Source organism: Triticum urartu, chromosome 2 (assembly GCF_003073215.2).
Source record: "Triticum urartu cultivar G1812 chromosome 2, Tu2.1, whole genome shotgun sequence".
Taxonomy (NCBI): Eukaryota; Viridiplantae; Streptophyta; class Magnoliopsida; order Poales; family Poaceae; genus Triticum; species Triticum urartu.
The window spans coordinates 693,062,522-693,134,610 of NC_053023.1; the positions used below are offsets into that span (position 1 = coordinate 693,062,522).

At 46.2% G+C, this 72,089-nt stretch overlaps 2 protein-coding genes across 2 annotated transcripts; one reads left to right on the forward strand and one right to left on the reverse strand.

The window, feature by feature from the left end:
• Positions 1-47,087: 47,087 nt before the first annotated feature.
• On the reverse strand, positions 47,088-51,293 carry LOC125539798 (26S proteasome regulatory subunit 6B homolog). The gene is made up of 6 exons (XM_048703317.1): positions 50,731-51,293; positions 49,573-49,803; positions 48,883-49,041; positions 48,426-48,578; positions 47,839-47,922; positions 47,088-47,539 (listed from the first exon to the last, which is right to left on the reverse strand). The coding sequence occupies exons 1-6, from the start codon at positions 51,223-51,225 to the stop codon at positions 47,405-47,407; spliced, it is 1,257 nt and encodes a 418-aa protein (XP_048559274.1). The 5' UTR covers positions 51,226-51,293; the 3' UTR covers positions 47,088-47,404.
• Positions 51,294-69,059: 17,766 nt separating this feature from the next.
• LOC125534166 (E3 ubiquitin-protein ligase ATL6-like) lies at positions 69,060-69,986 on the forward strand. The gene has a single exon (XM_048697449.1). The coding sequence runs from the start codon at positions 69,267-69,269 to the stop codon at positions 69,795-69,797; it is 531 nt and encodes a 176-aa protein (XP_048553406.1). The 5' UTR covers positions 69,060-69,266; the 3' UTR covers positions 69,798-69,986.
• Positions 69,987-72,089: the final 2,103 nt, after the last annotated feature.

A 72,089-nucleotide genomic window follows, 5' to 3' on the forward strand; every position in this document is an offset into this window, starting at 1 on the left:
TCCTACGGTATCCGGGAGTTACACGATCTCATGGTCTAAGGAAAAGATACTTGACATTGGAAAAACTCTAGCAAACGAACTATACGATCTTGTAGCTATGTTTAGGATTGGGTCTTGTCCATCACATCATTCTCCTAATGATGTGATCTCGTTCATCAATGACATCCAATGTCCATAGTCAGGAAACCATGACTATCTGTTGATCAACGAGCTAGTCAACTAGAGGCTTACTAGGGACATGTTGGTGTCTATTATTCACACATGTATTACGATTTCCGGATAACACAATTATAGCATGAATAAAAGACAATTATCATGAACAAGGAAATATAATAATAATGCTTTTATTATTGCCTCTAGGGCATATTTCCAACAGTCTCCCACTTGCACTAGAGTCAATAATCTAGTTACATTGTGATGAATCGAACACCCATGGAATTCTGGTGTTGATCATGTTTTGCCCTAGGGAGAGGTTTAGTCAACGGATCTGCTATATTCAGGTCCGTATGTACTTTACAAATCTCTATGTCTCCATCTTGAACATTTTCACGAATGGAGTTGAAGCGACGCTTGATGTGCCTTGTCTTCTTGTGAAACCCGGGCTCCTTAGCAAGAGCAATAGCTCCAATGTTGTCACAGAAGAGCTTGATTGGCCCCCCCGACGCATTGGGTATGACTCCCTAGGTCGGTTGATTGAACTCCTTCACCCAAATTGCTTCATGCTGCTGCCTCCGAGGCTGCCACTGTACTCCGCTTCACATGTAGATCCCGCCGACGCTCTTGCTTGGAACTGCACCCAAGCTTACTGCCCCACCATTTCAAATATACACGTATCCGGTTTGTGACTTAGAGTCATCCAGATCTGTGTCGAAGCTAGCGTCGACGTAACCCTTTACGACGAGCTCTTCGTCACCTCCATAAACGAGAAACATTTCCTTAGTCCTTTTCAGGTACTTCAGGATATTCTTGACCGCTGTCCAGTGTTCCTTGCCGGGATTACTTTGGTACCTTCCTACCAAACTTACGGCAAGGTTTACATCAGGTCTGGTACACAGCATGGCATACATAATAGAACCTATGGCTGAGGCATAGGGGATGACACTCATCTCTTCTATATCTTCTGCCGTGGTCGGACATTGAGCTGAGCTCAATTTCACACCTTGTAACACAGGCAAGAACCCCTTCTTAGACTGATCCATATTGAACTTCTTCAATATCTTATCAAGGTATGTGCTTTGTGAAAGACCTATGAGGCGTCTTGATCTATCTCTATAGATCTTGATGCCTAATATATAAGCAGCTTCTCCAAGGTCCTTCATTGAAAAACTCTTATTCAAGTAGGCCTTAATGCTGTCCAAGAGTTCTATATCATTTCCCATCAAAAGTATGTCATCTACATATAATATGAGAAATGCTACAGAGCTCCCACTCACTTTCTTGTAAACGCAGGCTTCTCCATAAGTCTGGATAAACCCAAACGCTTTGATCATCTCATCAAAGTGAATGTTCCAACTCCGAGATGCTTGCACCAGCCCATAAATCGAGCGTTGGAGCTTGCACACCTTGTCAGCATTCTTAGGATCGACAAAACCTTCGGCTGCATCATATACCAATTTTCCTTAAGGAAACCATTAAGGAATGCCGTTGTGACGTCCATTTGCCATAATCTCAATAATCATAATGCGGCAATGCTAACATGATTCGGAACGGACTTTAGCTTCGCTAACGGTGAGAAAGTTCTCATCGTAGTTCAACCCCTTTGAACTTGTCGATAAACCCTTAGCGACAGCCGAGCTTTATAAGGGTCACATACCATCCGCGTCTGTCTTCTTCTAAAGATCCATTTATTTTCTAAGCTCGCCGCTCAACGGGCAAGTCAGTCAAAGTCCATAACTTCGTTTTCATACATGGATCCTATCTCGGATTTCATGGCTTCTAGCCATTTGTCGGAATCCGGGCCCGCCATCGCTTCTTCATAGTTCGAAGGTTCACCGTTGTCTAACAACATGATTTCCAAGACAGGGTTGCCGTACCACTCTGGTGCGGAACGTGTCCTTGTGGACCTTCGAATTTCAGTAGGAGCTTGATCAGAAGTATCTTGATCATCATCATTAACTTCCTCTCTAGTCGGTGCAGGCACCTCAGGAACATTTTCTTGAGTTGCGCCATTTTCCGGTTCAAGAGGTAATACTTCATCAAGTTCTACTTTCCTCCCACTTACTTCTTTCGAGAGAAACTCTTTCTCTAGAAAGGATCCATTCTTGGCAACAAAGATCTTGCCTTCGGATCTGAGGTAGAAGGTATACCCAATAGTTTCTTTAGGGTATCCTATGAAGACGCATTTTTCCGACTTGGGTTCGAGCTTTTCAGGTTGAAGTTTCTTGACATAAGCATCGCATCCCCAAACTTTTAGAAACGACAGCTTAGGTTTCTTCCCAAACCATAATTCATACGGTGTCGTCTCAACGGATTTCGACGTCATACGGTGTCGTCTCAACAGATTTTGACGGATCCCTATTTAAAGTGAATGCGGCAGTCTCTAAAGTATAGCCCCAAAAAGATAGCGGTAAATCGGTAAGAGACATCATAGATCGCACCATATCTAATAGAGTGCAATTACGCATTACGCTGAGGTGTTCCAGGCGGCATGAGTTGTGAAACTATTCCACATTTTCTTAAGTGTGTGCCAAATTCGTGACTCAAGTATTCTCCTCCACGATCTGATCGCAGGAACTTGATTTTCCTGTCACGTTGATTCTCAACCTCACTCTGAAATTCCTTGAACCTTTCAAAGGTCTCAGACTTGTGTTTCATTAAAGTAGACATACCCATATCTACTCAAGTCATCAGTGAGGGTGAGAACATAACGATAGCCACCGCGAGCCTCAACACTCATTGGACCGCACACATCAGTATGTATGATTTCCAATAAGTTGGTTGCTCGCTCCATTGTTCCTGAGAACTGGAGTCTTGGTCATTTTACCCATGAGGCATGGTCGCACGTGGCAAATGATTCGTAATCAAGAGACTCTAAAAGTTCCATTCAGCTGGAGCTTCTTCATGCGTTTGACACCTATGTTGACCAAGGCGGCAGTGCCACAAGTATGTGGGACTATCATTATCAACCTTACATCTTTTGGTTACTCACACTATGGAATATGTGTAGCATTACGCTCGAGATTCATTAAGAATAAACCATTCACCATCGGAAGCATGACCATAAACATATCTTCTCATATAATAGAACAACCATTATTCTCGGATTTAAATAGGCCATCTCGAATTAAACGAGATCCTGATACAATGTTTCATGCTCAAAGCTGGCACTAATAACAATTATTGAGGTTTTAAAACTAATTCGTTAGGTAAATGTAGAGGTAGCATGCCGACGGCGATCACAATCGACCTTTGGAACATTCCGACGCGCATCGTCACCTCGTCTTTCGCCAGTCTCCGCTTATTCTGCCGCTCCTGCTTTGAGTTACAAATGTGAGCAACCGCACCGGTATCAAATACCCAGGAGCTACTATGAGTACTTGTAAGGTACACATCAATTACATGTATATCACATGTACCTTTCGTGATGCCGGCCTTCTTTTCCGCTAAGAATTTGGGGCAGTTCCGCTTCCAGTGACCACTTCCCTTGCAATAAAAGCACTCAGTCTTGGGCTTGGGTCCATTCTTTGGCTTCTTCCTGGCAGCTAGCTTACCGGGCACGGCAACTCCCTTGCCGTCCTTCTTGAAGTTCTTCTTACCCTTGCCTTTCTTGAACTTAGTGGTTTTATTCACCATCAACACTTGATGGTCCTTTTTGACTTCTACCTCTGCTGATTTCAGCATTGAATATACCTCAGGAATGGTCTTTTCCATCCCCTGCATATTGAAGTTCATCACAAAGCTCTTGTAGCTCGGTGGAAGCGACTGAAGGTTCTGTCAATGACCGCGTCATCCGGGAGATTAACCCAGCTGAGTCAAGCGGTTATGTAACCCAGACATAGTGAGGTATGTGTGCTCACTGACAGAACTGTTTTCCTCCATCTTACAGCTGAAGAACTTGTCGGAGACTTCATATCTCTCGGACCAGGCATGAGCTTGGAAAACATTTTCAGTCTCTTCGAACATCTCATATAGCTCCGTGTCTCTCAAAACCCTTTTGGAGCCCCGGCTCTAAGCTGTAAAGCATGCCGCACTGAACGAGGGAGTAATCATCAGTACGTGTCTGCCAAGCGTTCATAACGTCTTGTTCCGCAGGGAGAACGGGTGCATCACCTAGTGGTGCTTCTAGGACCTAATCTTTCTTTGCAGCTATGAGGATGATCCTCAGGTTCCGGACCCAGTCCGTATAGTTGCTGCCATCGTCTTTCAGCTTGGTTTTCTCTAGGAACGCGTTGAAGTTGAGGACAACGTTAGCCATTTGATCTACCATACATGTTGTAAAGATTTTATACTAAGTTCAGGATAATTAAGTTCATCTAAATCAAATTATTCAATGAACTCCCACTCAGATAGACATCCCTCCAGTCATCTAAGTATAACATGATCCGAGTTAACTAGGCCGTGTCCGATCATCACGTGAGACGGACTAATCAACGTCGGTGAACATCTTCATGTTGATCGTATCTTCTATACGACTCATGCTCGACCTTTCGGTCTTCTGTGTTCCGAGGCCATGTCTGTACATGCTAGGCTCGTCAAGTCAACCTAAGTGTTTGCATGTGTAAATCTGTCTTACACCCGTTGTATGTGAACGTTGGAATCTATCACACCCGATCATCACGTGGTGCTTCGAAACAACAAACTGTCGCAACGGTGCACAGTTAGGGGGAACACTTTCTTGAAATTATTATGAGGGATCATCTTATTTACTACCGTCGTTCTAAGTAAACAAGATGCAAAAACATGATAAACATCACATGCAATCAAATAATAATAGTGACATGATATGGCCAATATCACATAGCTCCTTTGATCTCCATCTTGGGGCTCCATGATCATCTTGCACCGGCATGACACCATGATCTCCATCATCATGGATCTCCATTCATCGTGTCTCCATGAAGTTGCTCCGCCAACTATTACTTCTACTACTAAGCTACGCGTTTTTAGCAATAAAGTAAAAGTAATTTACATGGTGTTTCTTCAATGACACGACAGGTCATACAAAAAATAAAGGACAACTCCTATGGCTCCTGCCGGTTGTCATACTCATCGACATGCAAGTCGTGATTCCTATTACAATAGCATGAACATCTCATACATCACATATATATCATTCATCATTCATCACAACTTTGGCCATATCATATCACAAAGCACTTGCTGCAAAAACAAGTTAGACGTCCTCTAATCGTTGTTGCATGTTTTACGTGGCTGAAGTAGTGTTCTGGCAAGAACGTTTTCTTACCTAAGTGAAAGCCACAACGTGATTTGTCAACTTCTATTTAGCCTTCATAAGGACCCTTTTCATCGAATCCGCTCCAACTAAAGTGGGAGAGACAGACACCCGCCAGCCACCTTATGCAACTTGTGCATGTTAGTCGGTGGAACCGGTCTCACGTAAGCGTACGTGTAAGGTTGGTCCGGGCCACTTCATCCCACAATACCGTTGAAGCAAGATAAGACTAGTAGCGGCAAGAAAGTTGACAACATCAACGCCCACAACAAATTGTGTTCTACTCGTGCAAGAGAACTATGCATAAACCTGGCTCTGATACCACTGTTGGTGAACGTTGCAGAAAACAAATATTTTCCTACGGTTTCACCAAGATCCATCTAGGAGTTCATCTAGCAACGAGTGATCGGATTGCATCTACATACCTTTGTAGATCACGCGCGGGAGCGTTCAAAGAACGGGGATGAGGAAGGCGTACTCGACGTGATCCAAATCACCGGAGATCCTAGCGCCGAACGGACAGCACCTCCGCGTTCAACACACGTACGGTCAGCGTAACGTCTCCTTCTTCTTGATCCAGCAAGGGGGAAGGAGAGGTTGAGGAAGATGGCTCCAGCAGCAGCACGACGGCGTGGTGGTGGTGGAGCTGCAGTACTCCGGCAGGGCTTCGCCAAGCACTATGGAGGAGGAGGATGTGTTGGAGAGGGAGAGGGAGGCACCAAAGGCAGGGTTGAGAGGCCCTCCTTTCTCCACTATATATAGGGAGTCCAAGGGGGGGGCGCCGGCCCTAGGAGATCCAATCTCCTAGGGGGGTGCGGCCAAGGGAGGAATCCCTCCCCCCCAAGGCACCTAGGGGGTGCCTTCCCCCTTTGGGACTCTTCCCTTCTTGAACCCTAGGCGCATGGGCCTCTTGGGGCTGGTGCCCTTGGCCCATATAGGCCAAGGCGCACCCCCTACAGCCCATGTGGCCCCCCGGGGCAGGTGGCCCCACCCGGTGGACCCCCGGGACCCTTCCGGTGGTCCCGGTACAATACCGGTGACCCCGAAACTTGTCCCGATGGCCGAAATAGCACTTCCTATATATAATTCTTTACCTCCGGACCATTCCGAACTCCTCGTGACGTCCGGGATCTCATCCGGGACTCCGAACAACATTCGGGTTACTGCATATACATATCCTACAACCCTAGCGTCACCGAACCTTAAGTGTGTAGACCCTACGGGTTCGGGAGACATGTAGACATGACCGAGACGACTCTCCGGTCAATAACCAACCACAGGAGCGCAACCCGGCGCACTATCGTCAGCCAGCTGGGCGGTGGGGTCCCGTGCCCGGGGTTGGTGGGTCGCGCAAGCCGTCTCGGCCCCCGGCGCCTGGTGTGCCGAAGCCGCCGCACTGGCGCCGCTCAGGTGATCGGTCCGGCCCGAGGCCGAGGCCGTTCGATGTGTTCCACGCGCTTCGTGTGTGGAGTACTGGGATGTTTGTTTAAGAGCATCTTCAACGGCGGCGTGAAACGACGCGCGAGCGCGGTAAACGCAGCCTTTAACGCGTGCGGGGCGTTTTGCCGCGCTCCAGCGGCGGCGGGAAAACCACGCGCGCGGAAAAAGGCGCTAGCTCGCGCGCATCTTTTGCGCGCCGCTTTCGGTGTGTCTATAAAGTGCGGCGCGCCCCACGTGCCTCTCCACGTCTCCTCTTCTTCTCTTCCTCTCTCTCTCTGCCACGTGCCGCTCCAGCGCCCCGTTACCGACGCGCCTCCGCCGCCCCGTCACCGACGCACCGCCATGCCGCCGCGCCGCTGAGGAGCGTCCGGCTACCGCGGCGTCCGCCTGCGCCCCAACGGCGGCTACTACGCGGAGATACACTCCGGCGATCTCCGACTCGGCCTTGGCACGTACGGGACGGCGCGCGAGGCCGGCCACGCGTACGACGCGGCGGCGTGGCGCCTAGGCCGGCCGCGCGGCCAGATGAACTTTCAGGATGTCTACACACTCCAGCAAGCGCTCGACCGTGCCCCGCCGCCGCGTCTGAACACGGCACAAGACCATGCGGAGCACGCCGAGCGGCAGCGCCGCCTCCTCATCGCCCAGGAGGACGAGCGGGTCATGGCGGAGTGGCGGCGCCGCCACCCGGAGGACGTCGCCTACGAGCAGTCTTACTGGGCAAGGCGTCGTGAGGAGGACACGCGAAGGCGCCGCGAGGCGCGGTTGGACAGGCGTCGGCGCAAGGCGTTGGCGAACGCGCAGTCCGATCTCGTTGAAGCAGGTGGGCAGTCGTTCTTCACACCGAATGATGATCGGTGGTTGGACATCTGGCTGGATATCTCGGACGACACCTCCGAGGAGAATGACGATAGTGATAATAGCGACTTAGATTAGTTTCTTTTATGCAATCTATCTCGTGTTTTATCGTTTGTCGTTTTTAATTATTATGCAATCTATGTTTCCGATGTAAAATACCTTTGTATCGTAAAAATCTATGCAATCTATCTATTTTCCAATAGCCTAGAATGAGCGCGCGCGCTGATGGAGCGGCGCGCGCGTGCTGCATTTTAGCGCGGCTGCTAGAGCGGGCGCAACGCGCCGCGCCAAACCAGCCGATGCGCGCGCGGCATATGTGTTTTTTGCGCGCGGCGCGACCGGCGCCTGTTGGAGATGCTCTAAGAACCACCGCGTTTTACAGCGTCTATATGGTTAGATGTATTTATTAAGTTTATTTTAAACGGGTAAGTTGTGTATAAGATTTGTATTATTTAAGCATAGAGTTACAAAGTTCAATTGAAATACATAGACAAACTGAAATGTCGGATCTTCGGTTGATTTTTATGGAAGTTGGAAACTGAATTTTGCAATTTGTTAACCAAAAAATTGAATCTTATAATTTTGTAATTTGTATTGTTTAAGCATAGAGTTGCAAAGTTCAATTGAATTATGCCCAAGCTCTCAGATTGCGGTGTTGATGACCGCTAGCATTGAGGCGACGGCCGGCAGGGCTGATAGAGATTGCAGGCTCTGAGGCTGCGGCGGCGCCGGCGCCGGCGGGGGCAGCAGTCACCAGCATGAGGAGCGAGGGGAGCTGCTATAGTGAGCGGGAAGCACGCGGTCGGCCGTGCGGTGCTTAAACGGGCTGCAGTCAAGGCAGCTCATTCTTTTTTTTTATTATTGAGGGAGGGGAGAGGGGGGGGGGTCATGAATTGGAAAGAAAGGGTGAGATTGTCGGCTCAAAGGGTGGACTTCTTAGGCCCATTTTGGTTCTACAAAAATATGCGGGTGGCCTACTCGAAAAAAAGTGAAAATTCACTTGCTAAATGACAATCTATACATCATGCAATTCTCTTGCCTAGGCGATTGGGAGAGGGTGATGGAAGAAGGGCCCTATATCTTCCATAGCAATGACAGTTTCATGACCCCTCAAAAAAATTAGGGTTTCATGAAACCCTCATTAGAAATTTGCATTCAAATCCATGATTTGATCGACAGTATGTGTCGTTGCTAAAATCTCTGTGAGGGAAGGTTGGTGAGTTTGTGCAAGCTGATCCTAAGTCGTGTGATTTTAGAGGATTTTTTTCTGAGTCCAAATTAAGATCAATGCCAACAACCCTTTCAAGGACGTGGTCTTGCTCATTTTTAATGAGAGTTGCCTCTCCTATAGGAAAATGGGGTAGAAGGAAAATATGAAGAATGAAAAGCTATTTTTCGAAGAAGTAAAGAAGATGTGGATGGGGTAGAATGCCTTTGAAGAGACTAGAAGATGTAGTAATCACTTTTCCTTGAGTTTTGCTTTGGTATGCCCCCCCTCCCTCCCTAAAAGGTTGCACGGATCTTAAAGTTACTTATAAAGAGTATTCTCGTACATTCACGATCAACTAATTCTAACCTTTTTGAGGGGTTCTCAGTGCATTAAACAAGAGATCAGAATAAGCTAATATTTTTTATTGAAGGGATAACTTCTAATCTACACATTTAATCTGCATCTAAATATGTAAATTTTTCTTGAGGGGTGTATCGAAGAAAAAGTATTTCCTTAAAATAAACTACAATGGTTAATTGATAATTCTAAACGCATGAACCTTTATCTTTACCGGGTTTTACGGGGATCCCCTTCTAACTAACCTCACTCCCCTCTGAGTTTCAGCTGGAATGGGCCCCTCCCTGCCCCTATGGTCAATCATAAACATCCATGTTGGCTTTTTTTAGTTGACATCCATGTTGGCTAGTCCGTTGAACCTGTAAAAAAATCCTCCATTGCTCTAGCATTACTCGTAGTTAACCGCTACTCCGGGACGCGGTACCTCTCTAGTTTCACTAGAAAATAGAGGATGGACTAGAGACGCAGTACTTCGCTAGTTTTTCAACCAATTTTTTAAAAAAATTATAATATTTCCACCATAATCACGGTGAAGGTCACCGAACATGAATCTTTGGTCTATGGCTGTATATAAATCCTATATGAAAAAAAATAGTAATTCAATAGAAAGTCAAAAAATTCTGAAAATACTTTTTGAAATAAACTTGACCTTCCATTGTACTTGTAAAAAAATCCACAAAAAGTGAAACCCCCGTTGACTTCTTTTCAAAAAACAAATTTTCTGCCAAAATAGTGTGAATGGTGACCTATAATAGCAAATAATTTTTGTCTTTTTGCCCTAAAGTCAACGCTGATTTTTTATTCATAAAAATTTATATACTAGTGCAAAATAAAGTCAAGTTTATTCTTAAAAACTTCTAAATTTTGTCTTTTTATTAATTCATTTTAAAAAATCTCATATCAGGTGTGTATACACCCAGGATCCAAAGGATATCTCCCATAGGTCCCGAGTTCAAATGTTCCTGATGAACAGTAAAATCGGGAAAAAAGAAAAAAAAAAGCATATCCGGCGTTTCAATCGTGTGCAATACTAAAATGACTGGTGGTTCTCAAAAAAAATACTAAAATGACTGGTGGGGTCAGTCAACAGTAAGGAAAGGGAAACGTTTGCGCGCAGTGCGCCGACGGAATGCTCGGGCCGGTCACTTCGCCACGCTGGCGCTAGCCATCAGGAAGCCAACACGTGTATTCTTTATCCTCTTCCCAACGCTGCATCTACTCCTTCTTCCCCGCGACTGTCCAGGCAACGAACTCTATGGATCCAGGCGGGCCTGCAGCTCCTGCCTCCGATGCTGTTCGTGCGCCCCAAGGGGCTGTTGGAAATATGAGCAATTTACCAAATGATTTTATTAACAGAAATACTAGATAAAGGAAGACTAATATAGTAGAGATAGAACAAGTCATGCGTTCGGAAAAAGAGAAGGTAAAGAGCATCTGCATATATGAACTTGAACTAAACACATATAGAACAGACACTAGATGAAGTCGCATATATGAAGTAGAACCTAACGCATGTAGGACGGAAAGTAGAGCAAAGAACTGTGTCATGACATCTAACAGAAAGAGCAAGAACACGTACGGGACAGCAGCAGTGGAAGTGTTGGACTTGGGGTAGGTGTCCTCACCTGCCATGTCATCGAGGAGATTGTGGACGTCAGGGAAGAAGTCGTCGTCGGGGAAGTAGTCGTCGGCGACCGGATCGTCCGTGATGAAGCAACCAGTAGTCGCGCTGAGCGCTCCCCAAAAACCTTATCACCCTTCTCCCGTACAGGACTCAAAAGGTGCGGTTCCGGAGGCCTACTGTCCCGACCTGCGGTGCACGCCGCAAGCCGGGATGGGGAAGATCGTAGCAGCAGCGCAGTGCTCAGGAACTTGTGATGAGAGGAGGAAGAGGTTCTGGTGCGTCTCTCTGGGAGGAGCGACCTCCCTTTTATAGGCGCAAGAGAAGGAGGCGAGAGGCTGCCGCCGGGAGCTGAAGGGAACGTGGGAGATGAAACGAACAGACAACAGCCGAAGGGTGCAGCGTTCGTATTCAATATCCACTACAGTAAAAACTTTCTAGCTCCCGAGTGACCTTTCGTATACCCGTAGCGCGTGGCAAAAATTTAGACATTGGCTCATTCCCGCAACCCGCGGCGCGTCATGACGAGGCGTGGCGTGGCGAGGCGGGCGGAGGAGGAGGAGCGCGCGTGGATATCTCTCTTGTTCTCATGCTCGTACAAGTGGGGAAAGAACCTCCGTTATAAGGAGGTCCAACTCCCACTAAACTAGCAATGTGGGACTAAACTTTAGTAGTATCCCTTGCCTTGCACAAATGGGCTAAGTGTGCCTCTAGGATTTATTAGGAATTTCTGAAATAGTTATTGGGCTGCCCAAAATAGACTAAATTCCAGCAATCCCCCACCAGATCCCAGAGGCACACAGAAATTTGCCTTTGGTTCCAAAACATTGTTTTATATACCGGTACTGCAGTGGAGACTGTTAAGTTGAACTTCCACCTAGAACTCTATGCTACACTAGTAAGCAACTTGAACAGTGGACTGGGTCTTGAACTGCAAGTTTTCTGCGAATCTAGCTTCACATAAAGCCTTGACCGATACGTGGCTACCGTGGGTCTTCCCCGCATGTGGAGCTTATGCATCATACTCCGTGACCTTTCATGAGTTTACTAGAGAGAACCCTACTCTCATAGATTGCGATGTTTGACAATCAGACTCATATATTGTTGGGGAACATTGCAGAAAACAAAAATTTCCCTACGGTTTCACCAAGATCCATCTAGGAGTTATCTAGCAACGAGTGATTGGATTGCATCTACATACCTTTGTAGATCACGCGCGGAAGCGTTCAAAGAACGGGGATGAGGAAGGCGTACTCGACGTGATCCAAATCACCGGAGATCCAAGCGCCGAACGGACGGCACCTCCGCGTTCAACACACGTACGGTCAGCGTAATGTCTCCTTCTTCTTGATCCAGCAAGGGGAAGGAGAGGTTGAGGAAGATGGCTCTAGCAACAGCACGACGGCATGGTGTTGTGGAGCTGCAGTTACTCCGGCAGGGCTTTCGCCAAGCACTATGGAGGAGAGGATGTGTTTGAGAGGGAGAGGGAGGCACCAAAGATGTGTTATGAGAGGCCCTCCTTCCTCACTATATATAGGGAGTCCAAGGGGGGGGGCGCGCGGCCTAGGAGATCCAATCTCCTAGGGGGGTGCGGCCAAGGGAGGAATCCCTCCTCCCCCAAGGCACTAGGAGGTGCCTTCCCCTTTGGGACTCTTCCCTTCTTGAACCCTAGGCGCATGGGCCTCTTGGGGCTGGTGCCCTTGGCCATATAGGCCAAGGCGCACCCCCTACAGCCCATGTGGCCCCCCGGGGCAGGTGGCCCCACCCGGTGGACCCCCGGGACCCTTCCGGTGGTCCCGGTACAATACCGGTGACCCCGAAACTTGTCCCGATGGCCGAAATAGCACTTCCTATATATAATTCTTTACCTCCGGACCATTCCGGAACTCCTCGTGATGTCTGGGATCTCATCCGGGACTCCGAACAACATTCGGGTTACTGCATATACATATCCCTACAACCCTAGCGTCACCGAACCTTAAGTGTGTAGACCCTACGGGTTCGGGAGACATGTAGACATGACCGAGACGACTCTCCGGTTAATAACCAATAGCGGGATCTGGATACCCATGTTGGCTCCCACATGCTCCTCGATGATCTCATCGGATGAACCACGATGTCGAGGATTCAAGCAACCCCGTATACAATTCCCTTTGTCAATCGGTATGTTACTTGCCCGAGATACGATCGTCGGTATCCCAATACCTCGTTCAATCTCGTTACCGGCAAGTCACTTTACTCGTACCGTAATGCATTATCTCGTGACCAGACACTTGGTCACTTTGAGCTCATTATGATGATGCATTACCGAGTGGGCCCAGTGATACCTCTCCGTCATACGGAGTGACAAATCCCAGTCTTGATCCATGTCAACCCAACAGACACTTTCGGAGATACCCGTAGTATACCTTTATAGTCACCCAGTTACGTTGTGACGTTTGTACACCCAAAGCACTCCTACGGTATCCGGGAGTTACACGATCTCATGGTCTAAGGAAAAGATACTTGACATTGGAAAACTCTAGCAAACGAACTATACGATCTTATGCTATGTTTAGGATTGGGTCTTGTCCATCACATCATTCTCCTAATGATGTGATCCCGTTATCAATGACATCCAATGTCCATAGTCAGGAAACCATGACTATCTGTTGATCAACGAGCTAGTCAACTAGAGGCTTACTAGGGACATGTTGGTGTCTATTATTCACACATGTATTACGATTTCCGGATAACACAATTATAGCATGAATAAAAGACAATTATCATGAACAAGGAAATATAATAGCAATGCTTTTATTATTGCCTCTAGGGCATATTTCCAACAGTCTCCCACTTGCACTAGAGTCAATAATCTATTTACATTGTGATGAATCGAACACCCATGGAATTCTGGTGTTGATCATGTTTTGCTCTAGGGAGAGGTTTAGTCAATGGATCTGCTACATTCAGGTCCGTATGTACTTTACAAATATCTATGTCTCCATCTTGAACATTTTCACGAATGGAGTTGAAGCGACGCTTGATGTGCCTTGTCTTCTTGTGAAACCTGGGCTCCTTGGCAAGAGCAATAGCTCCAGTGTTGTCACAGAAGAGCTTGATCGGCCCCGACGCATTGGGTATGACTCCTAGGTCGGTGATGAACTCCTTCACCCAAATTGCTTCATGCGCTGCCTCCGAGGCTGCCATGTACTCCGCTTCACATGTAGATCCCGCCACGACGCTCTGCTTGCAACTGCACCAGCTTACTGCCCCACCATTCAAAATATACACGTATCCGGTTTGTGACTTGGAGTCATCCAGATCTGTGTCAAAGCTAGCGTCGACGTAACCTTTTACGACGAGCTCTTCGTCACCTCCATAAACGAGAAACATTTCCTTAGTCCTTTTCAGGTACTTCAGGATATTCTTGACCGCTGTCCAGTGTTCCTTGCCGGGATTACTTTGGTACCTTCCTACCAAACTTACGGCAAGGTTTACATCAGGTCTGGTACACAGCATGGCATACATAATAGAACCTATGGCTGAGGCATAGGGGATGACACTCATCTCTTCTATATCTTCTGTCGTGGTCGGACATTGAGCTGAGCTCAATTTCACACCTTGTAACACAGGCAAGAACCCCTTCTTAGACTGATCCATATTGAACTTCTTCAATATCTTATCAAGGTATGTGCTTTGTGAAAGACCTATGAGGCGTTCTGATCTATCTCTATAGATCTGATGCCTAATATATAAGCAGCTTCTCCAAGGTCCTTCATTGAAAAACTCTTATTCAAGTAGGCTTAATGCTGTCCAAGAGTTCTATATCATTTCCCATCAAAAGTATGTCATCCACATATAATATGAGAAATGCTACAGAGCTCCCACTCACTTTCTTGTAAACACAGGCTTCTCCATAAGTCTGCATAAACCCAAACGCTTTGATCATCTCATCAAAGCGAATGTTCCAACTCCGAGATGCTTGCACCAGCCCATAAATCGAGCGTTGGAGCTTGCACACCTTGTCAATTCTTAGGATCGACAAAACCTTCCGGCTGCATCATATACAATTCTTCCTTAAGGAAACCATTAAGGAATGCCGTCTTGACGTCCATTTGCCATATCTCATAATCGTAGAATGCGGCAATTGCTAACATGATTCGGACGGACTTTAGCTTCGCTACCGGTGAGAAAGTCTCATCGTAGTCAACCCCTTGAACTTGTCGATAACCCTTAGCGACAAGCCGAGCTTTATAGATGGTCACATTACCATCCGCGTCTGTCTTCTTCTTAAAGATCCATTTATTTTCTATGGCTCGCCGCTCAACGGGCAAGTCAGTCAAAGTCCATACTTCGTTTTCATACATGGATCCTATCTCGGATTTCATGGCTTCTAGCCATTTGTCGGAATCCGGGCCCGCCATCGCTTCTTCATAGTTCGAAGGTTCACCATTGTCTAACAACATGATTTCCAAGACAGGGTTGCCGTACCACTCTGGTGCGGAACGTGTCCTTGTGGACCTACGAATTTCAGTAGGAGCTTGATCAGAAGTATCTTGATCATCATCATTAACTTCCTCTCTAGTCGGTGCAGGCACCTCAGGAACATTTTCTTGAGTTGCGCCATTTTCCGGTTCAAGAGGTAATACTTCATCAAGTTCTACTTTCCTCCCACTTACTTCTTTCGAGAGAAACTCTTTCTCTAGAAAGGATCCATTCTTGGCAAAAAGATCTTGCCTTCGGATCTGAGGTAGAAGGTATACCCAATAGTTTCTTTAGGGTATCCTATGAAGACGCATTTTTCCGACTTGGGTTCGAGCTTTTCAGGTTGAAGTTTCTTGACATAAGCATCGCATCCCCAAACTTTTAGAAATGACAGCTTAGGTTTCTTCCCAAACCATAATTCATACGGTGTCGTCTCAACGGATTTCGACGGAGCCCTATTTAAAGTGAATGCGGCAGTCTCTAAAGCATAGCCCCAAAAAGATAGCGGTAAATCGGTAAGAGACATCATAGATCGCACCATATCCAATAGAGTGCGATTACGACGTTCGGACATACCATTACGCTGAGGTGTTCCAGGCGGCGTGAGTTGTGAAACTATTCCACATTTTCTTAAGTGTGTGCCAAACTCGTGACTCAAGTATTCTCCTCCACGATCTGATCGCAGGAACTTGATTTTACTATCACGGTGATTCTCAACCTCACTCTGAAATTCCTTGATCTTTTCAAAGGTCTCAGACTTGTGTTTCATTAAATAGATATACCCATATCTACTCAAGTTATCAGTGAGGGTGAGAACATAACGATAGCCACCGCGAGCCTCAACACTCATTGGACCGCACACATCAGTATGTATGATTTCCAATAAGTTGGTTGCTCGCTCCATTGTTCCTGAGAACGGAGTCTTGGTCATTTTACCCATGAGGCATGGTTCGCACGTGTCAAATGATTCGTAATCAAGAGACTCTAAAAGTCCATCAGCATGGAGCTTCTTCATGCGTTTGACACCTATGTGACCAAGGCGGCAGTGCCACAAGTATGTGGGACTATCATTATCAATCTTACATCTCTTGGTACTCACACTATGAATATGTGTAGCATTACGCTCGAGATTCATTAAGAATAAACCATTCACCATCGGAGCATGACCATAAAACATATCTCTCATATAAATAGAACAACCATTATTCTCGGATTTAAATGAGTAGCCATCTCGTATTAAACGAGATCCTGATACAATGTTCATGCTCAAAGCTGGTACTAAATAACAATTATTGAGGTTTAAAACTAATCTCGTAGGTAAATGTAGAGGTAGCGTGCCGACGGCGATCACATCGACCTTGGAACCATTCCCGACGTGCATCGTCACCTCGTCCTTCGCCAGTCTCCGCTTATTCTGCAGCTCCTGCTTTGAGTTACAAATGTGAGCAACTGCACCGGTATCAAATACCCAGGAGCTACTACGAGTACTGGTAAGGTACACATCAATTACATGTATATCACATATACCTTTCGTTTTGCCGGCCTTCTTGTCCGCTAAGTATTTGGGGCAGTTCCGCTTCCAGTGACCACTTTCCTTGCAATAAAAGCACTCAGTCTCGGGCTTGGGTCCATTCTTTGGCTTCTTCCTGGCAGCTTGCTTGCCGGGCGCGGCAACTCCCTTGCCGTCCTTCTTGAAGGCTTTCTTACCCTTGCCCTTCTTGAACTTAGTGGTTTTATTCACCATCAACACTTGATATTCCTTTTTGACTTCTACCTCTGCTGATTTCAGCATTGCAAATACTTCAGGAATGGTCTTTTCCATCCCCTGCATATTGAAGTTCATCACAAAGCTCTTGTAGCTCGGTGGAAGCGACTGGAGGATTCTGTCAATGACCGCGTCATCCGGGAGATTAACTCCCAGCTGATTCAAGCGGTTATGTAACCTAGACATAGTGAGTATGTGCTCACTGACAGAACTGTTTTCCTCCATCTTACAGCTGAAGAACTTGTCAGAGACTTCATATCTCTCGACCCGGGCATGAGCTTGGAAAACCATTTTCAGCTCTTCGAACATCTCATATGCTCCGTGTCTCTCAAAACATTTTTGGAGCCCCGGCTCTAAGCTGTAAAGCATGCCGCACTGAACGAGGGAGTAGTCATCGGTACGTGCCTGCCAAGCGTTCATAACGTCTTGTTCTGCAGGGAGAACAGGTGCGTCACCCAGCGGTGCTTGTAGGACATAATCCTTCTTGGCAGCTATGAGGATGATCCTCAGGTTCCGGACCCAGTCCGTGTAGTTGCTGCCATCGTCTTTCAGCTTGGTTTTCTCTAGGAACGCGTTGAAGTTGAGAAATACGTTGGCCATTTGATCTACAAGACATATTGTAAATATTTTAGACTAAGTTCATGATAATTAAGTTCATCAATTTAATGAACTCCCACTTAGATAGACATCCCTCCTGTAATCTAAGTATAACATGATCCGAGTTAACTAGGCCGTGTCCGATCATCACGTGAGACGGACTAGTCAACATCGGTGAACATCTTCATGTTGATCGTATCTTCTATACGACTCATGCTCGACCTTTCGGTCTTTTGTGTTCCGAGGCCATGTCTGTACATGCTAGGCTCGTCAAGTCAACCTAAGTGTTTGCATGTGTAAATCTGTCTTACACCCGTTGTATGTGAACGTTAGAATCTATCACACCCGATCATCACGTGGTGCTTCGAAACAACGAACTGTCGCAACGGTGCACAGTTAGGGGGAACACTTTCTTGAAATTATTATGAGGGATCATCTTATTTACTACCGTCGTTCTAAGTAAACAAGATGCAAAAACATGATAAACATCACATGCAATCAAATAATAATAGTGACATGATATGGCCAATATCACATAGCTCCTTTGATCTCCATCTTGGGGCTCCATGATCATCTTGTCACCGGCATGACACCATGATCTCCATCATCATGATCTCCATCATCGTGTCTCCATGAAGTTGCTCGCCAACTATTACTTCTACTACTAAGGCTAACGCGTTTAGCAATAAAGTAAAGTAATTTACATGGCGTTTCTCAATGACACACAGGTCATACAAAAAATAAAGACAACTCCTATGGCTCCTGCCGGTTGTCATACTCATCGACATGCAAGTCGTGATTCCTATTACAATAGCATGAAAATCTCATACATCACATATATATCACAACTTTGGCCATATCATATCACAAAGCATTTGCTGCAAAAACAAGTTAGACGTCCTCTAATTGTTGTTGCATGTTTTACGTGGCTGAAGTAGGGTTCTAGCAAGAACGTTTTCTTACCTACGTGAAAGCCACAACGTGATTTGTCAACTTCTATTTACCCTTCCTAAGGACCCTTTTCATCGAATCCGCTCCAACTAAAGTGGGAGAGACAGACACCCGCCAGCCACCTTATGCAACTAGTGCATGTTAGTCGGTGGAACCGGTCTCACCTAAGCGTACGTGTAAGGTTGGTCCGGGCCGCTTCATCCCACAATACCGTTGAAGCAAGATAAGACTAGTAGCGACAAGAAAGTTGACAACATCAACGCCCACAACAAATTGTGTTCTACTCGTGCAAGAGAGCTACGCATAGACCTAGCTCATGATGCCACTGTTGGTGAACGTTGCAGAAAACAAAAATTTTCCTACGGTTTCACCAACATCCATCTAGGAGTTCATCTAGCAACGAGTGATTGGATTGTATCTACATACATTTGTAGATCACGCGCGGAAGCGTTCAAAGAACGGGGATGAGGAAGGCGTACTCGACGTGATCCAAATCACCGAAGATCCTAGCGCCGAACGGACGGCACCTCCGCGTTCAACACACGTACGGTCAGCGTAACGTCTCCTTCTTCTTGATCCAGCAAGGGGGAAGGAGAGGTTGAGGAAGATGGCTCCAGCAGCAGCACGACGGCGTGGTGGTGGTGGAGCTGCAGTACTCCGGCAGGGCTTCGCCAAGCACTATGGAGGAGGAGGATGTGTTGGAGAGGGAGAGGGAGGCACCAAAGATGTGTTATGAGAGGCCCTCCTTCCTCACTATATATAGGGAGTCCAAGGGGGGGGGCCCTAGGAGATCCAATCTCCTAGGGGGGTGCGGCCAAGGGAGGAATCCCTCCTCCCCAAGGCACCTAGGAGGTGCCTTCCCCCTTTGGGACTCTTCCCTTCCTTGAACCCTAGGCGCATGGGCCTCTTGGGGCTGGTTCCCTTGGCCCATATAGGCCAAGGCACACCCCCTACAGCCCATGTGCCCCCCCGGGGCAGGTGGCCCCACCCGGTGGACCCCCGGGACCCTTCCGGTGGTCCCGGTACAATACCGGTGACCCCGAAACTTGTCCCGATGCCCGAAATAGCACTTCCTATATATAACTCTTTACCTCCGGACCATTCCGGAACTCCTCGTGACGTCCGGGATCTCATACGATACTCCGAACAACATTCGGGTTACTGCATATACATATCCCTACAACCCTAGCGTCACCGAACCTTAAGTGTGTAGACCCTACGGGTTCGGGAGACATGTAGACATGACCGAGACGACTCTCCGGTTAATAACCAACAGCAGGATCTGGATACCCATGTTGGCTCCCACATGCTCCTCGATGATCTCATCGGATGAACCACGATGTCGAGGATGCAAGCAACCCCGTATACAATTCCCTTTGTCAATCGGTATGTTACTTGCCCGAGATTCGATCGTCGGTATCCCAATACCTCGTTCAATCTCGTTACCGGCAAGTCACTTTACTCGTACCGTAATGCATGATCCTCGTGACCAGACACTTGGTCACTTTGAGCTCATTATGATGATGCATTACCGAGTGGGCCCAGTGATACCTCTCCGTCATACGGAGTGACAAATCCCAGTCTTGATCCATGTCAACCCAACAGACACTTTCGGAGATACCCGTAGTATACCTTTATAGTCACCCAGTTACGTTGTGACGTTTGTACACCCAAAGCACTCCTACGGTATCCGGGAGTTACACGATCTCATGGTCTAAGGAAAAGATACTTGACATTGGAAAACTCTAGCAAACGAACTATACGATCTTATGCTATGTTTAGGATTGGGTCTTGTCCATCACATCATTCTCCTAATTATGTGATCCCGTTATCAATGACATCCAATGTCCATAGTCAGGAAACCATGACTATCTGTTGATCAATGAGCTAGTCAACTAGAGGCTTACTAGGGACATGTTGGTGTCTATTATTCACACATGTATTACGATTTCCGGATAACACAATTATAGCATGAATAAAAGACAATTATCATGAACAAGGAAATATAATAACAATGCTTTTATTATTGCCTCTAGGGCATATTTCCAACATATAGATGTGTTCTTCAAAAGATGTTCTGCAGGATAACATCTCTGCTTAAATAAGCCATTTAGAACACATTAAGATATACATCAACCTGCCATGCAGTTTAGGAGAGTATTGCATCTTCATGGAGTGGTATTGTGAATAGTAAGGATACTCTCCTCTCAGTTGACCAACAGCTTGTCTTCCACATCTAATTCATGGGATCTCCGATCACAAAGAATAGGTTACCAATGTGAACAACTCATATTGTGGGTCTCATACCCATCTCCCTCGATGCATTATCTATCACATTACGTGATAGACCCTTGGTAAAAGGATCTGTCAGATTTTTAGACGTTTGGATATAATCCAACGCAATAACTCCGGAGTTTTTCATTTTCCTGACAGACTTTAACCTTCTCTGAACGTGTCTTGATGACTTCATGTTATCCTTTGAGCTGCTCACTTTCGTGATCATAGTTTGATTGTCGCAGTTCATGAGGACACCCGGTACAGGTTTCTCAACAACCGGCAAGTCATTCAAGAGCCGGCGAAGCCAATCTGCTTCGACCGTAGCTGTATCTAGTGTTGTGAGTTCTGCTTCCATTGTTGACCTCGTAAAGATGGTCTGCTTGCAAGACTTCCAAGAAACAGCACCACCTCCATGAGTGAATACATAACCGCTCATGGCCTTTATCTCATCAGCATCTGAGATCCAGTTTGAGTCACTATACCCTTCAAGCACCTTTGGGTGCTGGTGTAGTGAATTCCATAATTTGCAGTGCCTTTCAAATAACGCAAAACTCTCTCTAGAGCTTTCCAATGCACATCTCCTGGTTTTGAAACAAACCGACTCAGTTTGCTAACAGCAAAAGAGATGTCAGGTCTTGTAGCACTGGCTAAGTACATAAGCGAGCCAAGAATCTGAGAATACTTCCATTGGTCTCTAGAAATTCTTTGATTCTTTCGAAGTAACACACTCGCATCATATGGTGTTGGAGAGGGCTTGCAGTCACTATAGCCAAAGTGACTCAAGATCTTTTCCACATAGTGAGATTGAAGCAATGTAATCCCACCATCATCGTCTCTCAACAGCTTGATGTTCAGAATGACATCAGCCACTCCTAAATCCTTCATCTCAAAACAATGAGATAGGAAATCCTTGACCTCCTTAATAACATTCAGATTTGTTCCAAAAATCAGTATGTCATCAACATACAAGCACAGGATAACTCCCTCGCCCCCACCATGGCGATAGTACACACATTTGTCAGCTTCGTTCACAACAAAGCCTGCAGCTGTTAAAGTTCTTTCAAACTTCTCATGCCACTGTTTGGGTGCTTGCTTAAGTCCGTACAAAGACTTCAGCAACTTGCACACTTTCCCTTCCTGACCATCTAGTACAAACCCATCTGGTTGTTCCATATAAATTTCCTCATCCAACTCTGATGTAGGGTAGGAACCCTATAGCCCGATCTTTCACGAAAGGAGCGAATCCCGCGATGAACACGAAGAACACGAGGAGGGAAAGGAGGGGAAAATCACGAGGGGAACACAAGAGAACACTCAAACCAACAAGAATGATCACACATGCGCTAGATCCATGAACACAAAGGGAGATACAAGATCCAAAGTCAACAACGGACGATACAAGAGGTAGCCGGTTCTTCTCCGTGAGGAGGTCTTGAATCCACAAGGGGATCTTCCCTTAGAAAGGGGTCTTGAATCCAAAGGTGGATCTTCTCCGAAGAGGGGTCGCGGTCTCTCTCAAGGAGTAGATCTAATATGGATGAGCAATGCTCTATCTCTCAAATGAGCTAAACCAATGCTAACCCTAACTAGGAGGAGGTGGAGGAGTATATATAGTCTAGGCGAATGAAAGGGTAAGTGGCTTCGGCCCAACACACGGGCGGGCGCACAGGCGTCGGACGTCCGACAGGTACCGGATGTCTGGTGGCTCGCGAGGGTCCGGTCGTCCGGTGCATGTCGGACGTCCGGCGTTTTGGCTCTGGACATGTAGTGTCGGACGTCCGGTCGGCGTTGGTCGTCCGGGCGCTGGAGAGTGTCGGACATCTGGTGTCTTCGGTCGTCCGTAGATTCGGCTCGGGTCCTCAGGGGCCGGACGTCCGGGCTGGGCCGGTCGTCCGGTGGCTGTAGCTTCGCGCAGCTTCTTCTCTGGGTCCTTGTACTTGGCGTCCTCGCTAGCTGTTCCGTTGGATGTGGTGGCTTCGTGGCTTTCCTCCAGGTACCTGATCATGCATAGAACACACGTTGGAGGTAGTAGCCATATCTCACATGTAGGAAGTGATGGTTCGGAGAGGAGCGAGTTCACCTTGCGTCCAATGGCGTATATTCGAGGTCTCGTCATATGTCCACTTGGGGTTTGGAGAGTAGTCGGAGTGTACATGGAGATGAACGTGGGATGCTCCGCATCATCTCCCCTCCCTTGGGAAAGATCCGACCTCGGATCGTGATCCTCATCACCATGGAAACGGTTGTCGTAGACGGACTTGTAGTTTGTCGAAGTTGAGGACATGGCGCAATCCAAGTAGTCCAAGGTGTCGCCGGAGTGATAGACATGCAAAAATAGCAAACACAAGCAACACTCGGAAATACAACGGTTAGTGCACACAAAGTGTCCATCATGTAAGAATGAGTCCGTGCGGCAAGATTGGTTGTGACAAAATGCACGAAGCTTATCAAGATGATCTAGAATGAGATGCAAAGCATTCATGGGAGGAAATGTAATCATTGTGCACACAAATGTATTGTGGATGTGATCAATGCAACCACGGTGCAAAATGATGTCATGGTGAGACGGTTTATCAATAGCATGAATATGGTAATGGATGCTCAATGTGATGTGCTCATGCAATTGATGGTAGGCAATAAGATCATGATGTATGAATATGCCATCAAGGTATATCACAACAAATTTGCTAATGAAATGCACAAGCTCATATATCATGGATGACATGGGAATACAAGATGCAACAAGGCAATCATGATGTGAGTCAATCCATCCATAAGATGCAAATTTGTCATGTGTATGATATGTCCATCGAGCATGACATGTGTGAACACAATCAACAAATATTGAGGTGTTGGTATACAAATGCTCGATGTCGTGGCATGAGTGGAGGTTTGAAGGTGCATCCAATAAATCCGAGCGCTCCTCAACTTGAAGGTCCATGGGTTTCATCTCCAATGTCGGTCCTCCATCCAATAGATGTAACATGTAGACAAGAAGAAGGAAACAACAATGAAAGAGTGACCCATCCAATATGCATATGTGAGGATGGCTCAAAGGGAAGGAGTTCACCTTTAGGAGATTCTCGCAAATGTTGGTGTTGCACATCGTGTATGCCTTCACATGACCAAATTGTGTCTTGACGGTATTGCCTTGTGAATCCTTCAACATGAAAGAACTTGACAAACACTCGGAAAAACAAATGAGGTTAGCGGAAAACCTATCATTCATGCGGTAAAATACCCAACAAGTGGATGCATCATGCTCATCATAAGAAAGGACAAGGGAGCATTTCATAGTACGGAGGCATATGATGTGAGAACAACCAAATAGAATAGGCGCAAGCAAGCAAGCATGCATCACAAGATGTATCATGTGAGAGGCATGAACATATACGTCATCAACCCAAGAAAGCAAGTAATAATGGAACATGGGTGATGCGACAAAGCAATCAATCATATGAATCAAGGCAAGCAAGCTAGTAGTGCGAAGATGCAACGTACTAGAAGGAATCATGTTAAGTATGTCATGTGTGCAAATGGTAGTCATGAATAATGCATAAGACACATCACAAGCATGAAGGCAAGATATGAGCAAAATAGCATCAATAGCATGAGGCACATGATAAACATGGCAATAGCAACAAGGATCTCCACCCAGCATGCAAATACACATAGAAGTAGCATAATGGTGAACCATGGGCAGATGCAAGCAAGGGTCACAATTGCATGGCAAAGGCATAGAAGCAAGCATAGCATGCAAAGTGAACACGGTAAAATGAGCAAGAAGCGAGAAGCGGTATATAGCCCATAGCCATGTGAGATCCAAGTGAGAGAGATGCGCGTAGTCCTTGCGCGAAGGGAACGGTGGTAAGGATAGTCCACGGGATCCCAAGTCATCATTGCTCTCAAGAGCTCGTTTCGTCAACTCATGGGATTGAGAAGTTGACGAGTATACGTGAGTACCTACACAAAACAAAGACAAAGAGAAAATTGTGTGTGCGTGGTAGATGTACGCATCATCCATCATGATGCATATGTGCTTGTGTTGGTTAGCACCAAATATCCAATTCTCAAATAAATGAGATGCGCGATATAGAAACATGTCATCCATCATGAGAGGTTTGTTATGATGTATGTCATAATGGAGACTCAAAGGATGTAATGCATCATGAGAAATATCTAGAGCATTGTTATTCATGGAATGCATATGGTGTACACTATCATGGGAATCATGCAAAGTATGAAATGCGGCAAAATCTCCTAATATGTATGAGGAAACTATGGGGGTCTCCTCATGAGCATTAATGGAAACATCACATGGAGAATATTGACAACATCCAAAACAATGCATATTTGGAACCATGTGATCATGGCATGGAATAGTAGATGAATTGTACAAATCATGTAAAGGAAGCATGGCAATATCATCACATGAGAAACAAAAGCCAATGACCATCATCTCGTCATCTATGCCATAAGTGCAAATAGGATTGATTTTAATGGGGCATGCATAGTTACTATGTTGAGATTGAAATGATGCAATATGGGAGATCTCACTCATAGCATATGACAAGTTCAATGGATTTTCAAACATGAAGTGACCAATAGAATTTTCACAAGATATCCTATGAAGCATAGCATCACAACTAGGCAACTCAACATGCTCATCATCATATTCATCATAAATAGGTAAGTCAAGGCATGAAGAAGTCTCACTAGCGTGAAGCATGGTAATAGGTAGGTCAACATCATGGGAGCAATCGATGTCAAGATAGTCCACTAGTGGGACAAGAGAAGTACCATCACCTATGTTACCTTTGGAGCGTCGCTCATGTGTTGTAGGTGAGGTGTTGAAGATCGTCTCGTTGTCATATTCATCTTGATGGAACCATGTGGGGGGTGCATCATCGTCCACCATGGCCATCGTCGTCTCGATTGGAGGTATGGACTTGTCGAGGATAGGCATGTCGTCATGTAGGAGACCTAGCACCAAAGAAGAAAACACACTCGGAGTAGAGGGTAAGTCATTAGAAATCATAATGGCCTCACATGCCGTGTCAACTACCTCACTCACTAAGTGTTGTGGCTCACTCACTCCCTCAAGGATGCTCTCACTCATATGGTTGGTGGAGTCACTCAAATGGCGCTCAACCTCACATAGGATGTGTGGCATGCTCTCATGTGTGGGGCTAGTGGTGGTCACACTCATCCTTTCATAGGAAATGCTCTCAATGTCACATATGGTGGAGTCACTCATATCACTCATGGTGGGATGGCTCTCCTCACATGGGAATTGGGTCATCTCTTTATATGTGGGTGTCGGAGAGATGTTGGTGCAAACGTCTCCATGCTCAACTCCTATCGCCGCCTTGGTTGAAGGGATAGTCCCATGCTCAACCTTCTTGTCACCGTCTTGTTGTTGGAGGCCCATATGATGTGGCACCTCGTAGCTCGTCTCCATGACCGAAGGGAATTTCCCATGCTCGGCCATCTTCCTTGGGGGGCTTCCGAAGATGGAAGTGTCGCCCTCGCTCGTAGGTAGTCGCCTTGGACTTGATGAAATCGATGTAGGCGTACACATGGGAAGTAGGCGAAGATGCCGTACGTCCAAAGGCGAAGATGCCTTGAGAACACTTGGCGAATATGCCGAAGTGGTTGATGTAGCCGTAGCGCCGTCTTTGTGGTGGTCGTCTCGCGGTCTTCTTTTGTGCTCATGAAGCTTCGACTTGGCGTGAGGTAGTGCTTGTTGGGACTTGTGCACTTGCACTTGTGGAGCATCTCCATGATGATGATGTCGTTGTCATGCTTGAGCTCGTAGTAGATGTCGTTCGTCGTCGTCGTGCACATGATGCTTGGAGGTGACTTTCCCTTCATGACGATGTGGATCACGAACGTGATGGTGGTCGCCATGGAGATGTGGACGTGGACGACTTGCGCTTGCATCACTTGGGCGCTCCGAAGACTTGTGGCTTGAATGTCGCCGCCTTGAGGATGACGAAGGGGAAGAAGACTTGAGCAAGGCTCTAATCTCCTCCATCCTTGCATCTTGCTCCTCTTTATGTGCGGAAAGCTTCTTGTCGATGTAGTCCCTTTTCCTTGCTTCGGAGTGACGAATGTCGATGGAGATGTTCTCGATGCGCTCTAGCAATCTTGATTGTGCGCCTTGCATTTGTCGTTGTAGATCGAAGATTGACACTTTGGTGATGTAGTTGTTCACGATGTTGTTGTTGTGGAAGACCGGAGATGAAATGCCTTGCCTATCCATCACAAAATTCGAGCCAATATGAGTGGAGAAAGAGAAGAACGAATACCAAATGTACCTTAACCGAAGTTGAAAGTGGATCAATGGTCACTCCAATGTGGACAAGGAAATAGCACAATTGGTACCAATTCTTGTCAGTTTCTCACACCTACACAAGTAAGGCTTATGGTGGAGCTCGGTGAGGATAGTGGCACAAAAATTTGATGTAAAATGTTAGCAAGAGTCAATAATGTTGAAAGAGATTCACAAATTCGCAAGTGTAACAAGTAGACCAATAGCAATATGTGGCACATAGAAACACACACACGGATAGATAAATGGGGTCGTGCAACCAAGGATGAGCACAAAATGTGGAATCCACGGAAAACGCTCATGTTGCACAACTCAAGAGAGACGCTAGCACGATTGCTCAATAGGCGGATACGACACTTGTGCACAACCTATAAGATGCAAAATGGATAACTTTCTATCCCAAGTATGCTATGTATGTATGGTTCCCGGTGTTTCTCACAAGGTGATCCAAGATGATCTTATATGCAATGTGGTATGATGCTTTGGCACTTGCTTACAAGCTTCTTTGCTCTTTCTCTTTTGCTTAAAAACTTATTCTTTTTTTTATATCCACTTTGCGAAATGCACAAACCAAGATATTAATTGTGTATATGCGGGAACAAACTTGAGGCACATGAGATGATATGATACAAATATGATATGGTATGTATGCAATGTATGGTGTAGATCACTAATGTGCACAAGTAACGTTGTCAGCAATACTCAAATGGCTAGTCTCGATAGGCAAATAACGCAAAATGGGCTAGGGGTTAACAATGCAATTGCAAGGGGAATATACAATGGAGGGATACCACGATACCAAGATGATATGGAGGTTACCGTCCGAGGCGATGATGAGTGGCGGTGATCTTGATGGAGATACCAAGATGATGGAGACTCGTCCCTAAGTAGCCGAAACACCTTAGGAAACGGAAAAACCACAACTCAAAATCTCAAGGACAAAAGTCAAATGGTGGTAGCGGAATGCGGTGGTGTTGCGCTAGGCAATGCGGAAGTGGAGGTTATGGTGGTGGACTATACATGGTGTCGGAGTTGAAAGTACGGTCCCTAAGTAGCCGAAACACCTCAGGAGACACAACTCACAACACAAACAAATTTGGGTTAAGTTGGGGTGGCGGAAATGTATAGTGGTCAAGCCTATGTGGAAGTGGTGGTGGTGGTTGAAGAAGAAGAAACCGTCCCTAAGTAGCCTAGACACCTTAGGAGACTCAAATCACTCCTCAAGCAACCACTAATGCGATGGGGAACAAAATTGGTTAGGTTGCGGAAGTCGGTGGTGGTGTAGCGGATGATGTGGTGGAAGCCCTAGGCAAAGATGCCAAAGTTCACAAAATTTGATGGAGTCAAAAGATGTTGGTGGTATTTTTGTGGTAAGGGGGATATCAAGAGCTTCAAAACGAGCTAAAGAACGTCAAAATCGGAGTTCGGATGAATTAGTTATGGCCGAAACAAAATTTCAGCGAAGTCAGTTTTTACAGGTAGCGGACGTCCGGAAATGGACGGATGTCCGGTCGCCGGACGTTCGGTCGGGTCGGAAATCCGCTAATTTCAGCTCGGGTTAGGGGTTCCGGTCGTCCGGTAAGGTCGTACGTCCGGTGGTTCCTGCGGCTCCGGACGTCCGGTAAGGTGACGGTCGTTCGGTGGTCGGGGTCAACGCGAAATTTCAGATCTGGGACGCGATTTTGGGCGGAAAATGGAGATTTTGGGGTCAAAATTGATGAGATTTCGTGGATGAAAGATGGGGAAACTTGGGGAGATGCTAGATCCACGTGAAACCAAGCAAATCCATGGATCAAAATCAACAAAACATCATCAAACCAACAAATCACAAAAAAAATTGGGGCTATTTTTGGTGGGGATTTTCGAATTTAGGACGAAATCAAGCAAAACGTGGCTCATGATACCAAGATGATGGTATCAAGAGACAACCTGGCTCTGATCCAAGATGATGTAGGGTAGGAACCCTATAGCCCGATCTTTCACGAAAGGAGCGAATACCGTGATGAACACGAAGAACACGAGGAGAGAAACAAGGGGAAAATCACGAGCGGAACACAAGAGAACACTCAAACCAACAACAATAATCACACATGTGCTAGATCCATGAACACAAAGGGAGATACAAGATCCAAAGTCAACAACGGACGATACAAGAGGTAGCCGGTTCTTCTCCGTGAGGAGGTCTTGAATCCACAAGGGTATCTTCCCTTAGAAAGGGGTCTTGAATCCAAAGGTGGATCTTCTCCGAAGAGGGGCCGCGGTCTCTCTCAAGGAGTAGATCCGATATGGATGAGCAATGCTCTATCTCTCAAATGAGCTAAACCAATGCTAACCCTAACTAGGAGGAGGTGGAGGAGTATATATAGTCTAGGCGAATGAAAGGGTAAGTGGCTTCGGCCCAACACACGGGCGGGCGCACAGGCGTCGCACGTCCGACAGGTACTGGACGTCCGGTGGCTCGCGAGGGTCCGGTCGTCCGGTGCATGTCGGACGTCCGGCGTTTTGGCTCTGGACAGGTGGTGTCGGACGTCCGGTCGGCGTCGGTCGTCCGGGCGCTGGAGAGTGTCGGACGTCCGGTGTCTCCGGTCGTCCGTAGATTCGGCTCGGATCCTCAGGGGCCGGACGTCCGGGCTGGGCCGGTCGTCCGGTGGCTGTAGCTTCGCGCAGCTTCTTCTGTGGGTCCTTGTACTTGGCGTCCTCGCTAGCTGTTCCATTGGATGTGGTGGCTTCGTGGCTTTCCTCCAAGTATCTGATCATGCATAGAGCACACGTTGGAGGTAGTAGCCATATCTCACATGTAGAAAGTGATGGTTCGGAGAGGAGCGAGTTCACCTTGTGTCCAATGGCGTATGTTCGAGGTCTCATCATATGTCCACTTGGGGTTTGGAGAGTAGTCGGAGTGTACATGGGGATGAACGTGGGATGCTCCGCATCAAACTCTCCATTTAGGAAAGCAGTCTTAACATCCATTTGATGAACGAGAAGACCATGCGAGGCAGCTAGTGAATGTAGAACTCGAATAGTGGTCAGTCGAGCCATAGGTGAGTAAGTATCAAAGAAGTCTTCACCTTCCTTTTGGGTATAACCTTTAGCCATGAGCCGAGCCTTGTACTTTTCAATAGTACCATCAGGCCTAAGCTTCTTCTTGAATACCCATTTGCATCCTATAGGTTTGCACCCATAAGGACGATCAGTTATCTCCCAGGTTTCATTCGCCAAGATGGAATCCATCTCGCTACGAACCACTTCCTTCCAGTAGTCAGCATCTTCAGATGCATAGGCCTCTGAAATAGAACTGGGAGTGTCATCTATGAGATACACAAGAAAATCATCACCAAAAGACTTTGCAGTCCTCTATCTCTTGCTCCTAGTAGGAACTTCATTGTTCTCCTCCACAGGACTTTCAAAGTGTTCCATCGAAATGGCAGGTTTGGTAATTGTAACTGGTTCCTGATTCGATGAACTAGGCATCTCCTGATTAGATGAGGTAGCCATATCCTTCATGGGAAAGATATCTTCAAAGAAAGTCACATCATTCGACTCCATGATCGTACCGACATGTGTGTCAGGTACCTCAGATTTTACAACCAAGAATCTATAGCCAATGCTATGAAAAGCATATCCCAAGAAAACACAATCCACAGTCTTTGGTCCAAGCTTCCGCTTCTTTGGAATTGGAACATTGACTTTCGCCAAACAACCCCATGTTCGTAGATCAGAGAGTTTTAACCTTTTCTTCTCCCATTCCTCGAATGGAGTTATCTCTTTGTTCTTTGTGGGAACTCGGTTTAGGACATGACATGCACTCAATATCGCCTCCCCCCACCATGCCTAGGAGAGACCCGAAGTGTCTAACATGGCGTTAACCAAATCTGTTAGAGTACGGTTCTTTCTTTCGGCCACCCCATTTGACTAAGGTGAATAGGGAGGCGTCCTCTCATGGATTATACCATATTCCGCACAAATAGCATCAAATTCATTGGAAAAATACTCTCCACCACGGTCGGACCTAAGCCTCTTGATTTTTCGATCAAGTTGGTTTTCCACTTGAGCTTTATAGATCTTGAAAAAGTTCAAAGCCTCATCCTTATATTTCAGAAGATACACACGGGAGTATCTAGTGGAGTCATCAATTAACGTCATGAAATATTTCTTTCCACCTTTTGTCAACACACCATTCATTTCACATAGATCTGAATGTATGAGCTCTAGTGGTGCAAGATTTCTTATTTCCGCAGTCGTGTGAGACTTACGAGGTTGCTTAGCTTCCACACACACTTGACACTTAGATCCCTTGGCGGTGGTGAAACTAGGGATTAAGTTCAACTTCGCTAGTCGCGACATGCAACCAAAGTTAACATGACAAAGACGTGAATGCCACATATTGGATTCACTATTGTTGCAAATATGATTAACAACTTTATTGCAAACGTCTAATAAGGATAAACGAAACAAGCCTCCTGACTCATAGCCTTTACCAACAAAGGTTCCATACTTGGATATTACAAATTTATTCGACTCAAAGACAAGCTCGTAGCCATCTCTACACAGAAGAGATCCGCTAACAAGATTTTTATTGACGGAGGGGACATAATGCACGTTCTTCAGCCGCACGATCTTCCCCGAAGTAAACTTCAGATCGACCGTGCCAACACCACGAACAGAAGCAATTGAACCATTGCCCATCAGCACGGTTGAAGTCCCTGCGGTCTGATAAGACGAAAACATGGAAATACCACCGCATACATGCACATTAGTGTTGGGGAACGTAGTAATTTCAAAAAAATTCCTACGCACACGCAAGATCATGGTGATGCATAGCAACGAGGGGAGAGTGTGATCTATGTACCTTGTAGATCGACAACGGAAGCGTTTGGTTGATGTAGTCGTACGTCTCCACGGCCCGACCGATCAAGCACCGAAACTACGGCACCTCCGAGTTCTAGCACACGTTCAGCTCGATGACGATCCCCGGACTCCGATCCAGCAAAGTGTCGGGGAAGAGTTCCGTCAGCACGACGGCGTGGTGACGATCTTGATGTACTACCGTCGCAGGGCTTCGCCTAAGCACCGCTACAATATTATCGAGGATTATGGTGGAAGGGGGCACCGCACACGGCTAAGAATATGATCACGTGGATCAACTTGTGTGTTTCTGGGGTGCCCCTGCCTCCGTATATAAAGGACTAAAGGGGGGGTGCGGCCGGCCTAGGAGAGGCGCGCCAGGAGAGTCCTACTCCCTCTGGGAGTAGGATTCCCCCCTCCCAATCCTAGTTGGAATAGGATTCACGGAGGGGGGGAAAGAGAGAGGGGGGCCGGCCCCCTCTCCTTGTCCTATTCGGACCAAGGGAGGGGAGGGGCGCGCGGCCCATCTTGGGCTGCCCCTTCTCTTTTCCACTAAGGCCCACTAAGGCCCATATAGCTCCCGGGGGGTTCCGGTAACCTCCCGGTACTCCGGTAAAATCCCGATTTCACCCGGAACACTTCCGATATCCAAACATAGGCTTCCAATATATCAATGTTTATGTCTCGACCATTTTGAGACTCCTCATCATGTCCGTGATCACATCCGAGACTCCGAACAACCTTCGGTACATCAAAAATGCATAAACTCATAATATAACTGTCATCGTAACCTTAAGCGTGCGGACCCTGCGGGTTCGAGAACGATGTAGACATGACCGAGACATGTCTCCAGTCAATAACCAATAGCGGAACCTGGATGCTCATATTGGCTCCTACATATTCTACGAAGATCTTTATCGGTCAGACCGCATAACAACATACATTGTTCCCTTTGTCATCGGTATGTTACTTGCCCGAGATTCGATCGTCGGTATCCTATACCTAGTTCAATCTCGTTACCGGCAAGTCTCTTTACTCGTTCTGTAATACATCATCCCGCAATATTAGTCACAATGCTTGCAAGGCTTATGTGATGTGTATTACCGAGAGGGCCCAGAGATACCTCTCCGACAATCGGAGTGACAAATCCTAATCTCGAAATACGCCAACCCAACATGTACCTTTGGAGACACCTGTAGAGCTCCTTTATAATCACCCAGTTACGTTGTGACGTTTGGTAGCACACAAAGTGTTCCTCTGGCAAACGGGAGTTGCATAATCTCATAGTCATAGGAACATGTATAAGTCATGAAGAAAGCAATAGCAACATACTAAACGATCGAGTGCTAAGCTAATGGAATGGGTCATGTCAATTAGATCATTCAATTAATGATGTGATCCCGTTAATCAAATAACAACTCTTTGTCCATGGTTAGGAAACATAACCATCTTTGATTAACGAGCTAGTCAAGTAGAGGCATACTAGTGACACTCTGTTTGTCTATGTATTCACACATGTATTATGTTTCCGGTTAATACAATTCTAGCATGAATAATAAACTTTTATCATGATATAAGGAAATAAATAATAACTTTATTATTGCCTCTAGGGCATATTTCCTTCAGTCTCCCACTTGCACTAGAGTCAATAATCTAGATTACACAGTAATGATTCTAACACCCATGGAGCCTTGGTGTTGATCATGTTTTGCTCGTGGAAGAGGCTTAGTCAACGGGTCTGCAACATTCAGATCCGTATGTATCTTGCAAATCTCTATGTCTCCCACCTGGACTAGATCCCGGATGGAATTGAAGCGTCTCTTGATGTGCTTGGTTCTTTTGTGAAATCTGGATTCCTTCGCCAAGGCAATTGCACCAGTATTGTCACAAAAGATTTTCATCGGACCCGATGCAATAGGTATGACACCTAGATCGGATATGAACTCCTTCATCCAGACTCCTTCATTCGCTGCTTCCGAAGCAGCTATGTATTCCGCTTCACACGTAGATCCCGCCACGACGCTTTGTTTAGAACTGCACCAACTGACAGCTCCACCGTTTAATGTAAACACGTATCCGGTTTGCGATTTAGAATCGTCCGGATCAGTGTCAAAGCTTGCATCAACGTAACCGTTTACGATGAGCTCTTTGTCACCTCCATATACGAGAAACATATCCTTAGTCCTTTTCAGGTACTTCAGGATGTTCTTGACCGCTGTCCAGTGATCCACTCCTGGATTACTTTGGTACCTCCCTGCCAGACTTATAGCAAGGCACACATCAGGTCTGGTACACAGCATTGCATACATGATAGAGCCTATGGCTGAAGCATAGGGAACATCTTTCATCTTCTCTCTATCTTCTGCAGTGGTCGGACATTGAGTCTTACTCAACTTCACACCTTGTAACACAGGCAAGAACCCTTTCTTTGCTTGATCCATTTTGAATTTCTTCAAAATCTTGTCAAGGTATGTGCTTTGTGAAAGTCCAATTAAACGTCTCGATCTATCTCTATAGATCTTTATGCCTAATATGTAAGCAGCTTCACCGAGGTCTTTCATTGAAAAACTCTTATTCAAGTATCCCTTTATGCTATCCAGAAATTCTATATCATTTCCAATCAGTAATATGTCATCCACATATAATATCAGAAATGCTACAGAGCTCCCACTCACTTTCTTGTAAATACAGGCTTCTCCAAAAGTCTGTATAAAACCAAATGCTTTGATCACACTATCAAAGCGTTTATTCCAACTCCGAGAGGCTTGCACCAGTCCATAAATGGATCGCTGGAGCTTGCACACTTTGTTAGCTCCCTTTGGATCGACAAAACCTTCTGGTTGCATCATATACAACTCTTCTTCCAGAAATCCATTCAGGAATGCAGTTTTTACATCCATCTGCCAAATTTCATAATCATAAAATGCGGCAATTGCTAACATGATTCGGACAGACTTAAGCATCGCTACGGGTGAGAAGGTCTCATCGTAGTCAATCCCTTGAACTTGCTGAAACCCTTTTGCGACAAGTCGAGCTTTGTAGAAAGTAATATTACCGTCGGCGTCAGTCTTCTTCTTGAAGATCCATTTATTCTCAATTGCTTGCCGATCATCGAGCAAGTCAACCAAAGTCCATACTTTGTTCTCATACATGGATCCCATCTCAGATTTCATGGCTTCAAGCCACTTTGCGGAATCTGGGCTCACCATCGCTTCTTCATAGTTCATAGGTTCATCATGATCTAGTAGCATGACTTCCAGAACGGGATTACCGTACCACTCTGGCGCGGATCTTACTCTGGTTGATCTACGAGGTTCAGTAGTATCTTGTTCTGAAGTTTCACGATCATCATCATTAGCTTCCTCACTAACTGGTGTAGGTGTCACAGAAACAGTTTTCTGTGATGTACTACTTTCCAATAAGGGAGCGGGTACAGTTACCTCATCAAGTTCTACTTTCCTCCCACTCACTTCTTTCGAGAGAAACTCCTTCTCTAGAAAGTTTCCGAATTTAGCAACAAAAGTCTTGCCTTCGGATCTGTGATAGAAGGTGTATCCAATAGTCTCCTTTGGATATCCTATGAAGACACATTTCTCCGATTTGGGTTCGAGCTTATCAGGTTGAAGCTTTTTCACATAAGCATCGCAGCCCCAAACTTTCAGAAACGACAACTTTGGTTTCTTGCCAAACCACAGTTCATAAGGCGTCGTCTCAACGGATTTTGATGGTGCCCTATTTAACGTGAATGCGGCCGTCTCTAGAGCTTAACCCCAAAACAATAGCGGTAAATCAGTAAGAGACATCATAGATCGCACCATATCTAGTAAAGTACGATTACGACGTTCGGACACACCATTACGCTGTGGTGTTCCGGGTGGCGTGAGTTGCGAAACTATTCCACAATTTTTCAAATGTACACCAAACTCGTAACTCAAATATTCTCCTCCACGATCAGATCATAGAAACTTTATTTTCTTGTTACGATGATTTTCAACTTCACTCTGAAATTCTTTGAACTTTCCAAACGTTTCAGACTTATGTTTCATTAAGTAGATATACCCATATCTGCTTAAGTCATCTGTGAAGGTGAGAAAATAACGATATCCGCCACGAACCTCAATATTCATCGGACTACATACATCTGTATGTATGATTTCCAACAAATCTGTTGCTCTCTCCATAGTACCGGAGAACGGTGTTTTGGTCATCTTGCCCATGAGGCACGGTTCGCAAGTACCAAGTGATTCATAATCAAGTGGTTCCAAAAGTCCATCAGTATGGAGTTTCTTCATGCGCTTTACACCGATATGACCTAAACGGCAGTGCCACAAATAAGTTGCACTATCATTATCAACTCTGCATCTTTTGGCTTCAACATTATGAATATGTGTGTTACTACTATCGAGATTCAATAAGAATAGACCACTCTTCAACGGTGCATGACCATAAAAGATATTACTCATATAAATAGAACAACCATTATTCTCTGATTTAAATGAATAACCGTCTCGCATCAAACAAGATCCAGATATAATGTTCATGCTCAACGCTGGCACCAAATAACAACTATTTAGGTCTAATATTAATCCCGAAGGTAGATGTAGAGGTAGTGTGCCGACCGCGATCACATCGACTTTGGAACTGTTTCCCACGCGCATCGTCACCTCGTCCTTAGCCAATCTTCGCTTAATCCGTAGTCCCTGTTTCGAGTTGCAAATATTAGCAACAGAACCAGTATCAAATACCCAGGTGCTACTGCGAGCATTAGTAAGGTACACATCAATAACATGTATATCACATATACCTTTGTTCACATTGCCATCCTTCTTATCCGCCAAATACTTGGGGCAGTTCCGCTTCCAGTGACCAGTCTGCTTGCAGTAGAAGCACTCAGTTTCAGGCTTAGGTCCAGACTTGGGTTTCTTCTCTTGAGCAGCAACTTGTTTGCTATTCTTCTTGAAGTTCCCCTTCTTCTTTCCTTTGCCCTTTTTCTTGAAACTAGTGGTCTTGTTGACCATCAACACTTGATGCTCCTTCTTGATTTCTACCTCCGCAGCTTTCAGCATTGCGAAGAGCTCGGGAATAGTCTTATTCATCCCTTGCATATTATAGTTCATCACGAAGCTCTTGTAGCTTGGTGGCAGTGATTGGAGAATTATGTCAATGACGCAATCATCTGGAAGATTAACTCCCATCTGAATCAAGTGATTATTATACCCAGACATTTTGAGTATATGCTCACTGACAAAACTGTTCTCCTCCATCTTGTAGCTATAGAACTTATTGGAGACTTCATATCTCTCAATCCGGGCATTTGCTTGAAATATTAACTTCAACTCCTGGAACATCTCATATGCTCCATGACGTTCAAAACGTCGTTGAAGTCCCGATTCTAAGCCGTAAAGCATGGCACACTAAACTATCGAGTAGTCATCAGCTTTGCTCTGCCAGACGTTCATAACATCCGGCGTTGCTCCAACAGCAGGCCTGGCACCCAGCGGTGCTTCCAGGACGTAATTCTTCTGTGCAACAATGAGGATAATCCTCAAGTTACGGACCCACTTCGTGTAATTGCTACCATCATCTTTCAACTTTGCTTTCTCAAGGAACGCATTAAAATTCAACGGAACAACAGCACGAGCCATCTATCTACAAACAAGCATAAACAAGCAAGATACTTTATCAGGTACTAAGTTTCATGATAAATTTAAGTTCAGTTAATTTACTTAAAGAACTCCCACTTAGATAGACATCCCTCTAATCCTCTAAGTGATTACGTGATCCAAATCAACTAAACCATGTCCGATCATCACGTGAGATGGAGTAGTTTCATTGGTGAACATCACTATGTTGATCATATCTACTATATGATTCACGCTCGACCTTTCGGTCTCCGTGTTCCGAGGCCATATCTGCATATGCTTGGCTCGTCAAGTATAACCTGAGTATTCCGCGTGTGCAACTGTTTTGCACCCGTTGTATTTGAACGTAGAGCCTATCACACCCGATCATCACGTGGTGTCTCAGCACGAAGAACTTTCGCAACGGTGCATACTCAGGGAGAACACTTCTTGATAATTTAGTGAGAGATCATCTTATAATGCTACCGTCAATCAAAGCAAGATAAGATGCATAAAAGATAAACATCACATGCAATCAATATAAGTGATATGATATGGCCATCATCATCTTGTGCTTGTGATCTCCATCTCCAAAGCACCGTCGTGATCACCATCGTCACCGGCGCGACACCTTGATCTCCATCGTAGCATCGTTGTCGTCTCGCCAAGACAACCATATGGCTCCTGCCAGTTGCCGATAACTCGGTTACAAAACATGATCATCTCATACAATAAAATTTAGCATCATGTCTTGATCATATCACATCACAACATGCCCTGCAAAAACAAGTTAGACGTCCTCTACTTTGTTGTTGCAAGTTTTACGTGGCTGCTACGGGCTTAAGCAAGAACCAATCTTACCTACGCATCAAAACCACAACGATAGTTTGTCAAGTTGGTGTTGTTTTAACCTTCGCAAGGACCGGGCGTACCCACACTCGATTCAACTAAAGTTGGAGAAACTGTCACCCGCAAGCCACCTATGTGCAAAGCACGTCGGGAGAACCGGTCTCGCGTAAGCGTACGCGTAATGTCGGTCCGGGCCGCTTCGTCCAACAATACCGTCGAACCAAAGTATGACATGCTGGTAAGCAGTATGACTTATATCGCCCACAACTCACTTGTGTTCTACTCGTGCATATAACATCAACATATAAAACCTAGGCTCGGATGGCACTGTTGGGGAACGTAGTAATTTCAAAAAATTTCCTACACACACGCAAGATCATGGTGATGCATAGCAACGAGGGGAGAGTGTGATCTATGTACCTTGTAGATCGACAACGGAAGCGTTTGGTTGATGTAGTCGTACGTCTCCACGGCCCGACCGATCAAGCACCGAAACTACGGCACCTCCGAGTTCTAGCACACGTTCAGCTCGATGACGATCCCCGGACTCCGATCCAGCAAAGTGTCGGGGAAGAGTTCCGTCAGCAGGACGGCGTGGTGACGATCTTGATGTACTACCGTCGCAGGGCTTCGCCTAAGCACCCCTACAATATTATCGAGGATTATGGTGGAAGGGGGCACCGCACACGGCTAAGAATATGATCGCGTGGATCAACTTGTGTGTTTCTGGGGTGCCCCTGCCTCCGTATATAAAGGACTAAAGGGGGGGTCCGGCTGGCCTAGGAGAGGCGCGCCAGGAGAGTCCTACTCCCTCTGGGAGTAGGATTCCCCCCCCCCCAATCCTAGTTGGAATAGGATTCGCGGAGGGGGGAAAGAGAGAGGGGGGCCGGCCCCCTCTCCTTGTCCTATTCGGACCAAGGGAGGGGAGGGGCGCGCGGCCCATCTTGGGCTTCCCCTTCTCTTTTCCACTAAGGCCCACTAAGGCCCATATAGCTCCCGGGGGGTTCCGGTAACCTCCCGGTACTCCGGTAAAATCCCGATTTCACCCGGAACACTTCCGATATCCAAACATAGGCTTCCAATATATCAATCTTTATGTCTAGACCATTTCGAGACTCCTCGTCATGTCCGTGATCACATCCGGGACTCCGAACAACCTTCGGTACATCAAAATGCATAAACTCATAATATAACTGTCATCGTAACCTTAAGCGTGCGGACCCTACGGGTTCGAGAACGATGTAGACATGACGGAGACATGTCTCCGGTCAATAACCAATAGCGGAACCTGGATGCTCATATTGGCTCCTACATATTCTACGAAGATCTTTATCGGTCAGACCACATAACAACATACGTTGTTCCCTTTGTCATCGGTATGTTACTTGCCCGAGATTCGATCGTCGGTATCCAATACCTAGTTCAATCTCGTTACCGGCAAGTCTCTTTACTCGTTCTGTAATACATCATCCCGCAACATTAGTCGCAATGCTTGCAAGGCTTATGTGATGTGTATTACCGAGAGGGCCCAGAGATACCTCTCCGACAATTGGAGTGACAAATCCTAATCTCAACATACGCCAACCCAACATGTACCTTTGGAGACACCTCTAGAGCTCCTTTATAATCACCCAGTTATGTTGTGACGTTTGGTAGCACACAAAGTGTTCCTCTAGCAAACGGGAGTTGCATAATCTCATAGTCATAGGAACATGTATAAGTCATGAAGAAAGCAATAGCAACATACTAAACGATCGAGTGCTAAGCTAATGGAATGGGTCATGTCAATCAGATCATTCAACTAATGATGTGATCCCGTTAATCAAATAACAACTCTTTGTCCATGGTTAGGAAACATAACCATCTTTGATTAACGAGCTAGTCAAGTAGAGGCATACTAGTGACACTCTGTTTGTCTATGTATTCACACATGTATTATGTTTCCGGTTAATACAGTTCTAGCATGAATAATAAACTTTTAACATGATATAAGGAAATAAATAATAACTTTATTATTGCCTCTAGGGCATATTTCCTTCAATTAGCACCCGTGTCAATCAACCAGTCAGGAGAATGACATGCTGAAAGAATAGTGGGAAATATACCATACCCAGCATCCTTCATGTCAGTGTCTCCAATGACAACATTAGCGGTCTTGCCGCCTTTCCCAGGATGACGCTTGTCATAGCGATTAGGGCAACTAGGAGCCCAATGATCAGTATCCCCACACACATGACAAGCACCTTTCTTCTTGCCATTCTTCTTCTTGAAGTTCGTGTGTTGCACAGCCTTGTTCTTCCCATCAAACTTTGCTTTTCCATCAAACTTGCCCTTGTTCTTAAACTTGTGGGGCTGGAAGTTCTGCTTCTGTACCACATTGGCACTAGATCCTCCCTCAATACCTCGAGCACGTGTGTCCTTTGCTCTCGCCTTTTCTTCCACATCAAGAGTGCCAATGAGATCCGGAACGGAAAACTCCTGCCTCTTATGCTTTAGCAAGGTAGCAAAGTTCCTCCATGAAGGAGGAAGCTTAGTGATGATACCTCTGGCAACAAACTTGTCCGGTAGCATACAACTGAAGTGCTCAAGTTCTCTAGCAAATGACTGTATCTCATGAGCTTGCTCAACCACGAAGCGCTCTTCAGTCATCCTGTAATCATAGAATTGCTCCATGATGTACAGCTCAGTGCCAGCATCCGAGACCCCAAACTTGGCCTCGAGTGCATCCCACATATCTTTTCCATTATCAATTGACGCATAAGCATCAACTATGTTCTCACCAAGAACACTCAAGAGAGCAGCCTTAAACAGAGTATCCATTTTCTGAAAAGCTTGTGCCTGTTGAGCATCAAGCTCTCCTTCAGGTTTGCCGAGAGTGGCGTCATAGCAACTCATGATTTGAAACCATAAGACTGCTCTCACGCGCCACCTCTTATAGTGGATACCCTCAAACATAGGAGGTCTCATGGAAGCAGCAAAACCACTCGGGGTAAATTGCCTATCATAAGGTTTTTGGATTGTTGGAAATATGAGCAATTTACCAAATGATTTTATTAACAGAAATACTAGATAAAGCATGACTAATATAGTAGAGATAGAACAAGTCATGCGTTCGGACAAAGAGAAGGTAAAGAGCATCTGCATATATGAACTTGAACTAAACACATATAGAACAGACACTAGATGAAGTTGCATATATGAAGTAGAACCTAACGCATGTAGGACGGAAAGTAGAGCAAAGAACTGTGTCATGACATCTAACAGAAAGAGCAAGAACACGTACGGGACAGCAGCAGTGGAAGTGTTGGACTTGGGGTAGGTGTCCTCGCCTGCCATGTCGTCAAGGAGATCGTGGACGTCGGGGAAGAAGTCGTCGTCGGGGAAGTAGTCGTCGGCGACCGGATCGTCCGTGATGAAGCAACCAGTAGTCGCGCTGAGCGCTCCCCAAAAACCTTATCACCCTTCTCCCGTACAGGACTCAAAAGGTGCGGTTCCGGAGGCCTACTGTCCCGACCTGCGGTGCACGCCGCAAGCCGGGATGGGGAAGATCGTAGCAGCAGCGCAGTGCTCAGGAACTTGTGATGAGAGGAGGAAGAGGTTCTGGTGCGTCTCTCTGGGAGGAGCGACCTCCCTTTTATAGGCGCAAGAGAAGGAGGCGAGAGGCTGCACCGGGAGCTGAAGGGAACATGGGAGATGAAACGAACAGACAACAGCCGAAGGGTGCAGCGTTGGTATTCAATATCCACTACAATAAAAACTTTCCAGCTCCCGAGTGACCTTTCGTATACCCGTAGTGCGTGGCAAAAATTTAGACATCGGCTCGGCTCATTCCCGCGGCACGGCGCGGCGAGGCGGGCGACGGAGGAGGAGCGCGCGTGGATATCCCTTTTGTTCTCATGCTCGTACAAGTGGGGAAAGAACCTCCCTTATAAGAAGGTCCAACTCCCACTAAACTAGCAATGTGGGACTAAACTTTAGTAATATCCCTTGCCTTGCACAAATGGGCTAAGTGGGCCTCTAGGATTTATTAGAAATTTCTAAAATAGTTATTGGGCTGTCCAAAATAAACTAAATTCCAGCAGGGGCGATGCTGCCATTCCACGCCCGCGCTCGTCGCCATGGCTGAGCTCTTCGCCATGGCCGCGCCGTGGTCCCATGACTGCGCACAAGAGAAGCTGCATCCGGCAGCGCATAATGCTACAACCGATGGCCAAGATAGCTTCAATCGGCAACATCAAAAGTTTCGAAAGACAGATGACAATGTTGGTTGCCGGCGCACTACCGCAACATAAGCTGCAACCAGTGGCCTGGAAAGCTACAACCGGCATCAGGAAAGCTTCAACTGAAAATACAGAGAAGCTGGTCGCCGGGGCACCCGAAGCACAAAAAAGTTGCATCCACTGAATTGGGAAGCTTCAACTACTGAATTGAAAGCTTCATCCCGCCTTATGAAAAGCTTCAACCTGCTTCATCGAAAGCTTCAACCCGCGAGTACACAAACAAAAATCTACAACCGTTGACATGAAAAGCTTCAACCCTAATTTTGAAAAGCTTCAACCATTCAATGGCGTTGACTGACTGGTGAAGTTTTTGCTACAACCCTAATTTTTGCTACAACCGTGGTAGATTTTTGCTACTACCGCTAAAGGTTTTTGCTACATCCATGTAAGGCAGAGCTGCGACTTCGCAAAGACGGCGACGGTGTTTGATTTTTGCTACATCCGTAGTTTTTTTTGCTACTATCGGTGAAGTTTTTTGCTACATCCATTCAATGGCGCTGACTGACTGGTGGTCGTCGCCGACGCAATTCCGTGCAGCGAGCGGCGAGGGGCGGCGATGGAGCTACAACCAGAGGAGAGCTATAACCGTCGCCGGTGGAGCTGCAACCGCGGGCGCAGCTGTTGCATGGATTGAGGTAGTTTTTGACTACATCCATATTCAACGGCGGGAATGGACGGCGAGGGTAGGGACTGACCACGAGGACGGCCGGCAAGGGTGAGGACCGACCACAAGGACGGCCGGCAACGAGGATGGCCACCGGAGGGGACTGCAGGCGCGGCGACGAGGATCATGAGCGGGAGTTGCAGATCCAGCCCGAGGAAGAAAAAGACGTGAGCGAATCATTTTTTTTACCCAGATCCATCGGCCAAGCGGCTTGCATCAAACGGCTGAGACGGGACCGGTCGAAATTTTGGGCCGGTGCGCCGGCGCCGCGTTGCCCGTAAGGAAAGAAGGCATATTGTGGCTGGTTGCTAGCGACAGAGAGCAAGGCATCTTGAACAACTAAAGGAACTCTCGGTTCCTTTGTCTGGTACAGTATATAATGCAAACAAAAGATGGATCAAACTACGCGGCGGTTTGACTTGACCAGGAGGCAGCACGAACCGTTCAATTCTCACATGTTCAATTCTCATATATAAGTATATGTGGCTCTGGCCTTGCTCGACCATTCCTCTCTACTTGGTGCACGCGGTCTCAACTCTCAAGCCATGAAGCTCTCACTTGCTCTCACGCTTGTGGCCATCTTCCTTCTCAACATTCCACCATTCGAGGCCAGACCACTCGGACTTGGTGCACATCCCTCTCGCCATTACCATCTCAGTTCACTTGTGCAAGAACTCCTAGACACGGTAGTAGACCGTCTGCGCCTCTCTCCGCTGCCTCGCCCGGGAGCAGCAGAGGAGGCCGGAGAGGCGGCTCTGGTGAGCTACGAACCGCGACGGAGGAGCGGCAACGGCGACGGCGACGGCGACGGCGACGAGGAAGTCGCCCCAAGAACGCCGGGCGATGAGTTGCGTCGGTCAGCAGCGCGCCCGCCGCCGCCGCCGCCGTCGCCGCACTATCGTTGGCCGGCTGGGCGGTGGGGTCCCGTGCCCGGGGTTGGTGGGTCGCGCAGGCCGTATCGCCCCCCGGCGCCTAGTGGGCAGAAGCCGCCGCACTGGCGCTCTTCGGGCGATCGGTCCAGACCGAGGCCGTTCGATGCGTTCCACGCGCTTCGTGTGTGGAGTAGGATGTTTCTTTAAGAACCACGGTGATTTACTCCGTGTATATGGTTAGATGTTTTTATTAAGTTTTTACACTACACTGGTGCCAAAAGCACTCTTATATTATGAAACAGAGGAAGTATTGTTTAAGCATGGAGTTGCAAAGTTCAATTGAAATGCATAGACAAACTGAAATGTCGGATTTTCGTACATTAGTTTTCCGGCACAGGTAATGTAATAATCTCAATGGTTAATTTTTATGGAAGTCAGAAATTGAATTTTGCGATTTGTTAACCAAAAAATTATTACGCTTCTTTTCACTCTTTTTGACATCTTTTCATGGACTTGCTCCCACCAAGGAGTTTGTCTTTCTATGACGAGACATTTTCTTATCCAAAGATATGTCCTTTCATGATCAAACATATTTTTTTCACTAAAGAACATGTACTCAACAAAGAGGCATCCTTTCACCCAGAAGGTGTGTCTTTTAACAAAGATATGAGATTGTACCCAACAACTAAGATCTTTAACATGGATGTTGCATTAAGAGTCGTTTTGTTGTATTAGGGGTAGGTTTTGGAATAAAGAGGAATTTGTTTTTTATTCTAAATAAAAAATTAAATTTGTTTCTATCGTGAAGGTAGGAAGGCAAACAGCTAGACGTTCCTTAGAGCAAGTCTAGTAGAGTCGTCATATTCAGGTAGATCAGCATAACCGATTTTGGCCAAAAAAGGCCACTCTATCAAAGTCGTCATGTGCTCCTTGGCCTGCATAATTTATTGAGCGTGCTTATATTTAGCCCACGAGCCTTCATATTTGAAAATTGAGGCATTAATATGGAGTGGACTAAATCTATAACCACTTGCGAGGGAGAGAAGTTTCGGCCCGCCCTCTTCCTCCCTCTCGCACGCAACCCGCTCAATGGTGCTGAAACTTGGTCGCCGCTTCCGACTCGAAGAGCGCCAATTAACTGTCGCCATTGCATTTCCCACTTGCAAGCGGCAAATCAACCATTGTTTCTGGTCGAAGCGCTCTCTTTCTCAGGTATATAAACCACATTCTTTGCGTCAGCACTACCTCACTCAGGCCTTGTTCGGTTACACCTTTGCCAACAGGATTGGAGGAGATTAAATCCACCTCAATCCTTGCCAATCAAACACAGCCTCACCCTTCTCCTCATCCCCGTCGCTGGTGCACTCACCCTCATAAACTTCATCGGCCACGGCCCAACCCCCCTCCTTCCCTTTCACCATCACCGACACTTATTTAGAGCATCTCCAACGGCCGCGCCAAACGACGCGCGCGCGGGGTAAATTCAGCTTTTAGCGCGCGCGGGGCGTTTTGCCGCGCTCCAGCGGCGACGGGAAACTCGCGCGTGGGGGAACTGTTTGCGCGCGCGCGCCTTTTTTGCGCACCGCTTCCGGCGCGCCTATAAAGTGTGGCGCGTGCCATGCGCCTTCTCCACGCCTCCTCTTCTCCTCTTCCTCTCCCTCTCTGCCACGCTCCGCTCCAGCGCCCCGCCACCGACGCGCCTCCACCGCTCCAGCGCCCCGCCACCGACGCGCCGCCATGCCGCCGCGCCGCCGAGGAGCGTCCGGCTACCGCGGCGTCCGCCTACGCCCCAACGGCGGCTACTACTCGGAGATACGCTCCGGCGATCCCCGGCTCGGCCTCGGCACCTACGGGACGGCGCGCGAGGCCGCCCGCGCGTACGACGCGGCGGCGTGGCGCCTAGGCCGGCCCCGCGGCCAGATGAACTTCCAAGATGTGTACACGCTCCAGCAGGCGCTCGACGTCGCCCCGCCGCCTCGTCTGAACACGGCGCAAGACCGTGCGGAGCACGCCGAGCGGCAGCGCCGCCTCCTCGTCGCCCAGGAGGATGAATGGTCATGGTGGAGTGGCGCCGGCACCACCCGGAGGACGTCGCCTACGAGCAGGTCTACTGGGCAAGGCGCCGCGAGGAGGCGTCAGCGGAAGGCGTTGGCGAATGCGCAGTCCGATCTCGTTGCAGCAGGTGGGCAGTCGTTCTTCACGCCGAACGATGATCAGTGGCTGGACATCTGGCTAGATACCTCGGACGACACCGCCGAAGATGATAATGGTGATGATGATAGCGACTTAAGAGTAGTTTTTTTATGCAATCTATCTTTTTTTTATCGTTTGTCGTTTTTATTATTATGCAATCTATGTTTTCGATGTAAAATACCTTTATATCGTTTAAAATCTATGTAATCTATCTAGTTTTTATGCTTCCAATGCCTACATTTCTAATTTGTAGAGCACAGACGCTGCACTTTTTGCACGCTTCTGGAGTGACACGCGCGCGCTGCATTTTAGCACGGCTACTGGAGCGGTCACTGCGCACCGCGCCAAACCAGGTGATGGGCGCGCGCTAAAGACGTTTTTTACATGCACCGCGTTCGGCGCCTGTTGGAGATTCTCTTAATACTGCCACAACATCTTATATTTATTAGGAATGGAGGTAGTACAACTTTAGTACTAAGTCAGCGACAAAGGAGTAAATGCGAATATATTTTTCTATAAAGTTGGTAAAACATGGAAAAGTTAAATTTTAAAGTGTTACACCAATTTTCCTGGGGAAGACAATCACAACATCGACAACAAGCACGCAATGGTCAAGCGAAACTTGACAAACAAGTAGCTTACAACACTCGTGAGATTGAACGTGCATGCCCTTTATACTTTTCCAACTAGAAACACAAAATAAAATAGTAGTTGAATCTGATCAAATAGATTAGGCGCATGCAGGATACAAAGATATTAATGTCACATAGAGGCTGACTATCCACACATTCATCCCTAACACTTCGTTGCCTCACTTGTAGAAGTCAAAATCTGTATCAGGCTTCTTGACGTTGGTCCGGTAACCCTTCTCGAAGTCCTTGGGGAGAATAACATACCGATTTTTCCGAACAGCATGCATGCCAGCTTCCTGGCAAATAGCAGTTATCTGAAAAAGAACCGACACGATGAATATTAAACAGGATTCCAGCAATTACATATATAACATGTATAATAAGGCGTTACTGTTGCTATTATAGGTGTCGATATGAAACGAATCTAGGGCGGGCACAAGGTACATTTACTATGATAAACTTGAAGGGTACATTTACTATGATAAACTTGAAGGGTAAAGGATTTAAATGATTGTTATCATGACCTAATTAATCAGAGGCAATGAAATTTCTTATGATGCACTAGACCAAGTGAAGATCTAAAGACTCTTCAACATCATGAAAAGGTACTCACATCTGCAGCGCTGATTTTATCTGGTCTGGAGACATAATCTTCCAAATCAACCTCGTCACTTAAATTCATTTTAGAAGTACAAACCTGAAAGGAAGGAAGGAGGCCATCATAATTACCAAATGCACAGGCAAACACATAACCTTAGAAAGGACCAAGAAATTAAGATTTTCAATAGCTAACTATTGTTTATAAAATGCAAGCTCGTAACAAATTAGTTAATAGTCAGAGCTCTAGGTCAATTTATCCATAATAACTATGGTACAGAAAATCACCAGTGCAACCAAAAGATGTGCCTTGTTAAGCAACATTTTTTGAAGATTAATGTTTGAGAACCATTTAAAGCTCTAAAGATAATGACTGCAAGTTTAACTATGAAATACAAGACCATCAATACAAAACTACTACATTCAAATTATTACTCCCTCTGTCTCAGAATATAAGAACGTTTTTGACACTATGCTAGTGTTAAAAACGTTCTTATATTTTGGGACGGAGGGAGTATGTAATATAGAGAAGATTTTCCAAACAAGAAGTATCAGCAACATCTTTGAAAAGCATGCCAAATAAGCATTTACAAAGAAACTTACTTGGAAAACAAGCCTCTTCTGCCTCCGGTCTGGCAGAGGGAACTCAATTTTCCTGTCCAGTCTTCCTGGACGCAGCAGAGCAGGATCTAGAGTATCTGCCCGATTGGTCGCCATTATAACCTTCACATTCACTGTCTGATCAAATCCGTCCATCTGCATTGCATACAAAATTGACAATGAGATACTACACCTCGAGGCATGAGAAAGTTGCATGTAATAGTCTTAACAATAGCCTTTTCAGGAAGTTACTTCCTATCCTTAAAAACCGACAGATATTAATTCCAAGAGCACGTATAGATTTTGTAAAATCGGAATTAAACAACTGAGCTTTGCAATGTAAGTCAGTGTCTTTTTCTTCATTTACATCTATATGCATGTTCCAAATGCATTTTTTTCAAGGATTAGAAGTGGCAAATAACTTGAGTTCCAGTAAATTTATTATAGCTAGCAACTTTACCTGATTGAGCAGCTCCATCAAAATACGCTGAACTTCTCGGTCAGCTCCAGTCTGAGCATCGAATCGGGCAGTTGCTATAGCGTCAACCTCATCAATGAATATTATAGCCGGGGCATTCTCTTTAGCTAAGCGGAATACATCTCGAACCATCCTTGGGCCCTAAGATTAGATAAATGATGCAATGCATCAACGAAAGAACTGATAAGTAGAAAAACAGAAGAAAAGCTTCACACACCAAATTCTTGTGTAAACCTTAACAAGGATGTATGAACAACTTGATACCAGAAACATTCAGAAGCATACTAATATCACTGACAACATGAATTGTAGGCTATGTTCACATTAGTTTACTTGCCTTAATGCATAGAGTAATAATATAATTTGCATGTAAGATATATACAGAATACAAACAAAAAGGAGGTTGTATCAGATGTTCACAGGCACTGCTTAGGTAGTTTTATTCTTATCTCCTTGTGTTAACAGATCTCCCACAAAAACTCAGTTAAAAACAAGTGCAATTTTTTTTTTGCAAACTGGGAATCTTGAGCCTATAAACAAGGAAACATAAAAATCTAGGCATCTATTACATTGTCAGAGCTTAACACGAGCAATAATTTTTGTAACAACGAAAGGACAACCAAATGGAGAAACAAGGTTAATAAATAAATGTTAAAACTATCCGCATCTTACCTCACCCAAGTACTTCTGCACAAACTCTGAACCAACCACTCTGATAAAAGCAGCAGTAGTGTGATGTGCCACAGCTTTAGCAAGCATGGTCTTGCCAGTGCCTGGAGGACCATAGAGTAGCACCCCTCTTGGAGGATCAATACCAATCTGCTTGTACAACTCATGGTGTGTCAATGGTAGCTCAACTGCCTCCCGAATTTCTTGTTTTTGAATATCACATCCTCCAATGTCCTGGACATAATCACAACATAACAGATTGTTAATGAATTTCTTTTATTTGCTTTATGAAATAACTGCAGTAAGTAACAAAGATAGAAACTACACAATAAAATGAAAAGTTCAGGTCATGTTATGCACACAATTCTCAGCAAACATTTTAATAGAGGGTAGGCCTAGTGCAGTGGTGAAGTCCTCCCCGCTTGTGCCAAGAGGTCCTGGGTTCAAACCAGCCTCTCTGCATTGCACTTTGCAGGGGTAAGACTAGGTTCCTGTAATCCCTCCCCAGACCCCACCTTGTGTGGGAGCTTCTATGCACTGGGTCTGTCCTTTGTTCAATCCTTGGTTAACATTAAGGATAGGAAAATAAGACATGTGATCAAATCACTGCACGGACATACAGATGCTGAAGTACGAAAACCTCAAGACTGACTGGCTGAGCTTCTACTGAATATGAAGTTTGTACGTTTCTGACGTTTCTTTGCTTTTACTAATTTTATGCTGTATAAGCAATTCAAGCATAGAATGTACTAACACCTACTCGGTTCTACTGTGTAACATGGTCCACGATATAGCACAGCCCCTTCCAGATAATCTGACATGTGTATCCCAGGCTGGCTTTGCGTGTTCTCTCTCTGCCACTCACTACTGTTAACGTTCTTCCTCTCTCTGGATCGCTGGTTGCGTGATCTGTGAGGTGAACTGGGAACTGAAAATACTAAGTAAATTCCCACGACACCGTGCCAAGAAAATAAAATGTTTATCCTAACAACAATATACACCGATTTCAAATACCACGATGGTACAACAATCGCTGTGGGACTAATACTAGATCCCTAAAATCTGGAATTAAGAAATTATCCTCCACGGGGAATTTGACAGACAAGGTAAACAAAATTCCTTGGCGTACATACGGATCTGCGAAATCCATGAGAAACTCACCGAATACAGGACGTTGGGCTTCTCCGACGAAGCGAGCAGCGAGATGCTGGAGTCGGCCTCGGGCGGCAGCACGTCGACGAGCGCGTTGGAGTGGCGGTGCAGGGCGACCGACGCCGACGGCTTGAGCAGCTCGCGGTTGATGGTGCTGAGGATCCGCACGTAGTAGTTGCTCCCCGTGGTGGATCCGACGATGCCGTTGTTGCCGTCGACCATCTCCATGAACTGGCCGATGACGAGGGGCACGGACTGGATCCGCTTGACCTCCTCCTGCGCGCGCAGCAGCTCGCGCTTCAGGTTCTTCTGCTCGTCCTTGACGTACTCCTCCTGGATCTCGACGAACTCCATGTGGCGCTGGAGCGATTTGAGGCGGCCGTAGAGGTCGTCGTCGTCCTCGGCCGCGGCGGAGGAGGAGGAGGCGCAGTGGGCGGCGGTGGCGGGGTACGAGGGCGGGGGCGCCGACGGGAGGGCCGCGGGAGGGTTTGCTGCGGCCGCCATGGCTAGGGTTTGGTCTTTGGTGGCTGGAGGCAGGGTCGGCTTTTTTTTAACACGAGAGAGGCAGGGCCGGGCTCGGAGGCGGAGAGGCGAGGGCGATGCGGATCAGTACTCCGGGTGCGATCGTGCGGTCCAGGCATCAGGACCGTTGGATCGTGAACACATGGTACAGATCAAGCACTGGTTACACTTGACGGAACATCTTGCACTTTGAACCCTCGAAAAAGAGAGCAACTCCAGCACATATTGGCCTCCTTTTGGTTTAGCGGAATTTTATAGGAATTCTATGGTCTCTTTTGATTTACAGGATTTTTTAGGAATTTAAAATAATAGTACTGTAGAAGTTCTGTAAGAAACTTTTATTTGGAGCCATTTGGCTTGTAGTAATGGATTTTCATACCAATCGTTCTTTCTTCCTATAGAAGGAAGAAGAGGCAATCTAGCCAGCGAGCGCTGCCAGGGAGTTCCTCCGCCGGATTCATGCGGGTGGATAGTTTTAGGTCAAAGCGGTTTAGTTTTTTAGGTGATTGATCGTCTTGGCTTCGGCGACAACGAGTCCATGTGGGTGGATAGTTTTAGGCCAAAGCTGTCGGCGAGTTTGATGGTCTGTCCAGGGTGTTGTCCCGGTCTTATTCATTCAACGGTAATGGTTTCGCCTTTGGCGAGCCACTTTGGAGGTCCGCAAAGTTGTATATCTGCGATGGAGCCGCATCTAGCTCGGGTGTGGAGGTGGTCCGCCATTTTTTTCTTTTGGTGGCTGCTGTGGTGGTGCTAGAGACAGGTGATGGATGCTGGTGTCAATCTCAAAGGTTTCTTCGGTCTTGTTTGTAATTTTTGTTGGGGAACATTGCAGAAAACAAAAAATTTCCTACGTTTTCACCAAGATCCATCTATGAGTTCATCTAGCAACGAGTGATCGGATGCATCTACATACCTTTGTAGATCGCGAGCGGAAGCGTTCAAAGAATGTGGATGAGGTAGTCGTACTCGTCGTGATCCAAATCACCGGAGATCCTAGCGCCGAACGGACGACACCTCCGCGTTCAACACACGTACGGTCAGCGTGACGTCTCCTCCTTCTTGATCCAGCAAGGGGGAAGGAGAGGTTGATGAAGATCCAGCAGCACGACGGCGTGGTGGTGGATGCAGCAGTCACCGCAGCAGGGCTTCGCCGAGCTTCTGCGAGAGCGAAAGGTGTAGCAGGGGAGAGGGAGGCGCCAAGGCTTGAGGTCTGGCTGCCCTCCCTCCCCCCCTTTATATAGGCCCCCTAGGGGGGTGCGCCGGCCCTAGGAGATGGGATCTCCTAGGGGCGGCGGCGGCCAAGGGGGTGGAGTACCCCCCAAGGCAAGTGGAGGCGCCCCCTCCACTAGGGTTCCCAACCCTAGGCGCATGGGGGGCCCAAGGGGGCGCACCAGCCCACTAAGGGCTGGTTCCCCTTCCCACTTCAGCCCTTGGGGCCCTCCGGGATGGGTGGCCCCACCGGTTGGACCCCCGGGACCCATCTGGTGGTCCCGGTACAATACCGGTGACCCCGAAACTTTCTCGATGGCCGAAATAACACTTCCTATATATAATTCTTCACCTCCGGACCATTCCGGAACTTCTCGTGACATCCAGGATCTCATCCGGGACTCCAAACAACTTTCGGATTACTGCATACTCATATCTATACAACCCTAGCGTCACCGAACCTTAAGTGTGTAGACCCTACGGGTTCGGGAGACAAGCAGACATGACCGAGACGACTCTCTGGTCAATAACCAACAGCGGGATCTGGATACCCATGTTGGCTCCCACATGCTCCTCGATGATCTCATCGGATGAACCACGATGTCGAGGACCTAATCAATCCCGTACTCAATTCCCTTTGTCAATCGGTATGTTACTTGCCCAAGACTCGATCGTCGGTATCCCAATACCTCGTTCAGTCTCGTTACCAGCAAGTCACTTTACTCGTACCGTAATGCATGATCCCGTGATCAACCACTTGATCACATTGAGCTCATTATGATGATGCCATTACCGAGTGGGCCCAGAGATACCTCTCCGTCATACGGAGTGACAAATCCCAGTCTCGATTCGTGCCAACCCAACAGACACTTTCGGAGATACCTGTAATGTACCTTTATAGTCACCCAGTTACGTTGTGACGTTTGGCACACCCAAGGCACTCCTACGGCATCCGGGAGTTGCACAATCTCATGGTCTAAGGAAATGATACTTGACATCCAGAAAAGCTACAGCAAACGAACTACACGATCTTTGTGTATGCTTAGGTTTGGGTCTTGCCCATCACATCATTCTCCTAATGATGTGATCCCGTTATCAATGACATCCCCATGTCCATAGCCAGGAAACCATGACTATGATCAACGAGCTAGTCAACTAGAGGCTCACTAGGGACACATTGTGGTCTATGTATTAACACATGTATTACGATTTCCGGATAATACAATTATAGCATGAATAATAGACAATTATCATGAACAAGGAAATATAATAATCATTTTATTATTGCCTCTAGGGCATATTTCCAACAGTCTCCCACTTGCACTAGAGTCAATCATTTAGTTACATTGTGATGAATCGAACACCCATGGAATTCTGGTGTTGATCATGTTTTGCTATAGGGAGAGGTTTAGTCAACGGATCTGCTACATTCAGGTCCGTATGTACTTTACAAATCTCTATGTCTCCATTTTGAACACTTTCACGAATGGAGTTGAAGCGACGCTTGATATGCCTGGTCTTCCTGTGAAACCTGGGCTCCTTGGCAAGGGCAATAGCTCCAGTGTTGTCACAGAAGAGAGTCATCGGGCTCGACGCATTGGGTATGACTCCTAGGTCGGTAATGAACTCCTTCACCCAGACTGCTTCGTGTGCTGCCTCCGAGGCTGCCATGTACTCCGCTTCACATGTAGATCCCGCCACAACGCTTTGCTTGCAACTGCACCAGCTTACTGCCCCACCATTCAAAATATACACGTATCCGGTTTGTGACTTAGAGTCATCCGGATCTGTGTCGAAGCTAGCGTCGACGTAACCCTTTACGACGAGCTCTTCGTCACCTCCATAAATGAGAAACATTTCCTTAGTCCTTTTCAGGTACTTCAGGATATTCTTGACCGCTGTCCAGTGTTCCTTGCCGGGATTACTTTGGTACCCACCTACCAAACTTATGGCAAGGTTTACATCAGGTCTGGTACACAGCATGGCATACATAATAGACCCTATGGCTGAGGCATAGGGGATGACACTCATCTCTTCTATATCTTCTGTCGTGGTCGGACATTGAGCTGAGCTCAATTTCACACCTTGCAACACAGGCAAGAACCCCTTCTTAGACTGATCCATATTGAACTTCTTCAATATCTTATCAAGGTATGTGCTTTGTGAAAGACCTATGAGGCGTCTTGATCTATCTCTATAGATCTTGATGGCTAATATATAAGCAGCTTCTCCAAGGTCCTTCATTGAAAAACTCTTATTCAAGTAGGCCTTAATGCTGTCCAAAAGCTCTATATCATTTCCCATCAAAAGGATGTCATCTACATATAATATGAGAAATGCTACAGAGCTCCCACTTACTTTATTGTAAACGCAGGCTTCTCCATAAGTCTGCATAAACCCAAACGCTTCGATCATCTCATCAAAGCGAATGTTCCAACTCCGAGATGCTTGCACCAGCCCATAAATCGAGCGTTGGAGCTTGCACACCTTGTCAGCATTCTTAGGATCGACAAAACCTTCCGGCTGCATCATATACAATTCTTCCTTAAGGAAACCATTAAGGAATGCCGTTCTTGACGTCCATTTGCCATATCTCATAATCATAGAATGCGACAATTGCTAACATGATTCGGATGGACTTCAGCTTCGCTACAGGTGAGAAATTCTCATCGTAGTCAACCCCTTGAACTTGTCGATAACACTTAGCGACAAGCTGAGCTTTATAGATGGTCACATTACCATCCGCGTCAGTCTTCTTCTTAAAGATCCATTTATTTTCTACGTTGCAGAAAACAAAAAATTTCCTACGTTTTCACCAAGATCCATCTATGAGTTCATCTAGCAACGAGTGATCGGATGCATCTACATACCTTTGTAGATCGCGAGCGGAAGCGTTCAAAGAACGGGGATGAGGTAGTCGTACTCGTCGTGATCCAAATCACCGGAGATCCTAGCGCCGAACGGACGGCACCTCCGCGTTCAACACACGTACGGTCAGCGTGACGTCTCCTCCTTCTTGATCCAGCAAGGGGGAAGGAGAGGTTGATGAAGATCCAGCAGCACGACGGCGTGGTGGTGGATGCAGCAGTCACCGCAGCAGGGCTTCGCCGAGCTTCTGCGAGAGGGAGAGGTGTAGCAGGGGAGAGGGAGGCGCCAAGGCTTGAGGTCTGGCTACCCTCCCTCCCCCCTTTATATAGGCCCCATAGGGGGGTGCGCTAGCCCTAGGAGATGGGATCTCCTAGGGGAGCGGCGGCCAAGGGGGTGGAGTACCCCCCAAGGCAAGTGGAGGCGCCCCCTCCCCTAGGGTTCCCAACCCTAGGCGCATGGGGGCCCTGAAGGAAATATGCCCTAGAGGCAATAATAAAGTTATTATTTATTTCCTTATATCATGATAAAAGTTTATTATTCATGCTAGAATTGTATTAACCGGAAACATAATACATGTGTGAATACATAGACAAACAGAGTGTCACTAGTATGCCTCTACTTGACTAGCTCGTTAATCAAAGATGGTTATGTTTCCTAACCATGGACAAAGAGTTGTCATTTGATTAACGGGATCACATCATTAGTTGAATGATCTGATTGACATGACCCATTCCATTAGCTTAGCATCCGATCGTTTAGTATGTTGCTATTGCTTTCTTCATGACTTATACATGTTCCTATGACTATGAGATTATGTAACTCCCGTGTGCCGGAGGAACACTTTGTGTGCTACCAAACGTCACAACGTAACTGGGTGATTATAAAGGTGCTCTACAGGTGTCTCCAAAGGTACATGTTGGGTTGACGTATTTCGAGATTAGGATTTGTCACTCCGATCGTCGGAGAGGTATCTCTGGGCCCTCTCCGTAATGCACATCACTTAAGCCTTGCAAGCATTGCAACTAATGAGTTAGTTGCGGGATGATGTATTACAGAACGAGTAAAGAGACTTGTCGGTAACGAGATTGAACTAGGTATTGGATACCGACGATCGAATCTCGGGCAAGTAACATACCGATGACAAAGGGAACAACGTATGTTGTTATGCGGTCTGACCGATAAAAGATCTTCGTAGAATATGTGGGAACCAATATGGGCATCCAGGTCCCGCTATTGGTTATTGACCGGAGACATGTCTCGGTCATGTCTACATTGTTCTCGAACCCGTAGGGTCCGCACGCTTAAGGTTACGATGACAGTTATATTATGAGTTTATGCATTTTGATGTACCGAAGTTTGTTTGGAGTCCCGGATGTGATCACGGACATGACGAGGAGTCTCGAAATGGTCGAGACATAAAGATTGATATATTGGAAGCCTATATTTGGATATCGGAAGTGTTCCGGGTGAAATCGGGATTTTACCGGAAAACCGGGAGGTTACCGGAACCCCCCGGAAGGTACATGGGCCTTAATGGGCCTTAGTGGAAGAAGAGGAGAGGCGGCCAGGGCTGGGCCGCGCGCCCCTCCCCCCTAGTCCAAATAGGACAAGGAGAGAGGGGGCCGGCGTCCCCCTCCTTCTCTCTCTCTATTCCCACCTCGCGAATCCTATTCCAACTAGGATTGGGGGAGAAGTTCTACTCCCTGAGGGAGTAGGACTCCTCCTAGCGCGCCCTATGATGGCCGGCCGGCCTCCCCCTCTTGAACCTTTATATACGGAAGCAGGGGCACCCCTAGAGACACAAGTTGATCCACGTGATCATATTCTTAGCTGTGTGCAGTGCCCCCTTCCACCATAGTCCTCGATAATATTGTAGCGGTGCTTAGGCGAAGCCCTGCGACAGTAGTACATCAAGATCGTCACCAAGCCGTCGTGCTGACGGAACTCTTGCCCGACACTTTGCTGGATCGGAGTCCGGGGATCGTCATCGAGCTGAACGTGTGCTAGAACTCAGAGGTGCCGTAGTTTCGGTGCTTGATCGGTCGGGCTGTGGAGACGTACGACTACATCAACCAAACGCTTCTGTTGTCGATCTACAAGGGTACGTAGATCACACTCTCCCCTCTCGTTGCTATGCCTCACCATGATCTTGCGTGTGCGTAGGAAATTTTTTGAAATTACTACGTTCCCCAACAGTGGCATCCGAGCCTAGGTTTTATGTGTTGATGTTATATGCACGAGTAGAACACAAGTGAGTTGTGAGCGATATAAGTCATACTGCTTACCAGCATGTCATACTTTGGTTCGGCGGTATTGTTGGACGAAGCGGCCCGGACCGACATTACGTGTACGCTTATGCGAGACCGGTTCTCCCGACGTGCTTTGCACATAGGTGGCTTGCGGGTGACAGTTTCTCCAACTTTAGTTGAACCAAGTGTGGCTATGCCCGGTCCTTGCGAAGGTTAAAACAACACCAATTTGACAACTATTGTTGTGGTTTTGATGCGTAGGTACGATTGGTTCTTGCTTAAGCCTGTAGCAGCCACGTAAAACTTGCAACAACAAAGTAGAGGACGTCTAACTTGTTTTTGCAGGGCATGTTGTGATGTGATATGGTCAAGACATGATGCTAAATTTTATTGTATGAGATGATCATGTTTTGTAACCGAGTTATCGGCAACTGGCAGGAGCCATATGGTTGTCGCTTTATTGTATGCAATGCAATCGCGCTGTAATGCTTTACTTTATCACTTAAGCGGTAGCGATAGTCGTGGAAGCATAAGATTGGCGAGACGACAACGATGCTACGATGGAGATCAAGGTGTCGCGCCGGTGACGATGGTGATCATGACGGTGCTTCGGAGATGGAGATCACAAGCACAAGATGATGATGGCCATATCATATCACTTATATTGATTGCATGTGATGTTTATCTTTTATGCATCTTATCTTGCTTTGATTGACGGTAGCATTATAAGATGATCTCTCACTAAATTTCAAGATAAAAGTGTTCTCCCTGAGTAAGCACTGTTGCCAAAGTTCGTCCTGCCCAGACACCACGTGATGATCGGGTGTGATAAGCTCTGCGTCCATCTACAACGGGTGCAAGCCAGTTTTGCACACGCAGAATACTCAGGTTAAACTTGACGAGCCTAGCATATGCAGATATGGCCTCGTAACATAGGGATCGAAAGGTCGAGCGTGAATCATATAGTAGATATTATCAACATAATGATATTCACCATTGAAAGCTACTCCATTTCACGTGATGATCGGTTATGGTTTAGTTTGATTTGATCAACGGTGATCACTAGAGGATTAGGGATGTCTATCTAAGTGGGAGTTCTTTAAGTAATTTGATTAATTGAACTAATTATCATGAACTTAGTACCATGATAGTATCTTGCTTATCTATGTTTGATTGTAGATAGATGGCCTGTGTTGTTGTTCCGTTGAATTTTAATGCGTTCCTTGAGAAAGCAAAGTTGAAAGATGATGGTAGCAATTACACGGACTGGGTCCGTAACTTGAGGATTATCCTCATTGTTCCACAGAAGAATTACGTCCTGGAAGCACCGGCTGGGTGCCAGGCCTGCTGCTGGAAGCAACACCAGATGTTTTGAACGTCTGGCAGAGCAAAGCTGATGACTACTCGATAGTTCAATGTGCCATGCTTTACGGCTTAGAACTGGGACTTCAACGACGTTTTGAACGTGATGGAGCATATGAGATGTTCCAGGAGTTGAAGTTAATATTTCAAGCAAATTCCCGGATTGAGAGATATGAAGTCTCCAATAAGTTCTATAGCTGCAAGATGGAGGAGAATAGTTCTGTCAGTGAACATATACTCAAATGTCTGGGTACCATAATCACTAGTCAACTGGGAGTTAATCTTCCGGATGATTGTCATTGACAGATTCTCAATCACTGCCACCAAGCTACAAGAGCTTCGTGATGAACTATAATATGCAAGGGATGGAAAGACAATTCCCGAGCTCTTCGCAATGCTAAAGCTGCGGAAGGTAGAAATCAAGAAGGAGCATCAAGTGTTGATGGTCAACAAGACCACCTAGTTTCAAGAAAAAGGGCAAAGGGAAGAAGAAGGGGAACTTCAAGAAGAACAGCAAGCAAGTTGCTGCTAAGGAGAAGAAACCCAAGTCTGGACCTAAGCCTGAAACTGAGTGCTTCTACTGCAAGCAGACTGGTCACTGAAGCGGAACTGCCCCAAGTATTTGGCGATAAGAAGGATGGCAAGGTGAACAAAGGTATATGTGATATACATGTTATTGATGTGTACCTTACTAATGCTCGCAGTAGCACCTGGGTATTTGATACTGGTTCTGTTGCTAATATTTGCAACTCGAAACAGGGACTACGGATTAAGCGAAGACGGCGAAGGACGAGGTATTAGACCTAAATAATTGTTATTTGGTGCCAGCGTTAAGCATGAACATTATATCTGGATCTTGTTTGATGCGAGACGGTTATTCATTTAAATCAGAGAATAATGGTTGTTCTATTTATATGAGTAATATCTTTTATGGTCATGCACCCTTGAAGAGTGGTCTATTCTTATTGAATCTCGATATTAGTGACACACATATTCATAATATTGAAGCCAAAAGATGCAGAGTTGATAATGATAGTGCAACTTATTTGTGGCACTGCCGTTTAGGTCATATCGGTATAAAGTGCATGAAGAAACTCCATACTGATGGACTTTTGGAACCACTTGATTATGAATCACTTGGTACTTGCGAACCGTGCCTCATGGGCAAGATGACTAAAACACCGTTCTCCGGTACTATGGAGAGAGCAACAGATTTGTTGGAAATCATACATACATATGTATGTGGTCCGATGAATATTGAGGCTCGTGGCGGATATCGTTATTTTCTCACTTCACAGATGACTTAAGCAGATATGGGTATATCTACTTAATGAAACATAAGTCTGAAACATTTGAAAAGTTCAAAGAATTTCAGAGTGAAGTTGAAAATCATCGTAACAAGAAAATAAAGTTTCTACGATCTGATCGTGGAGGAGAATATTTGAGTTACGAGTTTGGTGTACATTTGAAATAATACGGAATAGTTTCGCAACTCACGCCACCCGGAACACCACAGCGTAATGGTGTGTCCGAACGTCGTAATCGTACTTTACTAGATATGGTGCGATCTATGATGTCTCTTACTGATTTACCGCTATCGTTTTGGGGTTATGCTTTAGAGACGGCCGCATTCACGTTAAATAGGGCACCATCAAAATCCGTTGAGACGACGCCTTATGAACTATGGTTTGGCAAGAAACCAAAGTTGTCGTTTCTTAAAGTTTGGGGCTGCGATGCTTATGTGAAAAAGCTTCAACCTGATAAGCTCGAACCCAAATCGGAGAAATGTGTCTTCATAGGATACCCAAAGGAGACTGTTGGGTACACCTTCTATCACAGATCCGAAGGCAAGACATTCGTTGCTAAGAATGGATCCTTTCTAGAGAAGGAGTTTCTCTCGAAAGAAGTGAGTGGGAGAAAAGTAGAACTTGACGAGGTAACTCCCTTATTGGAAAGTAGTACATCACCGAAACCTGTTTCTGCGACACCTACACCAATTAGTGAGGAAGCTAATGATAATGATCATGAAACTTCAGAACAAGATACTACTGAACCTCGTAGATCAACCAGAGTAAGATCCACGCCAGAGTGGTACGGTAATCCTGTTCTGGAAATCATGCTACTAGATCATGATGAATCTACGAACTATGAAGAAGCGATGGTGAGACCAGATTCCGCAAAATGGCTTGAAGCCATGAAATCTGAGATGGGATCCATGTATGAGAACAAAGTATGGACTTTGGTTGACTTGCCCGATGATCGGCAAGCAATTGAGAATAAATGGATCTTCAAGAAGAAGACTGACGCTGACGGTAATATTACTGTCTACAAAGCTCGACTTGTCGCAAAAGGGTTTCGGCAAGTTCAAGGGGTTGACTACGATGAGACCTTCTCACCCGTAGCGATGCTTAAGTCTGTCCGAATCATGTTAGCAATTGCCGCATTTTATGATTATGAAATTTGGCAGATGGATGTAAAAACTGCATTCCTGAATGGGTTTCTAGAAGAAGAGTTGTATATGATGCAACCGGAAGGTTTTGTCGATCTAAAGGGAGCTAACAAAGTGTGCAAGCTCCAGTGATCCATTTATGGACTGGTGCAAGCCTCTCGGAGTTGGAATAAATGCTTTGATAGTGTGATCAAAGCATTTGGTTTTATACAGACTTTCGGAGAAGCCTGTATTTACAAGAAAGTGAGTGGGAGCTCTGTAGCATTTCTGATATTGTATGTGGATGACATATTACTGATTGGAAATGATATAGAATTTCTGGATAACATAAAGGGATACTTGAATAAGAGTTTTTCAATGAAAGACCTCGGTGGAGCTGCTTACATATTGGGCAATAAGATCTATAGAGATAGATCAAGACGCTTAATTGGACTTTCACAAAGCACATACCTTGACAAGATTTTGAAGAAGTTCAAAATGGATCAAGCAAAGAAAGGGTTCTTGCCTGTGTTACAAGGTGTGAAGTTGAGTCAGACTCAATGCCCGACCACTTCAAAAGATAGAGAGAAAATGAAAGATGTTCCCTATGCTTCAGCCATAGGCTCTATCATGTATGCAATGCTGTGTACCAGACCTGATGTGTGCCTTGCTATAAGTCTAGCAGGGAGGTACCAAAGTAATCCAAGAGTGGATCACTGGACAGCGGTCAAGAACATTCTGAAGTACCTGAAAAGGACTAAGGATATGTTTCTCGTATATGGAGGTGACAAAGAGCTCATCGTAAACGGTTACGTTGATGCAAGCTTTGACACTGATCCGGACGATTCTAAATCGCAAACCGGATACGTGTTTACATTAAACGGTGGAGCTGTTAGTTGGTGCAGTTCTAAACAAAGCGTCGTGGCAGAATCTACATGTGAAGCGGAGTACATAGCTGCTTCGGAAGCAGCAAACGAAGGAGTCTGGATGAAGGAGTTCATATCCGATCTAGGTGTCATACCTAGTGCATCGGGTCCAATGAAAATCTTTTGTGACAATACTGGTGCAATCGCCTTGGCGAAGGAATCTAGATTTCACAAAAGAACCAAGCACATCAAAAGGCGCTTCAATTCCATCCGGGATCTAGTCCAGGTGGGAGACATAGAGATTTGCAAGATACATACGGAGCTGAATGTAGCAGACCCGTTGACTAAGCCTCTTCCACGAGCAAAACATGATCAGCACCAAAGCTCCATGGGTGTTAGAATCATTACTGTGTAATCTAGATTATTGACTCTAGTGCAAGTGGGAGACTGAAGGAAATATGCCCTAGAGGCAATAATAAAGTTATTATTTATTTCCTTATATCATGATAAAAGTTTATTATTCATGCTAGAATTGTATTAACCGGAAACATAATACATGTGTGAATACATAGACAAACAGAGTGTCACTAGTATGCCTCTACTTGACTAGCTCGTTAATCAAAGATGGTTATGTTTCCTAACCATGGACAAAGAGTTGTCATTTGATTAACGGGATCACATCATTAGTTGAATGATCTGATTGACATGACCCATTCCATTAGCTTAGCATCCGATCGTTTAGTATGTTGCTATTGCTTTCTTCATGACTTATACATGTTCCTATGACTATGAGATTATGTAACTCCCGTGTGCCGGAGGAACACTTTGTGTGCTACCAAACGTCACAACGTAACTGGGTGATTATAAAGGTGCTCTACAGGTGTCTCCAAAGGTACATGTTGGGTTGACGTATTTCGAGATTAGGATTTGTCACTCCGATCGTCGGAGAGGTATCTCTGGGCCCTCTCCGTAATGCACATCACTTAAGCCTTGCAAGCATTGCAACTAATGAGTTAGTTGCGGGATGATGTATTACAGAACGAGTAAAGAGACTTGTCGGTAACGAGATTGAACTAGGTATTGGATACCGACGATCGAATCTCGGGCAAGTAACATACCGATGACAAAGGGAACAACGTATGTTGTTATGCGGTCTGACCGATAAAAGATCTTCGTAGAATATGTGGGAACCAATATGGGCATCCAGGTCCCGCTATTGGTTATTGACCGGAGACATGTCTCGGTCATGTCTACATTGTTCTCGAACCCGTAGGGTCCGCACGCTTAAGGTTACGATGACAGTTATATTACGAGTTTATGCATTTTGATGTACCGAAGTTTGTTCGGAGTCCCGGATGTGATCACGGACATGACGAGGAGTCTCGAAATAGTCGAGACATAAAGATTGATATATTGGAAGCCTATATTTGGATATCGGAAGTGTTCCGGGTGAAATCGGGATTTTACCGGAAAACCGGGAGGTTACCGGAACCCCCCGGGAGGTACATGGGCCTTAATGGGCCTTAGTGGAAGAAGAGGAGAGGCGGCCAGGGCTGGGCCGTGCGCCCCTCCCCCCTAGTCCGAATAGGACAAGGAGAGAGGGGGCCGGCGCCCCCTCCTTCTCTCTCTCTCTGTTCCCACCTCGCGAATCCTATTCCAACTAGGATTGGGGGAGAAGTCCTACTCCCTGAGGGAGTAGGACTCCTCCTGGCGCGCCCTATGATGGCCGGCCGGCCTCCCCCTCTTGAACCTTTATATACGGAGGCAGGGGCACCCCTAGAGACACAAATTGATCCACGTGATCATATTCTTAGCCGTGTGCGGTGCCCCCTTCCACCATAGTCCTCGATAGTATTGTAGCGGTGCTTAGGCGAAGCCCTGCGACAGTAGTACATCAAGATCGTCACCAAGCCGTCGTGCTGACGGAACTCTTCCCCAACACTTTGCTGGATCGGAGTCCGGGGATCGTCATCGAGCTGAACGTGTGCTAGAACTCTGAGGTGCCGTAGTTTCGGTGCTTGATCGGTCGGGCTGTGGAGACGTACGACTACATCAACCAAACGCTTCCGTTGTCGATCTACAATGGTACGTAGATCACACTCTCCCCTCTCGTTGCTATGCCTCACCATGATCTTGCGTGTGCGTAGGAATTTTTTTGAAATTACTACGTTCCCCAACAGGCCCAAGGGGGGGGGGGCGCACCAGCCCACTAAGGGCTGGTTCCCCTCCCCACTTCAGCCCTTGGGGCCCTCCGGGATGGGTGGCCCCACCCGGTGGACCCCCGGGACCCATCCGGTGGTCCCGGTACAATACCGGTGACCCCGAAACTTTCCCGATGGCCGAAATAACACTTCCTATATATAACTCTTCACCTCCGGACCATTCCGGAACTTCTCGTGACGTCCAGGATCTCATCCGGGACTCCGAACAACTTTCGAATTACTGCATACTCATATCTATACAACCCTAGCGTCACTGAACCTTAAGTGTGTAGACCCTATGGGTTCGGGAGACAAGTAGACATGACCGAGACGACTCTCTGGTCAATAACCAACAGCGGGATCTGGATACCCATGTTGGCTCCCACATGCTCCTTGATGATCTCATCGGATGAACCACGATGTCGAGGACCTAATCAATCCCGTACTCAATTCCCTTTGTCAATCGGTACGTTACTTGCCCAAGACTCGATCGTCGGTATCCCAATACCTCGTTCAGTCTCGTTACCGGCAAGTCACTTTACTCGTACCGTAATGCATGATCCCGTGATCAACCACTTGATCACATTGAGCTCATTATGATGATGCATTACCGAGTGGGCCCAGAGATACCTCTCCGTCATATGGAGTGACAAATCCCAGTCTCGATTCGTGCCAACCCAACAGACACTTTCGGAGATACCTGTAATGTACCTTTATAGTCACCCAGTTACGTTGTGACGTTTGGCACACCCAAGGCACTCCTACGGCATCCGGGAGTTGCACAATCTCATGGTCTAAGGAAATGATACTTGACATCCAGAAAAGCTACAGCAAACGAACTACACGATCTTTGTGCTATGCTTAGGTTTGGGTCTTGTCCATCACATCATTCTCCTAATGATGTGATCCCGTTATCAATGACATCCCCATGTCCATAGCCAGGAAACCATGACTATGATCAACGAGCTAGTCAACTAGAGGCTCACTAGGGACACATTGTGGTCTATGTATTCACACATGTATTACGATTTCCGGATAATACAATTATAGCATGAATAATAGACAATTATCATGAATAAGGAAATATAATAATCATTTTATTATTGCCTCTAGGGCATATTTCCAACAACTTTACTTCTTGGTTGTTGTTCCTTTGTGTAAAGGCTAGCGTTCTGCTATTTGATCAATTTTGTCGATATATATGTGCATTGTACTATGATCCTTATGATATGAATGAGACACGTATTACCATAAAAATGGAATTTTATTCATGTATAGGATAGGAATCAACTCTTTACATTTCCTTCTTTTGCGGTAAATTCTTCACATTTCAATTAAAGGAAAAAAAAGGTTAGTCTAAATTTAATGAAAAAATTCTTATCTTATGCATCAAATGATATCTCTTTCCCCATGGAAATTGATATACAACGTAATAGTGCTGATATTATGTTCTACAAATCATAACTTTTATAATTTCCTATGGTCAATCTTGCCATGGAGGTATACATAGGAGTTGTGTGTGTACTTGTACATCTTCATGAAGCAGATCTTGTGCTCCTAACACACAAACAAGATTCCCTCTTTGGCACTTCTCTCTCGATCATAGCACCAACTAATCTAAGGGAGCGTTCGGTTTCTCACTGCTCCTATAACTCCGCTCCCGGAGCGGACGGGATTGCAGCTTATTTTGACGGAGCTGGCAAAACCAAGCTCCACAACTCCTCGGAGCGGATCGATTCCGAACGGGGCATAAGATTGCTAGTTTATTAGGGACTGTTTGGTTCCTAGCCAAACCTTGCCACACTTTGCCACAACTAACCTTAGGCAAGTTTGACCAAGTTAGGTAGGTGTTTGGTTCTAGCCACACCTAAGGCAAGAATTTTTTTTATGAGCAGTGAACCCCACATGTCATAGACACAAGAAGTGTGGTAAGATTCTCTTAGGCAAGCCAAAGTGTGGCTAACAATTTGAGCAACTCAAGTAAGGCACGTGTGGCAAATGTGGAAAAAATTATGTGGCAATATATGGCAATGATAGTCACAATCCAAACAGCCCCTTACTTACTCATCAGGGAAGGACATGCCGGCTAGCAGGGGGCAGGTAGGTAAGGGGAGTTCTGTGCTCTCAATCGAGGATCTCAATGTTCCTCTAGTCTTCGTCGCCCTCCTTCTCGCCCAAGGCGAGATGATTGCGGACGGAGCAGAGCCAACTGTGTTGCAGCGCCATGCTCATAGTGATGCAATCCTTGTTCCAAAGCCAACGAAGAGGCCTTGACAACACAGTCCACATAGGAGTACAAGACATGTGCTTGTTCTTTTCTAGCTCTCTGTTGGAGTTGAACATGAGGAGGAAAGGTGTTGGGAAAAATAGATAAACATGAATAACAAGGGCACTACCATTGACAAGTGGGTCATTTTAGAAAAAATAAATTGCTGAGCTATCTGGCACCTCAACAACATACTGACTAACTACCCTGAATTTCACTACCCAGAGGTCCCAAAGGTTATTTGTCTGGCCTAGGGGGTCATGTGATTGATTCATGAACCCGAAGGGGTTAATGTTGACTTTTTCTGACGTAGATACCTACGGAATTTTTTTTCTCACTGGTTGAACCTACAGGAAATATTGGATTTTTTGTCTAAAAAAACCATCTGCCGAGTCAAATTGCCAGAAAAGACCATCTTCAAAATGAATTGACAAAAAAGACTAGCTGCACCGTGGCGGCAGGCGCAGCAGACGACACGTGGCACCTGCCGCCACAGTCGCCGGCGGCAGCCCCTGCCGCCACGAGCGCAGGCGGCAGCTCGGGCATAACAGGTTTTCCGTCCGCGCCAGCTGCAACGGAATGGGCAGGCGGCCGCTACTGCTGCGAGTGTGCGCCAGATGGGCCCTGCCGCTGCTGTTAATCTGCAAGCGAAGAACAAATGCACAATATTATATAAACAAATGCACAATATTATATATGACTATTTGTGTCGGCCAGTCAGGTGGTGATGTATTTATCCGGTAATACCTAACGAGTGGGTGGAGTTCATGTGATTGACATATCGAGAACAGCTGAACAGATCATCTCACGCTTTCCAGTAATCTATCTACAGCGCATCAATACGAGCATTTGTGTGTTCAGGCATTGGCCTGCCTGCCCGTGTGATTAGTGATCAATCTTGCTTTTGTACTACTATTACATCTCGACGAAACCCGAGTTGTTGAAGCAAGGAAGCAGTGCGCAACAGCAACAGCGGCTGCCGCCTCGGGCTGTGGCGGCAGGGCCCACCTGGCCTGCCGCGGTACGCGCAGCAGACGTACCACTCCGGTGTTCCGTTGCAGCTGGTGCGCCGGATGAAAAAAACCTGTTAAGCCTGGGCTGCCGCCTGCACCCATGGCGGCAGGTGCCACGTGTCTGCTGCCGCACCTGCCGCCATGACTCAGCTGGTCTTTTTTAACAATTTGATCTAGAAATAGTTTTTTTTGTCAATATCACTCGGCGGGTGGTCCTTTTGGACAAAAATTTGAAAATATTGTAGAGCTACAGAAAACACTTATGGACTTCATCTACATTTTTTGAAAAAGGGTGAATTTTATTAGCTTAAAATGAAGCATCAAGAGAATACAAACATGATGAGCACACACCCGGTCTCTGCATAGCTAAGATGCACACAGCCAACACCAACCCACACAAAAAACACGTCAGCAAATAGCAAAGTTATATAAGATCAAAGCTATGCATGGGCGAGAAAAAAAAACAAAAAAAAAACAAAGTGATCAGTTCTGTGATCGGCAAACTATAGGAAAGACCATATCTGCACCAACCGTCTCAAGACACCATATGAACATCGTGATTCTTCAACAGCAACGCCTTCAGCAAGGGAGCAACGCTGAAACGCTGTCGTCACTGGATCCAGCAGTCAACGCCGGAATCTAGGTTTTCACCCTGAAGAAATTGTCCGAGCATATCCGAGCAATGCCTTCAACAAGGTAACGATGTATAACCATCGCCATTGCCAGAATTCAATTCTGGGCTTTCACCCCGGAGCTCGATACCGGGTACTTAAGAAGCAGCACCATCGACGTCACAAATGTGTTGTCGCCACCATTTTTCCATGACCCCGGCAGCTACATGCGATGCGCCGCTGCATAACCATTCCTTTGCGTCAACCCATAGGTTCAGTCAGTAGGAAAATCTGCTATAGGTGTAGTGTTACTCACAGGGCCGTACAACACACGCCACACAATTTTTAAAAAACTATGTGTACCAAAGATGTAAAATTCTGAATTCTTATCTACTATTATAGTATCTTTTAGCTGGAACAAATAATCCTTCTAGAATTCTTTTATACAGAATCTTTGAGTTTATCTCCATTAAAATATATTCTTCCATGCAGGATTTTTAAGCCCTGTGATATCAAATTAGGCAGTCGTATATATTAGGTTTGTGTCAAGCCCCTTTTTAGAAGAATTTCTTTAGGCTAGTGCAACATTACCCGAACTAGCACTTCTGACATGGATATGAGTTCGAAGATTCTACTTTCACCATTAAATTATAAACAAACATATTTTTTTTGAGAGGCAGGTGCTGCCACCTGGAAGAAGACTGGAGTGTGGAGTTGGCCACTGGGTAGATTCCTGGTAAATGCTCTTGGAACGAACTTGGCTAATCCATTCACTGGCAGAACATTGTATAACATAACTTAACTCTTGCTCAGCACCACTGGCCGTAACATTAGTACACGCCAACAAAACCATCATTGCTCGCACAAGCCAGCAGAGGGAGAGCAAAGCAAGAACCGCACGGCACGGCACGACACTCTGCGAGTGGAGTGACTGACATCCATCGATCGGCATGTCGACGGCGTCGGGGCAGCAGCAGCCGCCGCCGCCGCACCGGGGGCTGTGGAGCCTCGGCGGGACGGTGGAGCTCGTGGCGGCGTTCACGGCGGTGTGCCTCGCGCTGTACGGGGCGGTGCTGTACCTCAACTATCTGTACGTGCGGTGGAGCGGGCGGGACGGCGTGCGCCGGACGGGGCCCGGCCCCGAGGCCGGGCCGGCGACGGGGAAGAGGGACGGCGGAGGAGGGCTCGACGAGGCGGCGCTGGCGGCCATGCCGGTGTTCAGGTTCAAGGCGGAGCCGCGCGGGGGCGGCGGCGGCGGCGGCGAGGAGTGCGCGGTGTGCCTGGGCGCCATGCAGGACGGCGACGCGGTGCGCGCCCTGCCCGGGTGCAGCCACGCGTTCCACGCCGGGTGCGTCGACGTCTGGCTGGGCGCTCACGCCACCTGCCCCGTCTGCCGCGCGCACCCTGCTCCGGCAGCGAAGGACGGCTCCAAGACGGCAGAGACCGCCGGACGGGGGCCGGACCCGGAGAGCACGGTATAGCATGCGTGCGTTCGCCATCCCCGAGCTGCCAGTATGGCTTGAGGTACTTATCTTATGGGGTTTGAGTACAGAATGTTTGTGTTAGCTTACTCCGATTGGGAGTCTGGGACCGACAATTTTGTCTCATGGCTTGTAAATTGTAATCCTACTTGACTTTGGTGATGATAAATAAAGAAGTTCTCCAGATCACTCCGTAACTAGGTTTCTTTAGAAACCTTTGTAACTAAGTTCATATGTGATGTATCCGTAGATACTGACACCCTTTTTCCTAGTTTCAGGAGTAGCAATGTGGACACGTTATTAGTACATAACAGCAGACTTGTGCTAATTTGAAGGATTGTGATATTGGAATATATTGACCGCACCTCTTCATCTGTTCGAACTTTTGGATGAATTGATTGAAACATGAGTTCAATACCCGAGACAAGTGGTCTTTTATTGTAGTTTCACGGTATATATTGCACTGTTAATTAATCAATTAACCAACCAGCTAATTCCAATTGTGACCAGCTAATTCCAATTGTGACCAGTCAGGTGAGGAAATTGTGGATGGATGACCCGTATGCACCGCTGAAAAGGACATGACAATCCCTTTTGTGCTGGACAATACTACATGTTTTCAGTCCCATGTTCAACAGTGGTCAGACAAGGATAAGATTAAGGCTTTATCCACTACCACAACGACACCTGATGTTTGAGCGAGCAAGTGCGCGGAAAACATTTCTTTAACCACGACAGTAAATATCTCTGACGCATGAAGCACCGAGGCTAGCGGCAATTATCGCATACTGCATACATCGACCGATGCAGAGATTAAGTCAGGGGTGCTCTCACTTTTGTAAAAAAAAAGAATTTAGTCATGTATTGCATCAAATTGAGCACGGCATATGGTGACAACAACACGTCAAGTCACCGCCACCTTCAGAAATTCAGGGTCCCGGGGTGAAATGAAAAATAAGACCCTAATTTTTTAAAAACCCATATGACTAAAGCCATACACTTATAGTGGGAAAAATATTAGGTGCTACCATAATACCAATTTGAAAATTTCAAATATAAATGTTTCAAAAAAAATCTGAAAAAAAATCATGGATGTTCGTAACATACATGTCTACAAACCCTAAAAAAGTCAGATCCAAATTCGATATACACATTGAGAAGCAAAAAAAGACAAATCGGATGTCAATAGTGCAGTTTTTCAAACTATTTATGTTTTTGTCTTTATTGACACTATGCATGCTCAATTTTTTCCCCAATGTGTACATCGAATTTGGATATGAATTTTTTAGGGTTTGTAAACACACGTGTTGTGAACATCTACGATTTTTTTTCAGAAGTTGTTAATACATTTAAATTTGAATTTTTTGAATTGGTATCATGGGAGCATCTAGGTGCTGGTAGCACCTGATATTTTCCCACTTATAGTGCAGCAGGTCGGCATGGAAAATTTGAACCAACAAGGTGTCAAGTACCACTGATTTCCCAAAAGAGAAAAACAAGCACGGTTGATCCTAGCTAAAACAATACAGTCCAGCTCAAGCAGGAGCGACAGACACTCCAAGAGAAAAGTAATCGTAGTGGAAGGTTCTGTTGACCCAATTACCCAGGTCGAGCTAAGATAAGTCGTGGGCACTGACAGTAAAGTCCGCGGCGGTAAAAAACACTAAATTTAAACCGCTGGGAGCTGGCCAGCTGAGCATTTTGTCACGTAGGAGTATACGTGACAGATCACGCACCGGCAAAAGCCAAGCAGCGGAAGCTGTGCGCTCGTGTCGAGCAGAGGTGGCACACACAGGAGATTCCATGGAGACTGGGAAGAGAGGACACACGCTATCTGCATAGAACTGTAACAGTAAACAAGGCTACAAAAGTAGCCATTTTATCAAGTTACCATGTTAGCTCATTATGCAACAGAGAACATCCACACGCATATATATGCACTTCTAAGTGAAAAAACTAAGCTGATAAAAAGGTGCACATGATCAATTAGACAAAGATACAAATATGAAGCACCTGTTTGGGACCTTCTGCATGTACAGTTTCTAGGTACGGGTCATCTGTGAAATGACGCATCAGTAGATGGAACTCAAGGCTTATACCAACCAGTCATACTGAATACTGGTGATGTTACAGTCATTATCGGTTCAATTAACATACATGAAACTACTGATGATGTTACAGTCATTACCGGTTCAATTAGCATACATGAAACTTAGCGCATACCGTCATCGCAGCATCTAAAAACTAAAGTACCAAAGCGTTACAGCAAGGTTCAACTAACATACATGAAAC

What these genes read in the sequence shown, in the direction of transcription:
- LOC125539798 (XM_048703317.1), bottom strand. Translation starts at nt 51,225, where the DNA reads ATGGCGGCCGCAGCAAACCCTCCCGCGGCCCTCCCGTCGGCGCCCCCG. An exon ending in AGCCCAACGTCCTGTATTCG is followed by an intron (nt 49,804 to 50,730) that starts GTGAGTTTCTCA and finishes GATTATGTCCAG; the next exon opens with GACATTGGAGGATGTGATAT. An exon ending in AGAAGAGGCTTGTTTTCCAA is followed by an intron (nt 47,923 to 48,425) that starts GTAAGTTTCTTT and finishes CCTTCCTTTCAG; the next exon opens with GTTTGTACTTCTAAAATGAA.
- LOC125534166 (XM_048697449.1), top strand. Translation starts at nt 69,267, where the DNA reads ATGTCGACGGCGTCGGGGCAGCAGCAGCCGCCGCCGCCGCACCGGGGG.